The 72089-nt window shown below is 42.5% G+C and overlaps 8 non-coding genes across 8 annotated transcripts; all 8 read right to left on the minus strand.

The window, feature by feature from the left end:
* Positions 1-400: 400 nt before the first annotated feature.
* trnav-cac (transfer RNA valine (anticodon CAC)) lies at positions 401-473 on the minus strand. Its single transcript has one exon. It is a non-coding gene; the product is annotated as a tRNA-Val (tRNA).
* A 1289-nt stretch (positions 474-1762) lies between these two features.
* Positions 1763-1835, minus strand: trnav-aac (transfer RNA valine (anticodon AAC)). Its single transcript has one exon. It is a non-coding gene; the product is annotated as a tRNA-Val (tRNA).
* Positions 1836-7175: 5340 nt separating this feature from the next.
* trnav-aac (transfer RNA valine (anticodon AAC)) lies at positions 7176-7248 on the minus strand. Its single transcript has one exon. It is a non-coding gene; the product is annotated as a tRNA-Val (tRNA).
* A 28968-nt stretch (positions 7249-36216) lies between these two features.
* On the minus strand, positions 36217-36298 carry trnas-aga (transfer RNA serine (anticodon AGA)). The gene has a single exon. It is a non-coding gene; the product is annotated as a tRNA-Ser (tRNA).
* A 3268-nt stretch (positions 36299-39566) lies between these two features.
* Positions 39567-39640, minus strand: trnat-ugu (transfer RNA threonine (anticodon UGU)). The gene has a single exon. It is a non-coding gene; the product is annotated as a tRNA-Thr (tRNA).
* Positions 39641-39902: 262 nt separating this feature from the next.
* trnat-ugu (transfer RNA threonine (anticodon UGU)) lies at positions 39903-39976 on the minus strand. The gene has a single exon. It is a non-coding gene; the product is annotated as a tRNA-Thr (tRNA).
* A 304-nt stretch (positions 39977-40280) lies between these two features.
* trnat-ugu (transfer RNA threonine (anticodon UGU)) lies at positions 40281-40354 on the minus strand. The gene has a single exon. It is a non-coding gene; the product is annotated as a tRNA-Thr (tRNA).
* A 608-nt stretch (positions 40355-40962) lies between these two features.
* Positions 40963-41036, minus strand: trnat-agu (transfer RNA threonine (anticodon AGU)). Its single transcript has one exon. It is a non-coding gene; the product is annotated as a tRNA-Thr (tRNA).
* Between the last annotated feature and the right edge of the window lie 31053 nt (positions 41037-72089).

The following is a 72089-nucleotide window of genomic DNA, read 5'->3' on the forward strand; positions in this document are numbered from 1 at the left end:
CTTCACAATGAAAGGATTTTAGCGACGTGATTTTTTTTGTCAATTTTTCAGTGATACTCTTACAGCTTGTATTCTCAGAATTGGCACGACAGTCAAGCAACACATTCTGTATCTTTGCTGGTCAAAGGTTAGAATCCGCCTGTCAAGCGGAGGAACAGGGTTCGATTCCTTGACGGAAGGCTGCCATTTTCGCTCAGCAGCTAGGGGTTTGCCAAAGTCAGTTTCAAACAACAGCATCGGAAAATCTTTTTAAAACCTGAAAAAATGTACTTTACATGTCAAGAATAGCAGATGAGGCTCCCCTCCTATCCATAATTATGAATATGTTGATGTTGCTATCATTAACATGCAGTCATACATCTTCACACAAGGATGAAATAAATAATGGAGGAGCAAGCAATGTTTCCGCCCAGTTTCGAACTGAGGACCTTTCGCGTGTGAGGCGAACGTGATAACCACTACACTACGCAAACTGAAGCCATGCCTATGAACTAGTGTTTGGGAAGCCAAAGAATGAGGTAAGTTTTCCCAAATTTTGTTGCTCGCGGAAAGAGTTTGTGGAGTCGCAACAAATTGAGTCAGAAGTGGCATTGTAACACACTCCTTTGGGAGAGCATGGATAGATAGAAGCATCGTAAATGAATATGCAAGAGGAAACCAAAAAAGATTCAACTAGCAACACAGAGGTGTGACATCACATACCACAGATCCTCTCAGCTGGAATTGTGCACTCTGGTGTCATTTCACAACTGACTAGCCTACTCAACTCATCTTCTTTCCAGAACACAACCATGACAGCACACACCTGAAGGTTCCACCGAGATTTGAACTCGGATCACTGGATTCAGAGTCCAGAGTGCTGACCTTTGAGTTTGTCTGCTGAATCTGCTAGTGTGTCTTGTCCTGCCTCCACCTCTGGCACCTTCTATACTTTCATTACCCCCTACCCGAACCAGGGTTTGAATCCCATTCCCGCGTATCTTACCTTTTTTATTTCTCCCCATACCCGAACCAGGGTTTGCATCCCCGCACCGCTGTGACTGGTGTGCAGTTGGTGAGAGGCTGAGGTAGCTTGTGGCTGTAAAAGATGGTTCTATATATGGATCTATATAGGGAGTATAGGGAATTACTCACTGAGTCTGGTCCTTTATTTATTTTTATTTTTTTCGTTAGCACAAGTTTCTTGTGTTTACCTTGAATAGGGATGGCTCAGGTAATCCTGAAACATCCCTTAACCCTCTAGACCCCTACAGAATTTTACAACAATGCTCCAGATTCTTGAGAATTCCGAAAGAAATGGGCAATTTGAGAAACATTTCAAATAACTACAGTAGATAGCACAATTTGCCGGCTAGTGAAGCTGCGCCCAAACGCAGAACCTCCGCTCTCATATCAGTCTCAACTGAGGCCAAGAGAAATCCCTCAAAATTTTTAAAACATGACAATATCTAGAAATAATTTAATACAAACATATGCTTTTGATAATGAAAAAACAACGAAGAGGGTCTGATTTTTTTTATTATTTATTGTATTTTAGCTTTTGAAAGCATCTGGTGACTTGTATTCATCAATGACATAACACCGGCCGGCCGCGGCCGTTGTGGGGTACTGCAGCACGGCCGGCCGCGGCCGCTACGGGGTCAAGAATAGCAGATGAGGCTCCCCTCCTTTCCATAATTATGAATATGTTGATGTTGCTATCATTAACGTGCAGTCATACATCTTCACACAAGGGTGAAATAAATAATGGAGGAGCAAGTAATGTTTCCGCCCAGTTTCGAACTGAGGACCTTTCGCGTGTTAGGCGAACGTGATAACCACTACACTACGGAAACTGGAACCATGCTTATGCACTAGTGTTCCGGAAGCCAAAGAATGAAGTAAGTTTTCCCAAATTTTGTTGCTTGCGGAAAGAGTTTGTGGAGTCGCAACAAATGGAGTCAGAAGTGGGATTGTAACACACTCCTTTGGGAGAGCATGGATAGATAGAAGCATCGTAAATGAATATGCAAGAGGAAACCAAAAAAGATTCAACTAGCAACACAGAGGTGTGAAGTCACATACCACAGATCCTCTCAGCTGGAATTGTGCACTCTGGTGTCATTTCACAACTGACTAGCCTACTCAACTCATCTTCTTTCCAGAACGCAACCATGACAGCACACACCTGAAGGTTCCACCGAGATTTAAACTTGGATCACTGGATTCAGAGTCCAGAGTGCTGACCTTTATACCATGGAACCCCTTCCACAGTCAATTTACGCTCTCAGTTATGCAAATGCTTGACAATGAAAGGGTTTTAGGAACGTGTTTTTTTGTCAATTTTTCAGTGATACTCTTACAGCTTGTATTCTCAGAATTGGCACGACAGTCAAGCAACACATTCTGTATCTTCGCTGGTCAAAGGTTAGAATCCGCCTGTCAAGCGGAGGAACAGGGTTCGATTCCTTGACGGAAGGCTGCCATTTTCGCTCAGCAGCTAGGGGTTTGCCAAAGTCTGTTTCACACCATAGCATCAGAAAATCTTTTAAAAACCTGCAAAAATTGACTTTACATGTCAAGAATAGCAGATGAGGCTCCCCTCCTATCCATAATTATGAGTGTTGATGTTGCTATCATTAACGTGCAGTCATACATCTTCACACAAGGATGAAATAAATAATGGAGGAGCAAGTAATATTTCCGCCCAGTTTCAAACTGAGGACCTTTCGCGTGTTAGGCGAATGTGATAACCACTGCACTACGGAAACCTGCGCCATGCCTATTCACTATTGTTCCGGAAGCCAAAGAATGAGGTAAGTTTTCCCAAATTTTGTTGCTCGCGGAAAGAGTTTGTGGAGTTGCAACAAACTGAGTCAGAAGTGGGATTGTAACACACTGCTGTAATTAAACCTTTACTTAAAAAACCTACTCTTGATCCAGAAGTGTTGGCTCATTACAGACCTATATTCAATCTCCCTTTTATGTCTAAAGTTCTTGAAAAAATAGTTGCAGCTCAGCTTTGTGATCATTTACACAGAAATAATCTGTTTGAAGAGTTTCAGTCAGGATTCAGAGTGCATCATAGCACAGAAACTGCACTGCTGAAAGTTACCAATGATCTCCTCTTAGCCTCTGATAGCGGACTTGTATCTGTGCTTGTCCTGTTGGATCTCAGTGCTGCTTTTGATACGGTCGATCACAGTATCTTATTACACAGACTTGAACATGTTATTGGGATTAAAGGAACTGCATTAGGCTGGTTTAAGTCATTATATTTATCTGATAAATTTCAGTTTGTTCTTGTAAATGAAGAATCTTCCTCACACACCAGATTAAGTCATGGAGTTCCCCAGGGTTCTGTGCTTGGACCGATTCTTTTCACTTTATACATGCTTCCATCAAGTAACATTATTAGACAGCATGGCATAAATTTCCATTGCTATGCTGATGATACTCAGCTGTACTTATCTATGAAACCAGATGCACCCAATAGGTTGGTAAGACTACAAGCATGTCTTAAAGACATAAAGACCTGAATGACTCAGAACTGTCTGCTTCTAAATTCAGACAAAACTGAAGTCGTTATCTTTGGACCTGAGCGTTTCAGGGAGAAATTGTCTAGCTATATAGTTACTCTAGATGGTATTTCCTTGGCTTCTAGTTCTACAGTGAGGAACCTTGTAGTTATTTTTGACCAGAACTTATCATTTGACTGACATATAAAACAGGTTTCTAGGACTGCCTTCTTTCATCTTCGTAATATTGTTAAAATCAGGAACATCTTGTCTCAGAGTGATGCAGAAAAACTAGTCCATGCATTTGTTACTTCAAGATTGGACTACTGTAATTCTTTATTATTGGGCTGTCCCACATATTCTCTGAAAAGCCTTCAGTTGATCCAAAATGCTGCAGCCACAGTTTTGATGAGAACTAACAGGAGAGATCATATTTCTCCAGTTTTAGCTTCTCTTCATTGGCTCCCTGTTAAATTCAGAATAGAATTTAAGATTCTTCTCCTTACATATAAAGCTCTTAATGACCGAGCTCCATCATATCTTAAAGATCTCATTGTAAGATATTTTCCTAACAGAGCACTTCGTTCCCAAACTGCAGATTTACTTGAGGTTCCCAGAGTTTCTAAAAGTAGAATGGAAGGCAGAGCCTTCAGTTATCAGGCCCCTCTCTTGTGGAATAAGCTGCCAGTAAATGTCCGGGAAGCAGACACCCTTTCCACTTTTAAGACCAGGCTTAAAACCTTCCTTTTTTATAAAGCTTATAGTTAGGTCTGTTGAATCTGATAGTGTGTCTGCTAGTGTGTCTTGTCCTGCCTCCACCTCTGGCACCCTCTATACTTTCATTACCCCCTACCCGAACCGGGGTTTGAATCCCATTCCCGCCTATCTTACCTCTTTTATTTCTCCCCCTACCCGAACCAGGGTTTGCATCCCCACCCCGCTGTGACTGGTGTGCAGTTGGTGAGAGTGAGTTGTATGGCTTTGTTTTTGCTGGTATTTTTTAGTGATTGTAGGGCTGTTTAGGTGAGTTTGTCTGCTGAATCTGCTAGTGTGTCTTGTCCTGCCTCCACCTCTGGCACCTTCTATACTTTCATTAACCCCTACCCGAACCAGGGTTTGAATCCCATTCCCGCGTATCTTACCTTTTTTATTTCTCCCCATACCCGAACCAGGGTTTGCATCCCCACCCCGCTGTGACTGGTGTGCAGTTGGTGAGAGGCTGAGGTAGCTTGTGGCTGTAAAAGATGGTTCTATATATGGATCTATATAGGGAGTATAGGGAATTACTCACTGAGTCTGGTCCTTTATTTATTTTTATTTTTTTCGTTAGCACAAGTTTCTTGTGTTTACCTTGAATAGGGATGGCTCAGGTAATCCTGAAACATCCCTTAACCCTCTAGACCCCAACAGAATTTTACAACAATGCTCCAGATTCTTGAGAATTCCGAAAGAAATGGGCAATTTGAGAAACATTTCAAATAACTACAGTAGATAGCACAATTTGCCGGCTAGTGAAGCTGCGCCCAAACGCAGAACCTCCGCTCTCATATCAGTCTCAACTGCGGCCAAGAGAAATCCCTCAAAATTTTTAAAACATGACAATATCTAGAAATAATTTAATACAAACATATGCTTTTGATAATGAAAAAACAACGAAGAGGGTCTGATTTTTTTTTGTATTTATTGTATTTTAGCTTTTGAAAGCATCTGGTGACTTGTATTCATCAATGACATAACACCGGCCGGCCGCGGCCGTTGTGGGGTACTGCAGCACGGCTGGCCGCGGCCGCTACGGGGTATAAAGGGTTAAGGCTGAGTTATACTTCTTTTTACTGCCCTTGCGCTTTCTTCTTGCGTTTATGTTAATGGCTCGAGACGTTTATACTTCATTTAGCTTTGCCGGCGCTTGCGTGTGCTGCATGGCGATTCACTGCCAGGAGAGTAGGCGGAGTAGCGGGTTTTTTCAATGACATGATGAAAGGAAATTCACCACCAGGACCTCTTCAAGTGATTCATGCTTCTTCTTCTTGTAAATAGTCGGTATTTTGTCAGATTTTAAACACCTTGGGGGTCTAAACGACTACTTTCTCGCCTGAAAATGTTTCAAATGTTGCTAAAGTTATATATTTACAGAGTTTATAGCTTAAGGGAAATCAGCTTTTCAGGCTGGCTGATTTCGGCTCGGGCAGGAGTGAAGTGCACTGTGTGTAAACGCTCTGCATACTGTCTGATCGATGAGTATGCCGTTTTCAAGTAGTAGGCTTGCGTCTTTTCTTGCGTGAAGTTTAGAAAATTGAGGTGACACACGCAAGCTCGCAATGGGGGGCTTGCAACCGCGCAAGGGCTTGCGTTTCTTCTTGCGTCTTGCTTTGCGTCTTGCGTTACCGACTATAAACCAGGCTATAGTTAAGCTGCTATAGGCCTAGACTGCTGGGGGGCCTCATCTGTCACACCTTTCCTCACTTTACTCTCTTTATGTATATGTGACATTATTGTGGTCATTAACTCGTGTTTCCTTGTTCCAACAGATATCCTTTGAATGGTGTTACAGTGCCGCCGCCGCGGCCCCCTCCCCCCTTTCTGTCTTCTCAAACCCCAGCTGGTCGAGGCGGATGGCCACCCTTCCTGAGTCTGGTTCTGCCAGAGGTTTCTTCCTGTTAAAAGGGAGTCGTTTCTCTCCACAGTCGCCTCAGGCACGCTCAGGCCGGGAGATTGGACCGAAAAAACAAAAAGTTTTCAGTGCAATCTGTTGGTTTTCTTAGCTAGGAAATTGTTTTTGAATTGGCTCTATATGAACGAATTGGATTATTTTATGAATTATGATTATTATTAATTAATTGAATTCCAATTGGCTTGAATTGGACTTACTATCTAAGTGCCTTGAGATGACATTTGTTGTATTTGGCGCTATATAAATAAAAATGAATTGAATTGAATTGAATTGAATTGAATCCTGTGGGAGAGCATGGATAAATAGAAGCATGGTAAATGAATATGCAAGAGGAAACCAAAAAAGATTCAACTAGCAACACAGAGGTGTGACATCACATACCAAAGATCCCCTCAGCTGGAATTGATCAATTGTGCAATCTAGTGTCATTTGACAACTGACTGGTCTACTCAACTCATCTTCTTTCCAGAACACAACCATGACAGCACACACCTGAAGGTTCCACTGAGATTTGAACTCGGATCACTGGATTCAGAGTCCAGAGTGCTGACCTTTACACCATGGAACCCCTTCCACAGTCAATTTACGCTCTCAGTCATGCAAATGCTTGACAATGAAATGGTTTTAGCAACGTGTTTTTCTGTCAATTTTTCAGTGATACTCTTACAGCTTGTATTCTCAGAATTGGCACGACAGTCAAGCAACACATTCTGTATCTTCTTCAATGGTCAAAGGTTAGAATCCGCCTGTCAAGCGGAGGAACAGGGTTCGATTCCTTGACGGAAGGCTGCCATTTTCGCTCAGCAGCTAGGTATTCGCCAAAGTCCGTTTCAAACAACAGCATCGGAAAATCTTTTTAAAACCTGAAAAAATTGACTTTACATGTCAAGAATAGCAGATGAGGCTCCCCTCCTATCCATAATTATGAATATGTTGATGTTGCTATCATTAACGTGCAGTCATACATCTTCACACAAGGATGAAATAAATAAAGGAGGAGCAAGTAATGTTTCCGCCCAGTTTCGAACTGAGGACCTCTCGCGTGTTAGGCGAATGTGATAACCACTACACTACGGAAACTGGCACCATGCCTATTCACTAGTGTTCCGAAAGACAAACAATGAGGTAAATTTTCCCAAATTTTGTTGCTCGCGGAAAGTGATTTTGGAGTCGCAACAAATTGAGTCAGAAGTGGGATTGTAACACTCTCCTGTGGGAGAGCATGGATAAATAGAAGCATCGTAAATGAATATGCAAGAGGAAACCAAAAAAGATTCAACTAGCAACACAGAGGTGTGACGTCACATACCACAGATCCTCTCAGCTGGAATTGTGCACTCTGGTGTCATTTCACAACTGACTAGCCTACTCAACTCATCTTCTTTCCAGAACACAACCATGACAGCACACACCTGAAGGTTCCACCGAGATTTGAACTCAGATCACTGGATTCAGAGTCCAGAGTGCTGACCTTTACACCATGGAACCCCTTCCACAGTCAATTTACGCTCTCAGTCATGCAAATGCTCGACAATGGAAGGATTTTAAGGACGTGATTTTTTTTGACAATTTTTCAGTGATACTCTTACAACTTGTATTCTCAGAATTCGCACAACAGTCAAGCAACACATTCTGTATCTTTGCTGGTCAAAGGTTAGAATCCGCCTGTCAAGCGGAGGAACAGGGTTCGATTCCTTGATGGAAGGTTGCCATGTGATTGCTGCTGCTTGTGCTTTTTTGTTTGTTTGTTCTCTGCTTATCTGTTTACAGGTTCTCCTGGTGCCTCTAAGGCTGGAATCCTCAAAAAAGCCTTGGATTGTCTTCAGTTTTGCTTTTACAGGTGTAGCAGCTTGTTGTCTGATTTTGCATTGTTTTCTATGTTTGTTTCTTCATATTTCTGTTCCTTTTTTTCCCTTCTTCGCTCTCCCTCTCTCTCTGTCCCCCAGTCCGGTTCGGCACTATCACACTATCACATCATGTTAAGTATTGTAACAAAAATAAATAAATAAAAATAAGGAGTTGATGGGCATCAAGGGGAGCTTTACATTCATAAACCTTCCCTTGGTATAGCAAATGTGTTTGGCATGAACGGTATTCAGATTACAATTCTGCTGCCATAATGCTGGACAGGACAAGGGGTTTAAAAAAAAAAAAAGAAGTGAGTGCTCCTCAAACACAGCTCCAAAGCAGTCCCCAGGTCAGAGCCAGCCTTCTTTAGCAGTTTGCTCAGTTTCTTTGAGTCGCTGGCTCTGATGCTGCTGCCACAGCAGATGGTGCTGAAGAAAGATGCACTCTGCACCACAGACTTATAAGAGATATGCAACAGGTAAACTCCCAGGTGTTCCTCAGCCACCTCTTCTCCTGGGATGGAGACGCTGTTTGGCTTATTGGTGCTCCTCCTAAAATCAGCAGCTGAGGTGATTATTCCCACACCAGGCCACACAGTGGCTGCCCACCTCCCTGCCTCTTGTCCTTCCTTCCCTGGTTACCTGTCAGATTTTATTACTCATTTTAAAAGCTTTGAATAGTTGGACGGTTGCCTCTGTCTATGATCTGTGAACTCCTTACTCCCCTGATTGCTGCTCACACGGCCCACTGTTTAATATAACTGACCTGTTCATTAGATGGAAATGAATCCCTGCATACTCCTAAAAATCACTTTATTTTGAGGATTTTTCTTCAAATTAAAACCCCACTTTCATAATTACTCGGGACTCTTTGTAAAATGCAAATAAAACCAGAAAGATATGATCTTAGAACTATTAAAAAGTTCTATCTAATTAGAAATAGTGCACGTTCGGTGCCATCTGTTGGTTTCCTTAGTGAGGAAATAGTTTTTGAATTGCTCTGTATGAATGAATTGGATTCATTCTGAATTTAATGAATTGGATTATAATTACAATGAATTGAACTCTAATCGGCCTGAATTGGACTTTATTACTGAAGTGCCCTGAGATGACATTTGTTGTAATTGTAATAGTTTATTTTGGCAACATTTTAAACAAACTGACATTATTCTGTCTTGGGAAACACTGCTGGTGGAAAACATGATAGTGGCTGCTGAAAAACTGGCAGAAGTGGACCTTCCAACGTGACAGTGACAGGAAGTAATCAGCTGAAGTCGTCCAGAGATTAACAGAGAACACAAATCAACATTCTGGAATCCGGACTTCACTTCCATCCAGAATCTGTGGTTGGAACCACAGACCAGAAGAGACAGAACAGAAGCCTTCACAAAGCTGTGATGTCATCACTGTAGTGACATCACAATCGATGTCATCTCTGATCTTGTATGACATCACAAAGTTTATACAGGCCAGACATTTTCACTGCTTTTTCACAGCTGGTCAGGAGTTTATCTGAAGAAACACGTCCAGTTTCTGAAGCAGATTTGAAAGTCACAGCAAACGGTTTTCACATCGCCTAAAAAACACTTAATTACTATCTTAAATAATCATTTTAACAAGCACTTGGAAACAACAGCCGATGGATCAGCTGAAGGTCCAGATGCATCTCTCAGCTCCTGTGTCAGGTCTTTGCTGGATTTTTTCCTCTTTCTTAAGGACATCACTTTCAGATATTGTTCATCTTCTGTAGATAGTTTTTTAGGTCTGACACTTCTTCTTTTGTCCTCCACTTGTCCAGTTTCCTCAGATGTTTTAAGGACACACTGCAGAGCAAGAGGCTGGAGCAGATTCTGGCAGGCGCTGACGCTCAGAACTGTGACAGCGACACAAAGGAAGCTCATTTAGAAACACCTCCTGGGACGTCTGAGGAGAGCCCATCTGCACCTGTTCAAAACGTGGCCAAGAAAGCCCTCAAAGTGTGCCCCGTTTGCTCTAAAGCATTTGATTGTGTCAGAACACTGAACAGACACACACAGTGCAACACGGACGATCGGCCCTATCACTGCATCCACTGCAACAAGCATTTTAAACACATGCACGGCTGAAAAGACACCAGATTTACGCCATTTCACTTAGTCCACCAAGAAACATTGACGGCATCACCTTACTTTCTCCTTTCTAGCCACTTCCTGTATCTCCATGTTTATTTGTAATTTCCTTTGCCGAGCTCGGTCAACATTCACAAAAAAAAAGAGTTACATTCATCAGCCACTTCAGTCAGATTGCCAAACACCTTATTGTCCTTTATGAAACACTTAGGTTGATCTGGTGATAAGGCTTATTCACCATTACATTATTTAGGATGTTCCATGTGCGCTTCATATTATTTTGATTTATTTGTAACATTTTATCATAATGTTGCTTCTTTGCTTGCCTCAACATGTTGGTCAGCCTGTTTTTGTGCATCTCAGCGTTTTTCAGCAACCTCTGTTCTAGTTTTGATGAAGTCTCCATAAAGTTTATTTTTCTTCTTACATGCATTTTTTAATGCCTTTGTTATCCGAGGTTTCTCAGCATAACTATGCTTATGTGAACATAAACCTGTTGGACAGTGTTTATCATAGAGAGATAAATAACAGTTGAAGAATGAATTGTCTGCAGTGTTTACTTCATCTGTATGAAACTCATTCCACTCTTGTTTTAAAGCTCATTTCTGAAGCATTAATTGCTTTAACAGTCCTTACCCTTTCATATCTACGCTTTTCTGTTTTCTTCCTCTGTAGCTGATCATTAAATGTTGCAAATACAGCTAAATGATCACTCACATCACTTATTACCAAACCACTATTTATACCAGTGTCCAAGGAATGTGTAAAAATGTTGTCAGTTAATGTTGCACTATCTGTGGCTCCTCTGCTCGGCTTTGTGATCAGTGGATACAAGCCTCTACCGTATAACGCAGCCAAGAAATCACAAGTTTGTTTAGGAGTATGTACCTTTAAGATGTCAGTGTTGAAATCACCACAGATCACAAGTGTTTTATTATCTGCTATAATTGTCTGTTCCAACGCTTCAGTCTTGTGCCTCTTGTTTAAAACTTAATAACAATTGCAGGCTTGGATTTGTTATCCTTTCATACAAAAGTGCAGCAAGCTGGTATCTGTTGATTTTCAAGATGAATGTTCTTACTTGCTTGAAGGGAACCACTTGTTCATTTACATCCTCCACTCAACCTGATAGCCATTAAATACTGTGTCTTCTGAGCTGGTTTGGTGGTTCAACAACAAAACAAATGTAATGAAGTTTTAAAACTGCAGCGAAAGAGATGGAATAAATGGAGATCTGACACATTACGAACTACAGGACAGTTAGGATTAGCTGTTGTTTGCATGGAGATAAAACAGGTTTTAAAGGTGTTGCAGCTAACATTCAGAAACACTTGGTGTAACTCCAGAGCACCAGAGCCTCGGACCAAAAGAGAAACTAATATAAACTTATTTACCTGAAGAACTTCAGCAGCTCATAAGGCACTTTATCTGGAGAGTGGGTGGCTCTGGTCTTATCTGGCTCTTTGCTAGAGGCCTTTTAGGCCAGAGGATGTGAGCTCTTAGGATTACCATGACCTGGATGAGTGAGAATCTTCATCAACATGCTGTGTGTGCTGATGCTAACTGTAAAGATGTGAAGCTCAGACAGGAGAGCTGCTTGTTGTATGAGGACACAGTGTGTGTCTTATATGGAGGTGGAAGCCTGGCTCAAATATAGAAATCATTTCTTTGTATGTTACTGATTTAAAGGAGGACTAGGTAGCATTTTCACCTAAAATTATAGCCTTCAGGAGTTTAACAAAGGTTAAACAAGTCAAAGGTAAGCGAATGAAGCCTGTCTCGCTCCCAACAGGGGTCTGTATGCTGAAAATCCCACATTTAACTTCGGCAGGAGCGACCCGCTTCTGAAGTGTCGTGATGCGCGAGAAGAGTCGTTTGTGTTTACGGCACTTAGCTAGGTACTGTATGCTAGCTGTAGTTGTAGCTATGTGTTCGCTTGCGTTGAGGAGCCAACACCAAGCGTTTCATATTCTGCCTTTCACAGACTGAATATGAAACGTTCGATGTTGGCACTTTCCATCTTTGTGAAATTTCTCCAAGCGTGATCTTGTTCATCTACCATAGTGATCTGCGTTTTAGATCGCAAAGAGACAGGTGATGACGGTGCTCTAATTCCTCCTGAGTTCGAGACGTAGCCTAGCTTCAGAAATACACGGACTGACCTGATTAGAATAAGAATAGCGTTTTGATCCGAACAAGAATTGTTATCTACAAATGAAAATGGATTAATTTGTGATTGTAATCGGAATAGTGTAGAGCTAGTCTGCGTTTATTGCAGCGTGTGTTGGTAGTGCCTGCGCGCATCTGTCTAAGATGTAACTTTTGTAAGTGTCTGCTAATACAAAGGAATCAGTCCACGAATACACCATAATGAGGGAAGAATCCCATTCAAGATCAGCAACAGTCCATCCATACATCCATACATCCATTATCTTCCGCTTGTCCGGGGATCGGGTCGCGGGGGCAGCAGCCTGAGCAGAGAAACCCAGACGTCCCTGTCCCCGGCCACTTCCTCCAGCAACAGTATTATAGCATATTATCTTGAGTTCTCTCTTCAGAAAATCTCTGATTATAGTATCTTACGTGGGCAGTCTACACTTGTGAATCAGATGACCTAACTGCACTGACTAAATAACACAACGGCAGCATTCGCCACGATGGTTAGTTAGTGGGTGTGTACAGGTGGGCATTTTTACGACAGTGTAGAATTTCAGTTTGACCAATAGAGATCGCTATACTGCCGCTAAACTACCTTGTATCCCTTTAAATGTGTCCTCTCAGTGGCTGTGAAGTACTGTCAGTAATACTGAGCGGGACTCTGCATTGATGGAGACGTGTCTTCCTCTGGTGGCGAATAGAGGAACTGCATTATGTCAGTTTGATGAACACAGAAGCGTTCGACTAAAGGAGGAAGTGAAAGTCTTCCAGTGGTTCCTGCAGAATCCTGACTCACTGCATGGTTTCCTGCCATGAAAAAGCTCCGTCTGCAGAAGACGAGCAGAACGGAGCCAGCGGGCCTGATGCTGCAGATGTGCTGAACACCACAGATGCAATGGTTGGGACCAAGATGGTTGGAGAGAAGACACAGAGGAGTGAAGGCCAGCTGTAGAGAGAAAAGCACCTCCAGGTCTGCTGTCTGATGCTGATATCAGTGAAAATGGGCTTCTTCTTCTCCTGTCTGATGATGTGCTCAGTAATTTCAGTGATACATCCCTCAGGTTCAGGCTTGGTTGGTCTGGTGAACACCTTTACTTTCTCTCACAGCCTGCTGTGTTTTTCACTGACTGATTCCATCTGAGTTATGAAGGCAAAACAGGAGAAAAACATCTGGATTGGACTGATGTGTGTGTGTCCCGTTACTTTAGAAAGCCTGAACTTATAAAGGTTCCTATGGTGACCATGTGTTCTGATAGTGTTGTATGAGTTTTATAAACTCTGAGGTGTCAAACAGAAGCTGTGAACATTACAAGTGTCGCTGCTGCCTCCAGAACCACTTCCGCTACACCGGCTTCAGGAGCCAGTAGGAACTTTGTCCGTCTCTGATTCGATTTTAAAGTGTAGATAGCGAGACCGTGCCTCTCCGAAGCGCAGATGGCGTGACCATAGTGACATAAAGAGGCTTCTTTTAGAGGTCCCAAGGTCGAGATCTAAACAGTGGGGTGATCGTTCCTTTGCCATAGACTGTGGAACAAACTGCCCCCTGGCATCCGCACCATCACTGATCTCGGCCTTTTTTAAATCGAAGCTTAAGACCCACCTTTTTAGACTGGCGTTCGAACTCTGATTAGGGCCACAATGCATCCATTCTATCCGCTCTTTTTTAATTATCTTAATTTTACACAAATTTTATTCAATCCATTTTATTGCACTTGTGGAAGGCTTTTAATGCCCTGCAGCACTTTTAGCACTTTTACCATTTCTGAATGGTGTTTTATGTTTTGTTTTATGTATTGTTGTTTTTATCCTGTTGTAAAGCACTTTGAGTACCAGTTGGCTATTGTAAAGGGCTATATAAATAAAGTTTGATTGATTGATTGATGGATTGATTGTATTGTCTATGCCCCTTTCTCTCCCGTTATATGGATATCTAATACTCTTCCGAAGGATGCCGACTTTCACCAAACTGTTATCGGTGAGTAGATGAACGTATTCTATGCCAGAAATAAGGTCCAGGTTTTAAAAAAAAAAAACTTCCCCTTTAATGCAAAACAATCGGTCAGAAACTGGAGTTGGAGGAACCCATGAAATGTAGATCAGGGTTTATTACACACTAAATACTGCAAGTCCTGCAAACCAGTTTTTATACACACTTTAATATTTACAAATCACACAAACACCAAAGAACCATTCAGGGTCATATAAGCAAGCAACAAGTGTCCATCAGAATGCAATATATATGAGCTCCAACTCAGTGGGCCAGAATTACAAAGAGATGAGCAGAGAATCCACTAAAGTGTTACACATTCCAGGACTTCACTCCACATCAGAACACCCACGGAAGATGGGGAGCTATAACCAGGTCAGAACAAGCCTGTCAGTGAAATGTGGTAAATGTTAAGACCTGTCTTTGAACTGCTGTTCAAGTTTACCTGTTGTTTCCTTCATTCATTTTCTCCTTATTTTGATTTTTTTTCCAGAACTACTTGGTCGAAAGGTGTAAAACATTAAAAGTACTGGGTTAAAGTTAGAAAAGCATCATGTTTAGGAAATAAAATACACTTTTGGGGGAAGAACTTGGCCAACAAGACCAGGAGCTCCTGCCTTGTTGGGTTATTGGTTTCCCCATTTCCCGCGGTGTCTTAGACATTCTCTGGTTGCGTGCGCACATTCTGCGCATACGTGCATGAAGGCTGTATTAGCGTTCCCATGATCCTCAGCGACAGTTACCATGGGGAAAGATGAAACAGACCGGTCCTCGCACCAAAAGTGGAAGCTACAGAAAGTTCCACGGTATGGTCCAGAGCACGTTATAATGGCCTCACTCCAGCCATACATCCATATAATCAATGATATGTTCATGAATGGAGAGACACATCATGATATCTCACAGAAATGGCAAGAAATGGGTGTGCAGCGGGGATGCTCTAAGAGCAGTGTCCAGAGACTGCTTGCATTCTTGGAGCGGCCATCCTACCCATAGACACCCATAAAGTATTCAACATGCCAGAGCACTGTGCGGCGTATTCCTGTGCAAATCGGCAGACGATTGCGAACAGGGTCGGGGGATTACTTTTCACAAGTAAGATTCAACTTTATTATTGGTTGTATTTTGTGAATAAAATATTATTGTACTGTACTTATGTCCGCCAGCGAAATCGTAGCCAGCAAACATTAAGCTAAGCTATGGTTATAGCCGGTGTTCACCCGGCTATTAGGCCAACGGAGACTTTATAAATCATAAATTCCATAACACAGGCTTAGATTACAACTGACACAAGAATGCTATTGTAGAAATAATGCAAATATTGGTGGTATAACATTGACCAGCAAATTTTACAGCTGACACAGGCTGAATTGTTCACATGTAATTCTTTTATCCTAACAAGAGTAAGATACCTCTCATGTCTCACACCCACCCCACTTACTTAAAAATACAGACAACACAACATCTGACTGTAGAATAGTTTGCAAACAAGCTTACTAACACTTTCAGCAGCTTTGGTTTATTATCAACAGTTTGTTCACCCTAACCCTCTTAAGAAATGTGAAGGCAGAAGAAGGAAGAAAATAAGCTTGACCTCCTTTTTAAAATGTTTTTGTGTTGACTTTGTCGAATCTCACTTTATATTTTGAAGGTTTCCCAAAGACAAAGATATGAGGAAGAAGTAGGAAGTTGTAATTTAGATTTTTTGTCGTAAAGTGGGTGTTACTGACGTCCTCGTCGTGCTACTACCACAGACAGCCCACAGACCTGCTGCCTATTTATTCATTCGGCTAAAATTCAAAATGACAGTAACCCGGATTTTTTTAAGTAAGCGACGCACCTCCACGTTATCGTATGTATTATATTTTATAAATCGTATGTCTTTTGCAAAATAACCTATTTTACATCATATATGTTACCAGGATATTATATTACTGTTAAGCCTACTATGAATATTAAAATACGCTGAATCATGTGTCTCGTATCATGCCTACATATATGAATTTTGCAGAAACAAAACCCCCGTGAAAATCAGTTTTGTATTCAAGCGAGTTATGATTGATGAGCTGACACTTCATTGCACCAGCCAGCCAGATTGCACTGAGTGGAGCGGATGACCGGGAAACCTATAACCCAAGAACGTAAATTAGATTTATTATTTCGTTTTAGTTTCCCTGTTTATTAAATGTTCTGTTTTGTGTTGGAAAAAGGGAGAACAAACACCAATTCCCTTTTTTTGGTCATACAGAAAAACGGGAAAACAAAATATGGAGTCGTTATTTAGTTTTTCGTTTGCCAGATTCAATGGAATAGTTGAATGATCGGATGATACACAAACCGAGCAGCCTGAAGACCTATGATCCTGCGACAGCCAATCAGAGCAGCCTGAAGACCTTTGATCCTGCGACAGCCAATCAGAGCAGCCTGAAGACCTTTGATCCTGCGACAGCCAATCAGAGCAGCCTGAAGACCTTTAATCCTGCGACAGCCAATCAGAGCAGCCTGAAGATGTTTGATCCTGCAACAGCAAATCAGAGCAGCCTGAAGACCTTTGATCCTGCGACAGCCAATCAGAGCAGCCTGAAGATGTTTGATCCTGCGACAGCCAATCAGAGCAGCCTGAAGACCTTTGATCCTGCGACAGCCAATCAGAGCAGCCTGAAGACGTTTGATCCTGCTACAGCCAATCAGAGCAGCCTGAAGACCTTTGATCCTGCGACAGCCAATCAGAGAAGCCTGAAGACGTTCGATCCTGCGACAGCCAATCAGAGCATCCTGAAGACGTTAGATTCTGCAACAGCCAATCACATGATGACATGATTAGTAAACTGAAAATATTTTCTTTTTTGGTTCATAATTGTTAATGGTTTCTTTTTGTGGTTATTCTGTTAGTTAGTTAGTTAAGTTAGTTATAGTTATGAAAGGGAATGTTTGAATTGCTACCAGTGTGTGTGCGTGTTATATAGTTCTGTTGAGAATGTGTTTTGAATAAAGTGTTTTTTGTTGTTTGATCTATACATGAGTTGTTTTGTTTTAACACATTCAAACCATTAAAATGGTACTCCACTTTGTCCACACACCTGCAACATTTTGGCTCCAAAGGAGCAAAATGCAAGGTCACATTACAGGGTCTGACATGTTCACTCTTAACTGTAGGCTATGTTAGGGTGTATTTTACTGTAATCTCCAGCAATCCTGACATGGGCCCAACAGTGAGGAGGACCACCACATTGTCCAGATTGAACAATCTAGACACCAAACTGCTGAAGACCTTGTATTGAGAGCCCGCTGAGACCTGCACTGAGGCAGACAGGAAGAGGCTTCAGTGGGTAATCAAAGCAGTAGTAGTATTATCTAAATGAAGGAACAACATGAATAAGAAAAATCAGTGGAACTCTGTTATTTTATGTCAGGGACACTTTGTTTTGTCCATTTCTCAACATATTCTTATTCCCAATCACACAAGGCTGTAAGACAAACATAATAAATCCCTGGAATAAGGGTGAAGCTTGTCCGCTGACATGTATACATACATATCCGCCATGAGCAAAGAGCAAAAGTTGGGGGGAGTTTCGCGTATTACATGGTAAGTGTCGCGGCGAGTTATGCTGTACGACTGGAGAAGGTGGGAATTGGCCAGGAGTTAGGCTACACTGGAAGTCCGGGCAAAGTAGGAAATAAGTGAACGGAATGTACACTCTAATACACAGTCAGTATTGTGAAGTGTTACCTAAAGGCCTCTGTCATTGTACAGAGATGCTATGATTTGCTTGTACAGCACCTAAAAAAAAACTCACTGTTGTCTATATTCATAGACACACCCAGCCTCGCTTTCAATATAACACAAGCACTCACATTCTATAATTGCCATCAGCAAATTATATGAAAATAAAATAAAACATCTTTTAAGAAGAAAAAAAAAGACGGTTGTTGCTCTCGTTTATTTAGTTTTAAGGTTAGTAGATGTGCAATGTTCAGCTGTCAGAAATGAAAGGCTAGCCTAATCTTTTGTCATATTTGGCTCTGATCACTTTTTTGTAGCCTATCATAATTTATATAGTCTATTATGTTCTCCCAAACAACCAGCTGTTGTAGTTCCACTTAACTAAAATAAATGCAGTCTACTACCTACAATTGGTGTATAAAAAGCGGAAAATATGTTTAATATTAAATTAGCACGATACGTTTATTTTGGCGTTACTTCCGCTTCCGGTCTGCCCGCCGTCATGTTCGAATGTAAGAAACGAAAAATGAAAAAAGTAATTTCCAAAAAACAAATTTTGTCCGTTATTTGATTTTGGTTTTTCGTTTTTTTAGGAAGACAGAAAAATCCGTTTTTGGTTTAAAACGAAAAAAGGAAAAAGGACAGCTATTTCCGTTTTTTCAATTTTTCGTTTTGACAGAAAAACGGATTATACTTTGGTACCCGGACCCGACAGCCAATCAGAGTAGCCTGAAGAACTTTGATCCTGCGACAGCCAATCAGAGTAGCCTGAAGACCTTTGATCCTGCGACAGCCAATCAGATCAGCCTGAAGACCTTTGATCCTGCGACAGCCAATCAGAGCAGCCTGAAGACCTTTGATCCTGCGACAGCCAATCATATCAGCCTGAAGACCTTTGATCCTGCGACAGCCAATCAGAGCAGCCTGAAGACCTTTGATCCTGCGACAGCCAATCAGAGCAGCCTGAAGACCTTTAATCCTGCGACAGCCAATCAGAGCATCCTGAAGATGTTAGATCCTGCGACAGCCAATCAGAGCAGCCTGAAGACCTTTGATCCTGCGACAGCCAATCAGAGCAGCCTGAAGACCTTTAATCCTGCGACAGCCAATCAGAGCAGCCTGAAGATGTTTGATCCTGCGACAGCCAATCAGAGCAGCCTGTTATGTTGTTTGGAGCTGTAGAAGAGGTATAAAAATAGCGTTTTGTAGAGGTGACATGAGCCGCTTTCGGACAGACCGTTCTAAGAAAGTCGTTATCAGAACTACCCTCCTTGAATTTCGTTCTGATAACTATCCTTCCCCAGCGGAACTGTTTCAGTCTGCATTCGCACATGAGTCGGGACCTGATAGGGACTGATGCGCCGCGCGCAGCCGTCTGCTTCAGTGACGTGTTAGCCGTTAGCCGTTAGCGCTACATTCAAACACAAAACAAAACGGTAAAAGTAGGGAGAGTAGAAAAAACACCACCAAGAAGCTAATATGGAGAGCGGGGAGGCCACCGTGTTTATGGTCTGCATGATGGTGATATTAATCATGGACAATCACATCAGGCGTCTAATATCGAGGCTGGAAGAGCTCACAGAGAGAGTCAGGACTCAGGAGATACTTTTTTATTTCATGAAGGAAGAAAGGAGAGCAGAACGCTGCAGACAAATGAGACCAGTGTAAGTTAACTTACTAAACACCCGCTGGTTGTGTCTGTGTCATATGAGGAGACATTTCAGTCGTGATAGAATTACATGGGGCGTAGCTACCAACCACCAAACACCTCCCTTAGATTAGTTCTATAGAACTATGAAAAGACCCGACCTCGGAGAAGGAGCTAAATAGTTATAGGAACTAAGGGAGAAAGCCCCAAGTTCCTGTATGTCCGAACACGGGAGAAAACGGCCCCGCAGATTAAAAGGTTATTAGAACTGCCAAAGGTTCCTACAGTCCGAAAGCGGCTATGATATGCCTCTCTCACTTCCAGGCTAACGACTTTTGGCTAAAAACGGTCAAATCGAAATTCTCAGAACACATCCGAATGACATGATTTTGATGTCAACTCAACATATGTACTCCCAACATCCCGTAAATGGATCTAAAGTGCATTTTACTCCGGATTATCCCTTTAATCAACTGAAGTACAGCCTTCCTCCTTGCACAATAATGTGGCCCAAAGATGAACAGGCTGGAGGAGAAACCCTCACTTAACCCCTGAAACCACCTCTGCAGCTGTCTGAACAGCGCCTCCAGTCTGGGACATTGGACAAAGAGGTGGTAGACTGTCTCTGACCGAGGGCAGAACGGACAGCCATCCCCTGTGCCAGGATCGAGGTGCACCAGATACCTGTTTGTAGCTATGGCCCCATGTACGATCCTCCACTGGATGTCTCCTGTCCGTTTGTCAACAGGAGGTTTGTACAGGGACCGCCAACAGCCTTCAGGGGAAGGTCCCATGCCAAAAAACTCCGTCCACTTTGATGCCTTTAAACCTACCAGGGTGCGCAGGTTCCCAACTTTAATGCTGAGGAGATAGAGAGAAAAGGATCCTTTTGGTCAGAAGTATCTGCCAGTCCTTCAGCAGAAGGATCCTTTCGGTCCTTCAATGGTTTCTTCATGTCCATTTCTGAGTTTGTCTTCTCCTGTAGTCGTGCCTGTAATGTTGGCGATGCCTGAGGGGCTGTCTTGACTGTTTGCCATAAGCGTCCGTTTTCAAAATAATCAACTCACCGGAGTGGTTACTGGTGTGCACTGGTAATCCAAATCAAATTTCGTTGCGAAAAGTTGCTTCTGTCGTGTTTTATTTGGCAGCTCGTTCACGCTCGCACTATTTTCTTAGCGGTGGCGGAGTAGTATCAACGAACATCCAGTACAAAATGTCAAATAAAACACTCAGAAAACTCAGAATTTAAAACTTTAAAAAACACAAGAGGTTTGTGGGAATTTGAAGCAATAAGATCAGAGAAATATTTTCTTTTGGCCTCTTTCACAGAGGACTGATATCGACGCCAACAGTCACCCAATATTTGCAGAGACACTTCCAGTTTATCCTTATTCCACTTGCGCTCAGCTCTGCGACACACCTGTCTCGCATTGCGAGTTGTTTCATTCAACCAGGGCTCTGGTTTAACTTTATGCTGCCTGCTTTTTAATGGAATGGAAAGGAGGCAGATTTTGATGGCCATCGCGATCTGAATTGCGCCAATCTTTGGCGGAAATTCTCAGTTCAAGCAACGTTTGGCGACTATACACCGTCAGGCAGTCAACATGATGTGCAACACATAGTACAAACAGTATAAAAAGACACAAAAGTCGGAACGGCTGACAGAGCGCCTCACACACTGGCGCCATCTTACTAACTGTTACTAACAAAAGAGATACCATGACTGTTGTAAAGATTGTGCAGCATGAATCTCGATCACGTAACGTCTACTTGTTAGGACAAATTACTAACAAGTAGTGAGCGAGCGAGCGAGCAAGCGAGCGAGCAAGCGGGCGAACAAGCGGCAAAGCGTGCGAGCTCAAGCAGGCGAACAAGCGGGCGAGCAAGCGGGCAACCAAGCGGGCGAGCTCAAGCGGGCGACCATGCGGGCGAGCAAGCGGGCGAGCAAGCGGGCGAGCAAGCGGGCGAGCTCAAGCGTGCGAGCAAGCTACAACTAAGCGGGCGAACAAGCGGGCAAGCAAGCAGGCAAGCTAGTATACATCTTGAGGAGGGGGTTCTATTTATAAACTCTGGAGATATCATTTTGTGATGTCATCTATGATAACATCACATTGATGTCACTGATGACATCGCTGTGATGTCATCTATGACATTCCATCTTGTGAATATTGCTTTTGTGATGTCATAACATTTCTGTGCTGTTGTCATCACACAATTGTGGAACTGAAAACATTATTTCACTCCGTTATTGATTTTCCAGAGAATGAATCCGTTATTCATGTTGGTCAGTTTTACTGAAAAATGTCGCAGTTTCTGTCCATGACTTAGCATGTAGCAGTAGCATCAACAGATCCTTGATCAGGGGTTTGTGTGGGTCGATGACTGGAGAGCAGGTTTTGGGAGGTCCAACCTTTTATATAGATCTAGATAGATAGATAGATAGATAGATAGATAGATAGATAGATAGATAGATAGATAGATAGATTCTGTATATATATCTATATCGTCTGCACCAACGACACCAAGTCAGATTCCTTGTAAGTGCAAACCTACTTGGCAATAAATTCTGGTTCTGATTACGTGTCCACAGGTAGAAAACATCTGTCTGCATCTGGCTCATCTTCCATAAGCACACTTCCTCTGTCAGCACAAGTGTGGCGTCACTCTTTGTGATGACCAAGCGCATAGTGGGTGTGCTGCTATCCCACCAAAATATAACAGGGAATCGTTAAGAGAAAAAGCCTGATGATTTAAAACATCAAAGCAGCTGAAGGAAAGAAAGGGAATCTTTGCAGAGTAAACCTGCCTGAATGTCTGAAGCTGAAGCTACAGCTCTGCAGGCCCGGACTCACAAAACCCTGATCAGGGATCTGTTGATGCTACTGCTACATGCTAAGTGAGACCGATCAGCGACGTCATGTTACGTTGCATCTTGGGTAGTTTGAATATGAGTAGTAACCTCATGATGCATACCCAACATTTCGGAGAATCTAGTATTAAATATAATATTTTGATATACAATCATTGTAAATAATAATCATTTCTTTTTGAGCTACTTGACTCATTTAAATTTCCCCCATTGGGGGATGGATAAAGTATTTTTCTATTCTAGAAGACGCAGACGCAGACAGGCTTCTCGCCCCACCCGTAGGGCCTCTGGTCAAAATCAAATCAAACTTTATTTATAAAGCACTTTTCATACATTAACATGTAGCACAAAGTGCTATACATGTTTAAAAGCAGGTTTGAAAAAAAAGACACCTTATTTCCTTATTTTGAATATCTGTCCAATATCCAATATCAAACCAACTTCACCACGGTCTTCAGCAGCTGCAGCAGCAACATTTCCGGAAAGGTACTGGCTTGATTTAATTCATTCTGGACTCTATATCCGACCACATGAAGACCTCGGGACACTTCGGTTTGGCTTTAGGGACCCTCTACTCACTACCACGTAAGTGTTATGTTGTTTGGAGCTGTAGAAGAGGTATAAAAATAGCGTTTTGTAGCGGTGACATGATATGCCTCTCTCACTTCCAGGCTAACGACTTTTGGCTAAAAACGGTCAAATCGAAATTCTCAGAACACATCCGAATGACATGATTTTGATGTCAACTCAACATTTGTACTCCCAACATCCCGTAAATGGATCTAAAGTGCATTTTACTCCGGATTATCCCTTTAATCAACTGAAGTACAGCCTTCCTCCTTGCACAATAATGTGGCCCAAAGATGAACAGGCTGGAGGAGAAACCCTCACTTAACCCCTGAAACCACCTCTGCAGCTGTCTGAACAGCGCCTCCAGTCTGGGACATTGGACAAAGAGGTGGTAGACTGTCTCTGACCGAGGGCAGAACGGACAGCCATCCCCTGTGCCAGGATCGAGGTGCACCAGATACCTGTTTGTAGCTATGGCCCCATGTACGATCCTCCACTGGATGTCTCCTGTCCGTTTGTCAACAGGAGGTTTGTACAGGGACCGCCAACAGCCTTCAGGGGAAGGTCCCATGCCAAAAAACTCTGTCCACTTTGATGCCTTTAAACCTACCAGGGTGCGCAGGTTCCCAACTTTAATGCTGAGGAGATAGAGAGAAAAGGATCCTTTTGGTCAGAAGTATCTGCCAGTCCTTCAGCAGAAGGATCCTTTCGGTCCTTCAATGGTTTCTTCATGTCCATTTCTGAGTTTGTCTTCTCCTGTAGTCGTGCCTGTAATGTTGGCGATGCCTGAGGGGCTGTCTTGACTGTTTGCCATAAACGTCCGTTTTCAAAATAATCAACTCACCGGAGTGGTTACTGGTGTGCACTGGTAATCCAAATCAAATTTCGTTGCGAAAAGTTGCTTCTGTCGTGTTTTATTTGGCAGCTCGTTCACGCTCGCACTATTTTCTTAGCGGTGGCGGAGTAGTATCAACGAACATCCAGTACAAAATGTCAAATAAAACACTCAGAAAACTCGGAATTTAAAACTTAAAAAAACACAAGAGGTTTGTGGGAATTTGAAGCAATAAGATCAGAGAAATATTTTCTTTTGGCCTCTTTCACAGAGGACTGATATCGACGCCAACAGTCACCCAATATTGGCAGAGACACTTCCAGTTTATCCTTATTCCACTTGCGCTCAGCTCTGCGACACACCTGTCTCGCATTGCGAGTTGTTTCATTCAACCAGGGCTCTGGTTTAACTTTATGCTGCCTGCTTTTTAATGGAATGGAAAGGAGGCAGATTTTGATGGCCATCGCGATCTGAATTGCGCCAATCTTTGGCGGAAATTCTCAGTTCAAGCAACGTTTGGCGACTATACACCGTCAGGCAGTCAACATGATGTGCAACACATAGTACAAACAGTATAAAAAGACACAAAAGTTGGAACGGCTGACAGAGCGCCTCACACACTGGCGCCATCTTACTAACTGTTACTAACAAAAGAGATACCATGACTGTTGGAAAGATTGTGCAGCATGAATCTCGATCACGTAACGTCTACTTGTTAGGACAAATTACTAACAAGTAGTGAGCGAGCGAGCGAGCAAGCGGGCGAACAAGCGGCAAAGCGTGCGAGCTCAAGCAGGCGAACAAGCGGGCGAGCAAGCGGGCAACCAAGCGGGCGAGCTCAAGCGGGCGACCATGCGGGCGAGCAAGCGGGCGAGCAAGCGGGCGAGCAAGCGGGCGAGCAAGCGGGTGAGCTCAAGCGTGCGAGCAAGCTACAACTAAGCGGGCGAACAAGCGGGCAAGCAAGCGGGCAAGTTAGTATACATCTTGAGGAGGGAGTTCTATTTATAAACTCTGGAGATATCATTTTGTAATGTCAACTATGATAACATCACGGTGATGTCATCTATGATAACATCGCTGTGATGTCATCTATGATAACATCACGGTGATGTCATCTATGATAACATCACGGTGATGTCATCTATGATAACATCACGGTGATGTCACTGATGACATCGCTGTGATGTCATCTATGACATTCCATCTTGTGAATATTGCTTTTGTGATGTCATAACATTTCTGTGCTGTTGTCATCACACAATTGTGGAACTGAAAACATTATTTCACTCCGTTATTGATTTTCCAGAGAATGAATCCGTTATTCATGTTGGTCAGTTTTACTGAAAAATGTCGCAGTTTCTGTCCATGACTTAGCATGTAGCAGTAGCATCAACAGATCCTTGATCAGGGGTTTGTGTGGGTCGATGACTGGAGAGCAGGTTTTGGGAGGTCCAACCTTTTATATAGATCTAGATAGATAGATAGATAGATAGATAGATAGATAGATAGATAGATAGATAGATAGATAGATAGATAGATAGATAGATAGATAGATGGATAGATAGATTCTGTATATATATCTATATCGTCTGCACCAACGACACCAAGTCAGATTCCTTGTAAGTGCAAACCTACTTGGCAATAAATTTTGGTTCTGATTACGTGTCCACAGGTAGAAAACATCTGTCTGCATCTGGCTCATCTTCCATAAGCACACTTCCTCTGTCAGCACAAGTGTGGCGTCACTCTTTGTGATGACCAAGCGCATAGTGGGTGTGCTGCTATCCCACCAAAATATAACAGGGAATCGTTAAGAGAAAAAGCCTGATGATTTAAAACATCAAAGCAGCTGAAGGAAAGAAAGGGAATCTTTGCAGAGTAAACCTGCCTGAATGTCTGAAGCTGAAGCTACAGCTCTGCAGTCCCGGACTCACAAAACCCTGATCAGGGATCTGTTGATGCTACTGCTACATACTAAGTGAGACCGATCAGCGACGTCACGTTACGTTGCATCTTGGGTAGTTTGAATATGAGTAGTAACCTCATGATGCATACCCAACATTTCGGAGAATCTAGTATTATATATAATATTTTGATATACAATCATTGTAAATAATAATCATTTCTTTTTGAGCTACTTGACTCATTTAAATTTCCCCCATTGGGGGATGGATAAAGTATTTTTCTATTCTAGAAGACGCAGACGCAGACAGGCTTCTTGCCCCACCCGTAGGGCCTCTGGTCAAAATCAAATCAAACTTTATTTATAAAGCACTTTTCATACATTAACATGTAGCACAAAGTGCTATACATGTTTAAAAGCAGGTTTGAAAAAAAAGACACCTTATTTCCTTATTTTGAATATCTGTCCAATATCCAATATCAAACCAACTTCACCACGGTCTTCAGCAGCAGCTGCAGCAGCAACATTTCCGGAAAGGTACTGGCTTGATTAAATTCATTCTGGACTCTATATCCGACCACATGAAGACCTCGGGACACTTCGGTTTGGCTTTAGGGACCCTCTACTCACTACCACGTAAGTTTTATGTTGTTTGGAGCTGTAGAAGAGGTATAAAAATAGTGTTTTGTAGCGTTGACATGATATGCCTCTCTCACTTCAAGGCTAACGACTTTTGGCTAAAAACGGTCAAATCGAAATTCTCAGAACACATCCGAATGACATGATTTTGATGTCAACTCAACATATGTACTCCCAACATCCCGTAAATGGATCTAAAATGCATTTTACTCCGGATTATCCCTTTAATCAACTGAAGTACAGCCTTCCTCCTTGCACAATAATGTGGCCCAAAGATGAACAGGCTGGAGGAGAAACCCTCACTTAACCCCTGAAACCACCTCTGCAGCTGTCTGAACAGCGCCTCCAGTCTGGGACATTGGACAAAGAGGTGGTAGACTGTCTCTGACCGAGGGCAGAACGGACAGCCATCCCCTGTGCCAGGATCGAGGTGCACCAGATACCTGTTTGTAGCTATGGCCCCATGTACGATCCTCCACTGGATGTCTCCTGTCCGTTTGTCAACAGGAGGTTTGTACAGGGACCGCCAACAGCCTTCAGGGGAAGGTCCCATGCCAAAAAACTCTGTCCACTTTGATGCCTTTAAACCTACCAGGGTGCGCAGGTTCCCAACTTTAATGCTGAGGAGATAGAGAGAAAAGGATCCTTTTGGTCAGAAGTATCTGCAAGTCCTTCAGCAGAAGGATCCTTTCGGTCCTTCAATGGTTTCTTCATGTCCATTTCTGAGGTTGTCTTCTCCTGTAGTCGTGCCTGTAATGTTGGCAATGCCTGAGGGGCTGTCTTGACTGTTTGCCATAAACGTCCGTTTTCAAAATAATCAACTCACCGGAGTGGTTACTGGTGTGCACTGGTAATCCAAATCAAATTTCGTTGCGAAAAGTTGCTTCTGTCGTGTTTTATTTGGCAGCTCGTTCACGCTCGCACTATTTTCTTAGCGGTGGCGGAGTAGTATCAACGAACATCCAGTACAAAATGTCAAATAAAACACTCAGAAAACTCGGAATTTAAAACTTTAAAAAACACAAGAGGTTTGTGGGAATTTGAAGCAATAAGATCAGAGAAATATTTTCTTTTGGCCTCTTTCACAGAGGACTGATATCGACGCCAACAGTCACCCAATATTGGCAGAGACACTTCCAGTTTATCCTTATTCCACTTGCGCTCAGCTCTGCGACACACCTGTCTCGCATTGCGAGTTGTTTCATTCAACCAGGGCTCTGGTTTAACTTTATGCTGCCTGCTTTTTAATGGAATGGAAAGGAGGCAGATTTTGATGGCCATCGCGATCTGAATTGCGCCAATCTTTGGCGGAAATTCTCAGTTCAAGCAACGTTTGGCGACTATACACCGTCAGGCAGTCAACATGATGTGTAACACATAGTACAAACAGTATAAAAACACACAAAAGTCGGAACGGCTGACAGAGCGCCTCACACACTGGCGCCATCTTACTAACTGTTACTAACAAAAGAGATACCATGACTGTTGTAAAGATTGTGCAGCATGAATCTCGATCACGTAATGTCTACTTGTTAGGACAAATTACTAACAAGTAGTGAGCGAGCGAGCGAGCAAGCGAGCGAGCGAGCAAGCGAGCGAGCAAGCGGGCGAACAAGCGGCAAAGCGTGCGAGCTCAAGCAGGCGAACAAGCGGGCGAGCAAGCGGGCAACCAAGCGGGCGAGCTCAAGCGGGCGACCATGCGGGCGAGCAAGCGGGCGAGAAAGCGGGCGAGCAAGCGGGCAACCAAGCGGGCGAGCTCAAGTGGGCGACCATGCGGGCGAGCAAGCGGGCGAGAAAGTGGGCAAGCTAGTATACATCTTGAGGAGGGGGTTCTATTTATAAACTCTGGAGATATCATTTTGTGATGTCATCTATGATAACATCACAGTGATGTCATCTATGATAACATCACATTGATGTCACTGATGACATCGCTGTGATGTCATCTATGACATTCCATCTTGTGAATATTGCTTTTGTGATGTCATAACATTTCTGTGCTGTTGTCATCACACAATTGTGGAACTGAAAAAATTATTTCACTCCGTTATTGATTTTCCAGAGAATGAATCCGTTATTCATGTTGGTCAGTTTTACTGAAAAATGTTGCAGTTTCTGTCCATGACTTAGCATGTAGCAGTAGCATCAACAGATCCTTAATCAGGGGTTTGTGTGGGTCGATGACTGGAGAGCAGGTTTTGGGAGGTCCAACCTTTTATATAGATCTAGATAGATAGATAGATAGATAGATAGATAGATATGCACACCCACTATGCGCTTTGTGATTACCAAGCGCATAGTGGGTGTGCTGCTATCCCACCAAAATATAACAGGGAATCGTTAAGAGAAAAAGCCTGATGATTTAAAACATCAAAGCAGCTGAAGGAAAGAAAGGGAATCTTTGCAGAGAAAACCTGCCTGAATGTCTGAAGCTGAAGCTACAGCTCTGCAGTCCCGGACTCACAAAACCCTGATCAGGGATCTGTTGATGCTACTGCTACATGCTAAGTGAGACCGATCAGCGACGTCACGTTACGTTGCATCTTGGGTAGTTTGAATATGAGTAGTAACCTCATGATGCATACCCAACATTTCGGAGAATCTAGTATTATATATAATATTTTGATATACAATCATTGTAAATAATAATCATTTCTTTTTGAGCTACTTGACTCATTTAAATTTCCCCCATTGGGGGATGGATAAAGTATTTTTCTATTCTAGAAGACGCAGACGCAGACAGGCTTCTCGCCCCACCCGTAGGGCCTCTGGTCAAAATCAAATCAAACTTTATTCATAAAGCACTTTTCATATATTAACATGTAGCACAAAGTGCTATACATGTTTAAAAGCAGGTTTGAAAAAAAAGACACCTTATTTCCTTATTTTGAATATCTGTCCAATATCCAATATCAAACCAACTTCACCACGGTCTTCAGCAGCAGCTGCAGCAGCAACATTTCCGGAAAGGTACTGGCTTGATTAAATTCATTCTGGACTCTATATCCGACCACATGAAGACCTCGGGACACTTCGGTTTGGCTTTAGGGACCCTCTACTCACTACCACGTAAGTGTTATGTTGTTTGGCGCTGTAGAAGAGGTATAAAAATAGCGTTTTGTAGCGGTGACATGATATGCCTCTCTCACTTCCAGGCTAACGACTTTTGGCTAAAAACGGTCAAATCGAAATTCTCAGAACACATCCGAATGACATGATTTTGATGTCAACTCAACATATGTACTCCCAACATCCCGTAAATGGATCTAAAGTGCATTTTACTCCGGATTATCCCTTTAATCAACTGAAGTACAGCCTTCCTCCTTGCACAATAATGTGGCCCTGTTCGCACACCTGCAACATTTTGGCTCCAAAGGAGCAAAATGCAAGGTCACATTACAGGGTCTGACATGTTCACTCTTAACTGTAGGCTATGTCAGGGTGTATTTTACTGTAATCTCCAGCAATCCTGACATGGGCCCAACAGTGAGGAGGACCACCACATTGTCTAGATTGAACAATCTAGACACCAAACTGCTGAGCACCTTGTATTGAGAGCCCGCTGGGACCTGCACTGAGGCAGACAGGAAGAGGCTTCAGTGGGTAATCAAAGCAGTAGTAGTATTAGCTAAATGAAGGAACAACCTGAATAAGAAAAATCAGTGGAACTCTGTTATTTTATGTCAGGGACACTTTGTTTTGTCCATTTCTCAACATATTCTTATTCCCAATCATACAAGGCTGTAAGACAAACATAATATATCCCTGGAATAGGGGTGAAGCTTGTCCGCTGACATGTATACATACACATCCGCCATGAGCAAAGAGCAAAAGTTGGGGTAGTTTCGCGTATTACATGGTAAGTGTCGCGGCGAGTTATACTGTAAGACTGGAGAAGGTGGGAATTGGCCAGGAGTTAGGCTACACTGGAAGTCCGGGCAAAGTAGGAAATAAGTGAACGGAATGTACACTCTAATACACAGTCAGTATTGTGAAGTGTTACCTAAAGGCCTCTGTCATTGTACAGAGATGCTATGATTTGCTTGTACAGCACCTAAAAAAAAACTCACTGTTGTCTATATTCATAGACACACCCAGCCTCGCTTTCAATATAACACAAGCACTCACATTCTATAATTGCCATCAGCAAATTATATGAAAATAATATAAAACATCTTTTAAGAAGAAAAAAAAAGACGGTTGTTGCTCTCGTTTATTTTTTTATAAGGTTAGTAGATGTGCAATGTTCAGCTGTCAGAAATGAAAGGCTAGCCTAATCTTTTGTCATATTTGGCTGTGATCACTTTTTTGTAGCCTATCATAATTTATATAGCCTATGACGTTCTACCAAACAACCAGCTGTTGTAGTTTCACTTAACTAAAATAAATGCAGTCTACTACCTACAATGGGTGTATAAAAAGCGGAAAATATGTTTGATATTAAATTAGCAGGCTACTTTTATTTTGGCGTTACTTCCGCTTCCGGTCTGCCGGCCGTCATGTTCGAATGTAAGAAACGAAAAATGAAAAAAGTAATTTCCAAAAACCAAATTTTGTCCGTTATTTGATTTTGGTTTTTCGTTTTTTTTAGGAAGACAGAAAAATCCGTTTTTGGTTTAAAACGAAAAATGGAAAAAGGACACCTATTTCCGTTTTTTCATTTTTTCGTTTTGACAGAAAAACGGATTATACTTTGGTACCCGGACCCGACAGCCAATCAGAGTAGCCTGAAGACCTTTGATCCTGCGACAGCCAATCAGATCAGCCTGAAGACCTTTGATCCTGCGACAGCCAATCAGAGCAGCCTGAAGATGTTTGATCCTGCGACAGCCAATCAGAGCAGCCTGAAGACCTTTGATCCTGCGACAGCCAATCAGAGCAGCCTGAAGATTTTTGATCCTGCGACAGCCAATCAGAGCAGCCTGAAGACCTTTGATCCTGCGACAGCCAATCAGAGCAGCCTGAAGACCTTTGATCCTGCGACAGCCAATCAGAGCAGCCTGAAGATTTTTGATCCTGCGACAGCCAATCAGAGCAGCCTGAAGACCTTTAATCCTGTGACAGCCAATCAGAGCAGCCTGAAGACCTTTAATCCTGCGACAGCCAATCAGAGCAGTCTGAAGATGTTTGATCCTGCGACAGCCAATCAGAGCAGCCTGAAGACCTTTGATCCTGCGACAGCCAATCAGAGTAGCCTGAAGACCTTTGATCCTGCGACAGCCAATCAGATCAGCCTCAAGACCTTTGATCCTGCAACAGCCAATCAGAGCAGCCTGAAGACGTTAGATCCTGCGACAGCCAATCAGAGCAGCCCGAAGACCTTTGATCCTGCGACAGCCAATCAGAGCAGCCTGAAGATGTTTGCTCCTGCGACAGCCAATCAGAGCAACCTGAAGACCTTTTTTTTTTGCGATAGCCAATCAGATCAGCCTGAAGACCTTTGATCCTGCGACAGCCAATCAGAGCAGCCTGAAGATGTTTGATCCTGCGACAGCCAATAAGGGCAGCCTGAAGACCTTTGATCCTGCGACAGCCAATCAGAGCAACCTGAAGACCTTTGATCCTGCGACAGCCAATCAGAGCAGCCTGAAGATGTTTGCTCCTGCGACAGCCAATCAGAGCAACCTGAAGACCTTTCATTTTGCGACAGCCAATCAGATCAGCCTGAAGACCTTTGATCCTGCGACAGCCAATCAGAGCAGCCTGAAGATGTTTGATCCTGCGACAGCCAATCAGAGCAGCCTGAAAACAATGATCCTGCAACAGCCAATCAGAGCAGCCTGAAGATGTTTGATCCTGCGACAGCCAATCAGAGCAGCCTGAAGACCTTTGATCCTGCGACAGCCAATCAGAGCAGCCTGAAGATGTTTGATCCTGCGACAGCCAATCAGAGCAGCCTGAAGACCTTTGATCCTGCGACAGCCAATCAGAGCAGCCTGAAGATTTTTGATCCTGCGACAGCCAATCAGAGCAGCCTGAAGACCTTTGATCCTGCGACAGCCAATCAGAGCAGCCTGAAGACCTTTGATCCTGCGACAGCCAATCAGAGCAGCCTGAAGATTTTTGATCCTGCGACAGCCAATCAGAGCAGCCTGAAGACCTTTAATCCTGCGACAGCCAATCAGAGCAGCCTGAAGACCTTTAATCCTGCGACAGCCAATCAGAGCAGTCTGAAGATGTTTGATCCTGCGACAGCCAATCAGAGCAGCCTGAAGACCTTTGATCCTGCGACAGCCAATCAGAGTAGCCTGAAGACCTTTGATCCTGCGACAGCCAATCAGATCAGCCTCAAGACCTTTGATCCTGCAACAGCCAATCAGAGCAGCCTGAAGACGTTAGATCCTGCGACAGCCAATCAGAGCAGCCCGAAGACCTTTGATCCTGCGACAGCCAATCAGAGCAGCCTGAAGATGTTTGCTCCTGCGACAGCCAATCAGAGCAACCTGAAGACCTTTTTTTTTGCGATAGCCAATCAGATCAGCCTGAAGACCTTTGATCCTGCGACAGCCAATCAGAGCAGCCTGAAGATGCTTGATCCTGCGACAGCCAATCAGAGCAGCCTGAAGATGTTTGCTCCTGCGACAGCCAATCAGAGCAACCTGAAGACCTTTGATCCTGCGACAGCCAATCAGAGCAGCCTGAAGATGTTTGCTCCTGCGACAGCCAATCAGAGCAACCTGAAGACCTTTCATTTTGCGACAGCCAATCAGATCAGCCTGAAGACCTTTGATCCTGCGACAGCCAATCAGAGCAGCCTGAAGATGTTTGATCCTGCGACAGCCAATCAGAGCAGCCTGAAAACAATGATCCTGCAACAGCCAATCAGAGCAGCCTGAAGATGTTTGATCCTGCGACAGCCAATCAGAGCAGCCTGAAGACCTTTGATCCTGCGACAGCCAATAAGGGCAGCCTGAAGACCTTTGATCCTGCGACAGCCAATCAGAGCAGCCTGAAGACCTTTAATCCTGCGACAGCCAATCAGAGCAGCCTAAAGATGTTTGATCCTGCAACAGCCAATCAGAGCAGCCTGAAGACCTTTGATCCTGCGACAGCCAATCAGAATAGCCTGAAGACGTTTGATTCTGCGACAGCCAATAAGAGCAGCCTGAAGACCTTTGATCCTGCGACAGCCAATCAGAGCAGCTTCAAGACATTTAAGCCTGCAACAGCCAATCAGAGCAGCCTGAAGATGTTTGATCCTGCAACAGCCAATCAGAGCAGCCTGAAGACCTTTGATCCTGCGACAGCCAATCATAGCAGCCTGAAGACGTTCGATCCTGCGACAGCCAATCAGAGCAGCCTGAAGACGTTTGATTCTGCAACAGTCAATCACATGATGACGTGATTAGTTAACTGAAAATATTTTCTTTTTTGGTTTATAATTGTTAATGGTTTCTTTTTGTGGTTATTCTGTTAGTTAGTTAGTTAAGTTAGTTATAGTTATGAAAGGGAATGTTTGAATTGCTACCAGTGTGTGTGCGTGTTATATAGTTCTGTTGACAATGTGTTTTGAATAAAGTGTTTTTTGTTGTTTGTACTATTTTTTTTTACTGGGTACTCCTTTGGTTCCTGAGTTTTGCGTTTGGGTTCAAGTGCTAGTTCTATTAGTTAAACACATGCCACACAGACATGAGTTGTTTTGTTTTAACACATTCAAACCATTAAAATGGTACTCCACTTTGTCTGCACACCTGCAACATTTTGGCTCCAAAATAGAAAAATGCAAGGTCACATTACAGGGTCTGACATGTTCACTCTTAACTGTAGGCTATGTCAGGGTGTATTTTACTGTAATCTCCAGCAATCCTGACATGGGCCCAACAGTGAGGAGGACCACCACATTGTCCAGATTGAACAATCTAGACACCAAACTGCTGAAGACCTTGTATTGAGAGCCCGCTGGGACTTTCACTGAGGCAGACAGGAAGAAGCTTCAGTGGGTAATCAAAGCAGTAGTAGTATTAGCTAAATGAAGGAACAACATGAATAAGAAAAATCAGTGGAACTCTGTTATTTTATGTCAGGGACACTTTGTTTTGTCCATTTCTCAACATATTCTTATTCCCAATCATACAAGGCTGTAAGACAAACATAATATATCCCTGGAATAGGGGTGAAGCTTGTCCGCTGACATGTATACATACACAACCGCCATGAGCAAAGAGCAAAAGTTGGGGTAGTTTCGCGTATTACATGGTAAGTGTCGCGGCGAGTTATACTGTAAGACTGGAGAAGGTGGGAATTGGCCAGGAGTTAGGCTACACTGGAAGTCCGGGCAAAGTAGGAAATAAGTGAACGGAATGTACACTGTAATACACAGTCAGTATTGTGAAGTGTTACCTAAAGGCCTCTGTCATTGTACAGAGATGCTATGATTTGCTTGTACAGCACCAAAAAAAAAAACTCACTGTTGTCTATATTCATAGACACACCCAGCCTCGCTTTCATTATAACACAAGCACTCACATTCTATAATTGCCATCAGCAAATTATATGAAAATAATATAAAACATCTTTTAAGAAGAAAAAAAAAAGACGGTTGTTGCTCTCGTTTATTTTGTTTTAAGGTTAGTAGATGTGCAATGTTCAGCTGTCAGAAATGAAAGGCTAGCCTAATCTTTTGTCATATTTGGCTGTGATCACTTTTTTGTAGCCTATCATAATTTATATATATATAAATTATGCAGTCCATTGCCTTAACCGCTCGGCCACCTCGTCCTCTCTCTTATAAGTTTGACCATAAAAAATTCCGTCTTAAACTACAGCTGGTATAATTTTGATCTCAAAATTGGAGCCTCATTAGATACAATGGCCTTGCATGCAGAGGGTATGAATTCATCCTCCTGTCACAAAAATAGAATCATTATTATCTAAATGTGGTTTCATGTAGGGATGTTTGAGGTTATTTGATTTAAAATTGGGCGAAACAAAAGCAATTGCACTTAGGATAAGTCAAATTTAAGGTTGGGGTTATTACAATCTCTTCAGTATATACCCAAATGTGGAAGGCAAATTAGGTCAAATTATAAAGGGCTTGCTTTCCAGGCAAAATGTGGCGGGATTTATGTCCACACTCCTCAGAAATTTTTTAGGTGCTCTTCTGGTGAGAGGTCTTAATGATCATCTTATAAAGACAAACCAACTAATGTTTTAAAACGGAAAGAAAAAAGAATCTGCCAAACCATGAAACACTACGGATTTTCCATGTCTCACTGATCGAATGCAAGACTGTACTTGATACATTCAACCACTCTGAAAAACACTGAGAAAAACCAACAAGCTTCAGTTGTGAGATCTATTCCTTTTGATGTATCAAGGAAATGATCGTTTGGTCAGAAATGGTTCATTAATTTGGAAGCTCTAAGAATACATCAATCGAAGGGGAATTAGCTCAAATGGTAGAGCGCTCGCTTAGCATGTGAGAGGTAGCGGGATCGACGCCTGCATTCTCCAGTTGTCTTAACTTTGTCCTCTGTGGAGGAAATGATTAACAGCTGGATGTGGCAAAGTTGGGTGCAAACTGAAAGAAAGACAGCTCTTTCACATTAGCCTGAAGTCACACTCAAAATTCTTCATGATAGATTCAATCGCCCAAATGAACTTTGTGTAGGCAAATAAAAATATTGCAACAAAGTCATTGTTTGAAAAGCCTGCTTGTAAGAAGTGGAATAAGAATTAACAAACAATCCGAGAATGGGATTCGAACCCATGCATGCTTCTTTCTAAGTTAACTTTTAGCAACCCTGGGTCAATAATTTTATCGTTGTCGGCAGGACTCGAACCTGCGCAGGGAGACCCCAATGGATTTCTAATCCATCGCCTTAACCTCTCGGCCACAACAACCACTTACAGGTGTGTTCACCTTTGACATTCAACGTTTACAACTCATCATCTTCATGAAGGACTTCAACTCCTGAGACAGACCTAAGTTATGGCGATCAAGAAAAAGCTTTTTTTTTGTTTGTTAGAAATGGTCATTCTTCGAAATGGGTCAGAGGAAGGAGCTGTGTCTTCAGAGATCAATCTGTGCAGAAGTTCATGTGATCAACGACACGTCTGGCCTTTGTTTTGTTTAATCAAATGTTCAAAGGAACTTGTGCTTCTTTCCAGGTTAACTTTGAGCAACCCTGAATCAATAATGGAGCCTCTCCGTCGGTAGCCCATCGACGTCTCGTGACGGAGCCGCCGAGGAGCGTGAGCCACGGGGCCGAGCCTGGTGCTCCGCGGAGTCTCCGTTAGCCGGAGGCCAGGAGAACAGAGGAGGACAACCGCGGCTGTCCTCTGTCCTCCGGCCCACGCAGCCGCCGCGAGCACCAGGCTCGTCTAGTAGCCTATTAGTTAGCACTAGATGCTCAACTATGCAACTAATTTCTCTCTATGACTAAATGAATAGCTGCATGATGGTCAGAAGAGAAAACTAAAGTCACTCTTAGTGTATGAACTCACCGTTGTCACTGTCCACTTGCTGTCACTAAACATGTTGCTCACGTGCACTGCGTCCCAGGCTCGTCTGTTAGCCAATTCGCTCTGTGAATAATTCGCTCTGTGCAAGACTCTACTCCTGTTCTACTTCCGCTCTCTCGAGTGTGTGATCCACTCCTTCCGGTGCTATCGCTAACTAGCTAGCAGTAGCCAGAAGTAATAGCTAGATAGATAGATCTCTCTCTCTCTCTCTGTCTCTCTCTCTCTCTCTGATATTTATAGTAGTAAGTATGTACTGTGTGTAGATAACATTCAGGACAGTTGTCCTGTAGATACTTTAGATTTGTAGATTTTCAGCACCCTGAAAAGTACAAACTTTTCAGAACTAGAGGTAACGATTCAATCAGGTTTACACAGCTATACAAGCACTGTCTTGTTTGGTTGTGATGGTGTTCATCTTTACAAATCTATACAAAACCTGAAGTGATAATGGTCACTAATGAAGGCTTACAACTGACCTGAGACCATACCTTTTGTACTCATTGAAATGAGAGCCCGAGTGTAAAAATCTATGTGGGTTGTTGATATTGGATTATTGAATAAGTGTTGTTCAATATTTACTTAGTAAATTCTACATGTTGTAATGTCATCTCTGTGCGTTTTCATTTTAATTTCAAGTCAGGAAAAACCCAAAGCTAATGTAATGATGACAATGACACCAAGACTGTTTTTGAATTAAAGCTGCGGTCGGCAACTTTTTTTTAGTCATATTAGCTTGAACTGTCATGGGATTCTGGAAGTAGAATATTAAATAGGCTGTTTAGAAAAAATAATGAAATCTGTAGCTCCCTCTGAAGCCTGTAATCATGCTTGCAAAAACCGAGCGCTCCCGGCTGTTTTTAACCAATCAAGTTAGGGTGGAGGAATCCTACCTGTCAATCACAGCTTGTGCACACGCTGCTGAGCGTGAGTCTGCCCCAGCTTGTGTGCGCTCACACTGGTGTGAACTCACGTGCACAACCTCGTCCACAGAGGGGGAGGGGTTTGGGGGGCGATTCGGAGCTTGTTAGAGGTTGGGGGAGGGACCTGAAAGTTGTATCAGTTTGAATTTTCCGACTTTAGACTCGGAATTTTGAAAACCTGCCGACTGCAGCTTTAATAATTTATTATTCCATATTCAAAAGATGCACACATCTCATTACAACAATGAACAATACAACCTCTACACTGGTAGAGATTTGCACAAACAAACAATAAAGATCAGTTCAGGTTTTGTATAGATTTCTAAAAATGAACAATAACTGATTGGAAGAACTGATGGTTTGAACTGACTGAAAGAACTGATCATTTGAACTGACTGAAAGAACTGATCATTTGAACTGACTGAAATAACTGATCATTTGAACTGATTGAAAGAACTGATCATTTGAACTGATTGAAAGAACTGATCATTTGAACTGATTTAAAGAACTGCTGTTTGAACTGATTGAAAGTGCTCCCAATTCATTGCTGAGTTGCCCATGCCTTCACTAACGGCCCATTCTGATAATTGACCAGGAAGCAGGCCACACTGAACAATTCGTCAATGTTCCCACATATAGACAGTGGTATCTCCTTGTGGAAGAGTTTGTTCTCTTTCACTCTCCTTATGCACCTCTCCACGTGCACTCTCAGCCATGCAATTGACTGCGTCTGTCTGACATCCTCTCGACTCATTTGTTGTTTGTTGCTGAGAAAGGCCGGCCGGTACACCTTACAAGGAGCAAGGTTGTCCACAACAAACCCTTTGTCCACCATGATGGCCATACCTGGCTTCAGCAGCTTTACAATCCCGGACTGCTTAAAGATCTGGGATCACTCATAGAGCCTGCATACAGTCCGGACACAAAGGTGACAGCACCGTGGGGTGCCATGCCAATCAAGGCCTTGAATGTAGTGTGAGATTTGTATGTGGAAAAAACCTCACTCTGAAGGAGCAGAGAGGATGGCGTCTGACAAAATATCTCCGTACAATAAAGGACCACCTGTGTGTCAGAAAAAGCTGCAAACTCAACTGGCAGGTGAGCTCTCACTGTCGCTGGAGGAATCCAAAGGCGCTGGCTTCCTAACAGGCAGTACAGGAAATGAGTCCATGTGGAGATGATTCCACTTGCAGCAGTGCGGTGAATGCTGAACCTCTCTGCAAGATCCCTGGGAGGAAAACCCACTGACAGGTACATCAGGAAAAGAAGAAACTCGTCAGTGGGTCTCAGTTTCTGTTGAGATATAAAAACAAAAGGCCTCTGTTTAGTTACCTTGACATTGACATTATTATTACAAAGCATAAATCAGAAAACTTTTGTTTTGTTTTGTTTTTGTTTTGTTCGTTTTCAGTAACGTTTTACATTATGCATTTCTGTTTGGTGTGTAATTTGTTTTTATGTGAAAGCAATAAAAAATATATGAACAAAAAAGGCCTGCACCTTTTAATATCACATCACATTACGTCATCACCTACCGATGCTGGGTGATGGACTGTGCTGCTGCTGGCAGAGACACTCTGAAAGCATAAAATAGGCATAAATGACACTTTAAAAGTTGTGTGCTATTTATATGCACTTTCATTAAGTGGACGAGTGAAAAGGATTTAGTAGAAAGCTGATAATAAGCTGTTTTATATGCTAAGTCATAGCTTGCTTTGAAGGCTTTCAGGCACTGCTGGGATTTGAACCCAGGATCTCCTGTTTACAAGGCAGGCACTTTGACCAACTAAGCCACAGCACCACATGGTTCATAGAACTGATGAAAGAATAAAGAGCATGAACTTGATCAATTTCAGAAAATGAGCTCGAGAGACTTTCCCAAAACTAACTGTGACTTCTAAAAAACATTTTTATCAAGTCTGACCAAAGAACAGACTCATAATAACCATGATGCTCATTGAAAGGCCCATCATTTGATGAAGACCAACAATGCAAAGCATTCAGTAGAACACTGATAACTACCAGTTTCTCATAATTAGTCATAGTTTGCTCTGATGGATCACAGGCACTGCTGGGATTTGAACCCAGGATCTCCTGTTTACAAGACAGGCACTTTGACCAACTAAGCCACAGCGCCACATGGTTCATAAAACTGATGAAAGAATAAAGAGCAGGAACTGGAGCCACCTCAGGAAGTGGTTTTTGTGATTTATTTCTGATATCCATGTGATCTCTGCATAAATCAGAGCTTGATGTTATTCACATTATCTCCATAAGTGAAAACATTGGATATAGTACCAGTTGAATCTTCTGTAACTCAAGAATATTTCAAGCCATGAGTAGAAGTGCCTCCAAGTACAGACTGTTTTGGAAGTCCAGCACTCCTAAAGCACTGCTGTAAACAGTTATGGCACCATGTTGATGTACATAATAACACCTTAAGGGAATGCTGGGACTTGAACCCAGGATCTCCTGTTTACAAGACAGGCACTTTGACCAACTAAGCCACAGCACCACATGGTTCTTAAAACTGATGAAAGAATAAAGAGCAGGAGCTGGATCCATCTCAGGAAGTGTTTTTTGTGATTCTTTTTCTCAAGAATAGTTAAAGCCATGAGTAGAAGTGCCTCCAATTGGTTCGAAACTTCATCATATTTTGCAGATATTGTTGGGTTTTCAACTCAGACCCTGCTGTTCATGAGGAAGTCACTTTCACCAGTTACAGCCAGATCTCATGAAGCGGTGTACTTATTACACGCCAAGTCATTTACTGTGTTTTTACAAGGCTTTTTTATGCTTTTGCATATTATTTTAAGCTACATATTTCAAGGAAATGGCGTCCTGCCCTCAGCTTTTACTCTAACTCTGACTATTTCACGGTTTGTACGTTCATTTTGATGTTATGTAGTGTGACAGGAGGAGAAGCTCCACCGTACTGTACCCTAACCATTTGACTTGTTATATGAACGGAGGAAAATTACACTCTGAAAGTATAAAATAGGCATAAATGAGACTTTAAAAGCTGTGTGCTATTTATACGCACTTTCATTAAGTGGACTAGTTAAAGTAATTATGTAGAAAGCTGTTTTCTATGCTAAGTCATAGCTTGCTATGAAGGCCCACAGGCACTGCTGGGATTTGAACCCAGGATCTCCTGTTTACTAGACAGAAACTTTGACCAACTAAGCCACAGCGCCACATGGTTCATAAAACTGATGAAAGAATAAAGAGCAGGAACTGGATCCACCTCAGGAAGTGGTTTTTGTGATTTATTTCTGATATTCATGTAATCTCTGCATCCTCACTGGCACAGAGGTTTGCACAAGGTGCTTGAATTTTACTCACCCGAAGGAGTGTACTTTTGAAGTAAGGTGTATGTAGCATAGTCATAATTTTGGTAATCTAATGCAGGCACGTCACCAGACACTTTTTACCGGGACACGTGCCTCTGTAAACATGCGTTGTGCCCCTGTAAAAATTCCCAAATACATCCTTCAGACTACGCTACCACTGATATGTGCCAAGGAAGAATAACATAGGCACGATTTTCCCTACTTCAACCACGTATCCTACTTTAGCTAATGCTGCATAGACCTACCAAAGAGTGAAGTGAAGAGGTTGTATTTGCAGGCATTGCGTGCGTCGCCTGTTCAGCGAATGGACCGTGTGCAATGTGTAGCGCGCAATTTGGAAGTTAAGATGATATAACTTCTCAGAGCATATAAGGAACTCTTAATTTAAGATTTTGACTTTTTATTTAGCAATATTCCCTCTTGTAGAAGTATTTAATGACTGTGCCACAGTGAGATTAAAACATGTTCAGTTCCTGGACTGAAATGTTGTTCATTATTTTGTATCTGTTTATCTGTTGAAAATTGAAACACTGTGCATACTGTGTTTTTTAGTAATATTGCCTCTTGTAAAAGGCTTACTTGATTATGTTTGATGAGCTACAGAAGGAGGAATTGAAAAGCAAAATGGCTGAACTCAGGTGTTTTTATTTGCTTAGACAGCCTGTAGCTCTGTTACTATGGTCACCCCACAGAAGTGCAGGAGAGGATATTCTGCTTTGACTCGTTTTGCTTGTTGTTTTTTAGCGTTTGTCTAAATGACTTTTTAAGTACGTGTTGTTTTTCAGGCGCTTTGTCTTTCAGGCTTTTAGAAACTACAGTGATGTCATGTCCTCTGATGTCATGTTTCCACTGTGATGTCATGCAAAACTGTGAAGTCATAATCAGTGATGACATCACTTCTTGTGATTTCAGAAGCAGTGGTGCTCTGTTCTCAGTCAGCAGGCATCACGTGTGCTGTTTTGCTCTCTGTTTCAGGTTTCTGATCTGAACTGTAAATAATATGCAACACATGTTCACAGAGCCCAGGCAATGGTGGCAAACATGGGTTGTATGAATGCTGTATGAGATGTAAATGAAAACAGAAGCAGGGATCCTTTATATATATGTGATTAAAAATGGGACAGCAGTAACTGAACCTGAATGCATCACTGTCCAGGTCAGTAATAATGTATTTATTGTATGTTACGGTGCTCACAGCTTTCTTCACGCCTCACCTGGAAGTATCTTTGAAGCTGTTTTGTATGTTGTCTAAACTGACTGTGAAGCAAAAGCAACACAACCGCCACATCTGCAGCTTGTTCTCAGTGTTTACAGCACAATCATTCAGCTGCTTTCATGCATCAACATAATACAGTAATAACAGTGCAGTCATGCTGGTTTCTGTTAAGAGCTGCTTACAAGCAGAATGGGATTATTTCTACGTGTCAGCATACAGTGTATAACATGGATTCCAGTAAGAATTTGACTTTGAAAGACAGAATCAACATGTAAATGATAAAGTGTCTTCCTGTGGATGTTCTCAGATATGAACAGTATGAACACTGTGATCCTTTCCCACATGTCCCAGTATGTCTGATTGTGTTCCAAGTGAGGGTCAGACTGGAGAAAGTGTCATGAAGCTGCCACCCTTAAAGAATCAATAAAAGCTCTGAATACCAAAGCATCTCAGTGCCATTCCAGTGTCATCTCTCTAAGTAATGATGGAAGAAGCAGAAGCTTCAGCTGCTCCTCCTGAGCTCTACTCTGATATTCAGTTTCTGCTGCTGCTGCTTTCAGAGTTTCACACAATCCTGCAGGGACTCGGTTGCACTGCTTGAGCTCCTGCTCACACTTTTGACGGAGATGCCGCTCACACGTCAAACACTTTTCCACTTCTTTAGTTTTTCCTCAGTCATGGAGCAGCCGCTCTCTGCTGCCACTCTTCTGTCTTTTTCTCCTGTCAGAAAGAAATGTTTCTTCAGCAGCTTTGTCCTCAGAATATCCATCCCATGCTATAAATAGCTGATCTTGTCATTCTTCTGTCGGTAAGAGTTCTGTCATTTCTCTGATCCATGATCTCGGTCGGCGGCAGAGGCGTTAGAGGGAATCCCCTCGGTTTGTCAAACTGGAAACTTCCACTTGACTGGAGGAACTACGGAGGCCTGGAGATGATCCTGCAGGAGCTGGACATCCTCTGAGTGAGGAGTCCCAGCTGCAGCAGAGACCTGGGATTGTTCTTTTTCCAACAGTTGCTGGGTTCCTCATAACTTTCCTTACTGCCAAAAGTAATGGGACACGTGTAGAAACCCTCGGGCAAATCGTCGTCTGCCATGTCACACCACTGAAGTGGAGGAGATGATTTCTTGGTTTGACTCATTTTGCTTGTTGTTTGTAAGTACTTAAAATAAAAAAAAAGTTAGATAAACTCCTGACCAGCTGTGAAAAAGCAGTGAAAATGTCTGGCCTGTATAAACTTTGTGATGTCAAACAAGATCAGAGATGACATGGATTGTGATGTCACTACAGTGATGACATCACAACTTTGTGAAGGCTTCTGTTCTGTCTCTTCTGGTCTGTGGTTCCAACCACAGATTCTGGATGGAAGTGAAGTCCGGATTCCAGAATGTTGATTTGTGTTCTCTGTTAATCTCTGGACGACTTCAGCTGATTACTTCCTGTCACTGTCACGTTGGAAGGTCCACTTCTGCCAGTTTTTCAGCAGCCAGTATCATGTTTTCCACCAGCAGTGTTTCCCAAGACAGAATAATGTCAGTTTGTTTAAAATGTTGCCAAAATAAACTATTACAATTACAACAAATGTCATCTCAGGGCACTTCAGTAATAAAGTCCAATTCAGGCCAATTGGAGTTTAATTCATTGTAATTATAATCCAATTAATTCAATTCAGAATGAATCCAATTCATTCATACAGAGCAATTCAAAAACTATTTCCTCGCTAAGGAAACCAACAGATGGCACCGAACTTGCACTAGTTCTAATTAGATAGAACTTTTTAATAGTTCTAAGATCATATCTTTCTGGTTTTATTTGCATTTTACAAAGAGTCCCGAGTAATTATGAAAGTGGGGTTTTAATTTGAAGAAAAAGCCTCAAAATAAAGTGAATTTTAGGAGTACCCCTAGGGGTACGCAGAGGTACTGTAGGGGCTGCGCGGCACACAGGGATTTATTTATTTATTTTAAGACGTCACACAAAAGTGTTTAGTCCCGGGGCGGTCGGTGGCGTAGTGGGTTGAGCAGCCGCCCCATGAACAGAGGCTACAGTCCTCGCTGCAGCTGGCCCCGGTTCGACCCTGTGATGCATATCTTCCCCCTCTCTCTGCCCCATGCTTCCTGTCTCTCTCAAACTGTCCTAGCATTAAAGGCATAAAAAGCCCCAAAAAAGTGTTTAGTCCCGGGGCGGTCGGTGGCGTAGTGGGTTAAGCAGCCGCCCCATGAACAGAGGCTACAGTCCTCACTGCAGCTGGCCCCGGTTCGACCCTGTGATGCATATCTTCCCCCTCTCTCTGCCCCATGCTTCCTGTGTGTCTCGAACTGTCCTAGCATTAAAGGCATAAAAAGCCCCAAAAAAGTGTTTAGTCCTAAGCTCTTAATATGTGGACAAAATAATGTCCGCTGTGGAATTTAGTAATATGCTATTTATTTAATACAATTTTAAAGAAGATAAATCTTCTCAGCATGGGTCTATGTCGAGCTCATCAATAGGGATAACGGTATGAAGGAGACTCCTGTTTTGTGATGAATGTTACATGAGTTAGGCCTGTTAATGTATTCTTAAAGCAGAACTGCTAGTTCATGCTCAAACTCTTTTCTTAGCGGTGGAGGAGTAATATCAACGAACATCCAGTACAAAATGTCAAATAAAACACGACAGAAGCAACTTTTCGCAACGAAATTTGATATGGATTACCAGTGCACACCAGTAACCACTCCGGTGAGTTGATGATTTTGAAAACGGACGTTTATGGTGCTTTTACGGACCTTTTTGTACATGCACATGACTTGCCATTCTGAGGCAGGTTGAGAAGAATCAAAATTAGGCAAATACCGGAGACAGCAGTAAAATTCAAAAAAGCGGTGCAGACGCTAAAACATTGCAGACGACTCAGAAAAGAGGCTTAATGTTGAAAATACCGCAGTTCTCCTTTAAAAATAGAGAGAAATTAGTTATGTTCATGTATTCTTAAAAAAAGAGAAATGTTACTTGTTTAAGTTAGATAACAAAGGAAGATTATTTTGATTTAGTATTTATGCTATTTTGGTTAATTATTTATATTTCAAGAAAATGTTTTTTATTCTTATGTTGAATTCAACTGAGGTTAAAAAAAGAGAGAGAAAGCCTGAGAATTTTATGTTCAAGTTAAGGATATTAAATAAAATGATTTTCATGTAATAACCACTGTGTTGCTCTACTTTTGAAGAATCATCGCACGCTTTGTATGTGTGAGGGGGTACTCGGGCCAAAAAAGGTTGGGAAACACTGTCCTAACTGAGCTGATCTGGCTGCTGAAGCTCAGCTCTGAGTCCATAATAACACCCAGATTCCTGCTTGGTTTGTGCTTTTTAACATCACAGCCTGAAGCTGAGCTCAGATTTTTAACAGCTGACAATGACCTCTGTTTTCTCTTTGTTTAGCTGCAGGAAGTTCTGGATCAGCCGGTTGGTTATTTGTTGGAGGCTCTTTGCTGGGCCAGTTATTCCTCTGTGCCAGCAGCTGAGCACCAGTTCTGCCAAAACTAATAGGAAACATCATCCTGCACCGCTGGATTATCAACAAGTAACACTGACCAAGTCAGGAGATTAAAAAGGATGCAGAGGATAGTCAACCATCTCCTAAACACGGGACTTGTGTTTGACACCAGTCTTTGAACTGCTGTCAGACCGTTGTTTCCTTCATTCGTTTTTCACCTTTTTTTCCAGAACTACTTGGTCGAAAGGTGTAAAACATTAAAAGTACTGGGTTAAAGTTAGAAAAGCATCATGTTTAGGAAATAAAATACACTTTTGGGTAAAAACTTGGCCAATAAGACCAGGAGCTCCTGACCTGTCTCACACATTTCAGTAAGATCTCGGGAAATTGTACCAAAAAGGGCAAAACATGTCTCCTTTAAAGGACCAATAAGAGCTACATCTCAGACTCTACAGGCCTCAGTTAACTTGTTAAATGCGTCAGTGGGTCGGTGTGAAAACTCAACATCTAGGATGTTATTTCCAGCTTCTACGTTTAACTGAAATAGAAAATCTGAGAATTACGACATTTTGGGTAGAGCTATTTTACGACAGTAAAATATTTGGCAGTGACTAAGTGCCTTTAGCACAGACAGGAGGGTGGAGGCGAGAGGAGACAATGAGGCTGATACCAGAGCAACCAGATGAGCCTCCAGCGTCCACCTGTCCTGATAGTCCCTCACAAGCAGCTGTCTGTTGTTAGCACGTTAAGCTTTGATTGGTCTGGGCTGGTCTGTGGCATTATTTATAAACCTTCACCCTTGCTGTTTCCTCTCATAGCTTGTTTTCACCATGACAGCTGCTGGGTTCTTCCTGAGGTATAAGCGCAAGCTGTCTTTCACAGTTTTTGTTTGATTGATTGGAAACACTAGTTAATATTACATTCTTACTCTTTGTTGTACATGATTTCAGGGTTTCCCTCTTTGCCTTGTTGACTGCTGCTACATGGGGTTTTCCCACTAAAGGTGTACTATCATCTGTTGTGGTAAAACATTACATGCTTGCTTGAATCAGCTTCTGCTAAACTTGTTCTCATGCACCCAGGTTCAAAATCAGCAGGCCAGAGCAGCAGCGGCACAAGAGCTGCAGGTCATTTTGGCTCTTACCAGGGAGCAGCCGCTGGCCGCCCGGTGACCGTGCCCTACACTGCTTCCAGTGACGTTTATATGGCGACACCTGTGCAAGCCTCTGGTCTAAGTCAACCTGTTCTTCAGGTAGACCCAAGATTCAGTGGCTATGGCTCATTTGTGCCAACGCAAATGGTTGTCCAAGCTCCCGGTTTTGTCCAAGCTCCCGGCCTTGTCCAAGGTGCTCTTCAGGCAGACCCAAGATTCAGCAGCTCTGGCTCCGTTGTGCCCGTGCAAATGGCTGTGCAAGCTTCTGGTGTCCCACAGGCTGTTCAGACGGGTCCAGCATTGAGCAGCTTGAGCTCTGGCCTGCCTGCGACGGGATACTCTACTGTCACTTATGTGCCTGACGTAGGATCTGACGCTGGCGCTCTGCAACCTGGAGCTGCCCAATCTGGACCACAAGGTAAATCTTCTGCTTGGAGTGTAGATGGCCCAAAATAGGTTTGTAAGCCTAAAGGTGTCTGTGTGTTCATGTTGTCACTAGCAAATCTTGCTTGGTTAAGAATATGTTAAGACTCTGTGGCTTCAGAACTTCTGCTGTGAAAAGGACTAATTGTGAAATGTCTCCACACAGAAACCCAGTGGGCTATTGCTCCCTCAGTCTTTGAGGATGCGTCAGCCCAAGCCCTCAGCCTCACTGACGTTCTCCCTGCAGCCCCTCTGTCACCACCTGGCCCTGTCCTCCAGTCAGGGGAGACCTCCAGTGTCACCAAGGAAGCTGAACTCGGGAATTACCAGCAGCAGACGGAGGAATTCGGCTACCCGGATGACCGCCAAGGGTCTGGACCGGGATCTGCAACCGTACTGGTGCCACGCTTTGGTGTGGGTGGATCTCCTGACTTTGACTACAGGCTTTTGTACGGCTTTTACCCCTCTGGAACCTACAGCACCTTCAGCCAGCAGCATGAGAAGGGCAAAGACTACTTTCAGGATGTCCACTACTTGAAGGAGCATATTACTGACAGCCATGGTTCTGGGCAGCAGAAAAAGTTCTTCCCAAGTGCCCGCTAGAGCTGAACATGATGTGCAGAGGGTATGTTGAGTGGTACCTGCAAATGTCTTTATCTCAATGCTCTAACTAATCTGGTTCTGTTTCAGATTGGAAAGCTGAATCCCAACGGCACAGATTCTTTTTAGTCTTTGAATAAAATCTTGTCAAATGATCTCGCTTCAGAATGATTGACTAAGGGAAACAATGTCCTGTGTACACCATCTGGGTTCAAGGCAAATGGCAGGCATCACCTGTCATATTTGACTCGGACATTCTGCTTTCGGTTTCAAACATGGCGTCTCAAAGCTCTGCATCTTGAGAGGAATTGCTATGGAAGTGTTAAATAGTTGCTCAATTGACTATAGCGATCAGCTACAGCATCCTTTACAGCCATTTCTCTGTACATGGCAGCCAGACGCAACCCCTTCTATAGGTTGCTGAGTGCACGGTAGCCAACCTGAAGGCTTGCCAAACCAACGTTGTGCTTGAAATACTTGGCTGGATACTCCTTAAATATTCTTCTACAGTTGAGCCACAGCCAGTGCTGTCTTCAGCAGTCTTGTCAAATGATGACCTTGCCTAGGGTTTTTTTTTTTTTTTTTTTTTTTGGCTAAAGTTAACAGACTTAACTACTTGTATAGGTGGTTTATTAAAGTTGAAACATTTAACAATTTTTGTTTCCTGTTATGCAAAGTCTATTTTCAAGATGTAACCTCATGTTGCTGGTGGTCGAATGATACGCTAACTGTAGCTCGTTTACAACTGTCAAGGCTTCTAAATTTTTCCATGAACTGACCAAAATCTGAAGTATTTCCAGACGGGGCTTTATATATTATTGGGGGTTAAAATCACTTTCTTTGTGTCTGCAGTCAAGTTGGGCCCTGAACTTTCTGCCATCAAGTGAATCAACTTTCAGCAGTGACGCTTTACCAGACAATGACTCCTGTGACCTGACCCCGTCATGCAGTGTGCCAACTCAAGGCAGATGTTTTTCCACATTTGAATATTAATTTTCACTTTCTTTTTTTTTTTTTTTTTTTTGTTTTTTTTTTTTAAACCTTTTCAAATGTAGAATATTCTTTGACTATTGTACTTTAATAGGCAACTTGTTGCCTTTCCACTCTGTAATGGCAGGTTGTGCCAGAACATGCCTATTGATGTTGCATCCTCTGAATGCAATAAAGAATTACAGTAGTCAAATCCTGCTGTAACAAATGCATGGAGCAGTTTTACTGCATCACTAAGACAGGATGTTCCTGATTTTAACAATATTACAAAGGTGAACGAAGGCAGTCCTAGAAACCTGTTTTATGTGCATTGAATGATAAATTCTGGTCAAAAATAACTCCAAGGTTCCTCACTGGAACTATCTTACCATCCATTTACTTTACTCAATGTATCCAGTTTAGGGTAGTGGAAGCCTTTAGCCCAGTGATTCTATTTTTTTTCCCACAAGACCCACATTGGCAGAGCAAAATCAAGGGAAGAGCCACTTTTGTGACAACATACTAAGTCCCCTTTTGCAAATATGCATTTCTACATATAAAACATCCCACAAAAAAAGAAACAACACAGCCAATACAATTTCAATTAAGACCGCATTTACCTGAATACTGGAATCCTTAATACTCAATACTGGAAGCTGGCATGCATGTCCTTGACTTTCTTCATGTTGTATTTGTAGTTTGTTGCAATCATAGTGAGACATTCAAGATGAGCATGGTTTAGTCCTTTTTTAATTAAAAATCGACCCATTGTGCCTGCATCTCGCTAATGGAGCTAGCGTGCACTGCGGTCAAGTGTGACGGTGGTTTAAGCGGGCTGCGTTGCCAGGTTTAACAGTGCCCCCTTTAGGAAACACCATTAAGCCTTAATAAAAATACTTGATACTGTGCAGTATTTGCTGTATGTTATTTGACAAAATTTGTTATTGTTACCATATTGTTATAAGCTACTATGCGAGTGCGAGCCACCAATTAAAGCTTGAGGAGCCGCGCAATGAGTATCTCTGCTGTAGCCTATCCCTGCTGCCAATTGAAAGAGTCAGGGTACACCCTGGACAGCTCTCCAGTCCACTCTGCAAAAGGTCTAATAATTTCCACACTTCCATTCACTGAGACTCTGCTAGAACTGTTTGGAGACCTTTTCTAGAGGGCCGTATCGGAGAGCCTACTGTGGGAGAGTACTTTGAAAGTTTGATTGTGCCAACTATTGCTAGTTTAATAGCAAGTGATCTGAACCGAAGGAGTTAAAAAATATTTTGCAAATTGATCATGTAGCTTTGCACTCGAGGGAATTTGAAAAGGCATCTTCCACATGTGGTAGAATCAGGAAAACAAAAGCAGAGGAGATATTTAAGTCTTGTGTAGGATGAAAACCAACATGGGAAGATGTGATGATGCCACGTTAAGGACCGAGTCTGTATGAAGCACAGTGTCATAGCCCTCCAGCTGGTGTCCCAGGTGAGATGAACAAAGGCCGCACACACAGAGGGCAAGTCGAGACAGTTGGTTAAAGGAGAATTCCGGCATTTTTACAAACATATCCCATCTTTTGGAGACCAAGGAAAGTTTGCCAAAGGGAAAACCGCGAGAAATTTTCATGCCCGCTGCGCAAAGTTGTCCGATTGCGCTGATTTCCATGAAAGCGGGCTCTATCGGGCAAGCTTTTAACCTTTCCTGAAGCTCTTAACGTGTATCAAAATACTTTTGACCGAATTGGCCGTGGTGTCAGTAGCAATACAATTCAACCCAAGGGCTAACCATACCATTAAAAGTTAAAAGATAACCCCGACCATCAAACTCTTCCATTCCAACATCAGAATATGACGAACTATCCATCTCGAAATTGCTTCCAATAAAATCCCGAGGGTTCTTATCTCCCGCAGCTGAATAATGGGCGAAGGTGCGCTCCTTCCAGCAGTCATGTGACATGTCATGACATCATGGCGAATATGGGTGTTGAAACGAGTCAGCTGTTCGATAGGAAACAATAACAAACATGGCAATGTGTAGTTCGGTTCCCGAGGGTCGTTTTTGGTGGACAAAAAGACAATTTTGGAATACTATAGTGTATGACTTTGGCGATCGATTAATTTGTGCGCATGCCTGTGGAACACGGAAGCTGAGAAAGGTAAGAGCGCTGTTTTTGAAATCTCAAAATTTATAATGTCTGTGCTAGCTAATGGTATGGTTAGCCCCTGGGTTGAATTGTATTGCTACTGACACCACGGCCAATTCGGTCAAAAGTATTTTGATACACGTTAAGAGCCTCAGGAAAGGTTAAAAGCTTGCCCGATAGAGCCCGCTTTCATGGAAATCAGCGCAATCGGACAACTTTGCGCAGCGGGCATGAATATTTCTCGCGGTTTTCCCTTTGGCAAACTTTCCTTGGTCTCCAAAACATGGGATATGTTTGTAAAAATGCCGGAATTCTCCTTTAAGAGAGATGTATGGCTCTGATGAGGCACACAGAAGACACCAAGTGGTGCCAAGCAGAGGGGTAAGGCTACGTAGCATAGGTTAACGAGTCACATGCAATTAAAGCTTGGAAAAGGCCAGCGAGTGCAGATTTAACTGAACCACCTTCATGGTGCAAGGTCAAGCAGGGCCACTGTACTGAGCATCATAGCCTTACTTGATGGGGGCGTGATGGCGCCAGTGTGTGTGGCCTGCCGTCCGCTGCTGTCAGCTCTCGTGTGTCTCTCTGTGTTTGTCTTGACGTTGTTTTGTGTGACAATCAAAGTGGACGGTCCGCTCGTCTATGACCGACAGTCTCTCCTCGGCATCCGCACAAACTTTGAAGATATGTTGCGTTGGAGTTATGGTGGACGGAGCCCTCCTCCCCCTCTACTTTCTTTGGATTTACCTGTGTGCATACTCCGCGGACCTGACCTGAAGCGGTGCCGAAGGCGTAAACGTCGGGGCAAGCGCAGTGGTCGACTGGTGAAGCTGAAAATCCATCTGTCGCTGACTGCTGGATCAAGTCGTCGGACCAGAGCACTTGATTTTCCTCCCGATCGCAGCCTGACTGTGTCACGGCGCTCCTTGGAACCCGCGTACACCTGGCAGAGAACCGTCGTCGCTCCCCCCGAGGCCTGCCACACCCAACGCCTCCGTTCACCTCGGCTCCGCAGAGGAGGGGTGAACCGCTGTCATCTCCGACTAGTGGGTTGGACACTCCGAAAGGACTGTGAACCAGCTCCCATCAGGTTTGCACTTGTGAATGCACGATCGCTGTGTAACAAGACTTTCATCCTAAATGACTTCTTCAAATCGCACCAGTTGGATTTGCTGTGCGTCACAGAAACCTGGCTGAGCCCAGGTGAGCTGAGCCCCCTGACGGAGCTTTTACCTGCAAACTGTTCTTTTTTAAACGCACCAAGGACTACAGGTCGTGGTGGCGGTTTGCCGTCTGTTTTCAAAAACTCTTTGAAATGCAGACAAGTCTCGATGGCGCAGTACGCAAGTTTTGAAATGAATGCGTTCGAACTGCTCTTCCCCCAACCACTGCTATGCGCTGTGGTCTACCGTCCCCCAAAATACAATAAGGATTTTATACAAGATTTCTCCCAGTTTTTGTCGGGGGTCATGACCAAATATGATCGTGTGTTTTTAATGGGTGACTTCAACATTCACGTTTGCTGTCCGTCCAAGCCACTGTCAACTGACTTTTTAAACCTTATTGACTCTTTTAATCTTGCCCAGTCAGTGTCGGGCCCTACCCAAATACTGGGGCACACATTGGATCTGGTTTTATCTTATGGGCTTATCGTGCAAAACCTGAACACTCTTGACGCTGTATTCTCCGATCACATGCCGATAATATTTGAAGTCCCCTGCCTTGTAAATGTTTCAAGTGCGCGCGCCTCTGTGCGTCGGCGACGCATTATTAACTCCACCCCGCTGCTTGCTGTGACGTTGAGCAGCTGACTGCATCTTTCTATTCGACGTGTAATAACATCCTGGACTGCGTTGCACCTTTTAACACTAGAACTACCAGGATTTTTCTGCCTACCTAGAAGTACCAGAGAGGGGTCATTTGACCCGGCGGCTTTTACCGAATACACTAATCACTCATTTTGTTATGGTAATGAGGCTGTTAGGGGCCGTGTGTGGGGTGAGGGGGTCACACCTTACAGTGGTAACAGCCAAGACAAACAGGGACAGACAGCTTCTTCCCAAGGGCTGTCAGCCTCCAAAATCACCACAGGTAAATAGCAACTTGCATGAAGATATCAGCAGCAAAGACAGATAGCACAGTTTGGCGGACAGTGTGTTACAGTTTTTCTCCATTGGTTTGGCTCATTTCTTGAAACTGAGATGTCATTCTCAAAACATGGACAAATCCCAAAACTAATTTGCAGTTCCTCACAACAGAATGGCATTTATCATTGCTTTCATCAAATTTCAAATGCTTTTGTACATGTCTCAATCATTTAGTACATCCTTGCAAATGGCTATGTACAAGTATCCTACAGTTAACACAATCAGCTTACATTTAGTACAATTTTCAAATGAATGTACCTTGCTGATCTATCCCAATTGGTTATCTATCGCAATTGTTAGATGGATAAATACCAGTGCATGTGGACTACTGCTTCATTTCCCTCAAGAATTTTGTGGTGAAAGAAGCTCCTCTCCAAGGAACGAAGATGCAGAGATACAGCACTCAACCCACATTTCCACAACAAAAGGAGTGTCCGCAGGGGGTCCAAAGGGTCAAATGACCCTCTTGTGGGTCTTTTAGGTAAAAAGGTCAATTGACCCCTCCGTGGTAGTTCTAGTGTTAAAACCCTGCGCCCTAAAGCCAAGAAACAGCCTTGGCTGACTGACACTACACGCGCTGTCAGACGAGAGTGCAGGAGGGCGGAGCGCAAATGGAAAAAAGACAGATTACACGTGTCACTAGACATTCTTAAGGAAACCTGGACAAAATACCAGAGAACTGTCAAATCCGAAAAGAACAAGTATTTCTCATACATTGTCCAGCGAAATAGGGATAAACCGCATATTCTGTTTAGCACTATAAATAGTGCTCTCAACCCTAGCCAGCATGTGGAGCTAAACACCTTCTCAGTAACTGCTGATTTATTTTTTTGTCTCCAAAGTCACCAACATCAGAGCTATGATAACCCCCCCCCTCCTCTGACCCCTCTATCCCCATCACATCCACAGTAACATTTGATCAGTTTGAATCTGTATCTCTGGCAAACTTAACCAAAACAATTGGCCAATTAAAATCTCCCTCTGGTCAATCAGATGTAGTGCCCCCATCTATTATCAAGCAAACACTTGAGTCCACAGGCTCCAGCATATTAAACATTATGAACTGTAGCCTTGCCTCAGGTTGTGTACCACAGTCTTTTAAGAATGCAGTAGTACAGCCACTCATCAAAAAACCTAATTTGGACAACACAATTCTCTCTAACTACCGACCCATCTCAAAGCTCCCCTTTTTATCCAAGGTCCTAGAGAAATTAGTACTACAGCAATTGCAATCTTTTCTTGACTCATGGCATCCTGGAACCCCTCCAGTCTGGCTTTAAAGCACTCCACAGCACAGAATCAGCACTCCTCAAGGTTTTTAATGATCTTTTATTAGCCACTGACTCTGGTGACTCTGCAATTTTAATTTTACTTGACCTCACTGCTGCTTTTGATACGGTTGACCACAACATTTTAATTTCACGCCTAGAGCACTGTGTTTGCATCAGAGGCACTGCCCTTCAATGGTTCACATCCTTCCTGGCAAAAAGAAGCTTTTCTGTCTGTCTGAGGGATTCACTGTCCTCCTCTGCACCTCTCTCTTGTGGCGTGCCGCAAGGATCCATTCTTGCCCCTCTCCTCTTTTCCCTGTATATGCTCCCCCTTGGGTCTATTCTTAGAAAGTACCATGTATCTTTCCACTGCTATGCCGATGATACTCAAATTTATATGCCTTTTAAAGAAAATGACCCCCAGTCCCTCAAACGCCTTGTCAACTGCTTGGAGGATATCAAAGCTTGGATGGCCCTTAATTTTCTAAATTTTAATGAAAAAAAAACTGAAGTTTTAGTGTTTCGTCCCAATACTTCCCCTGCCCCACCTATTGACCTAGGCCTTCTTGGGCCCTATGTCAAAGACACGGCAAAAAACCTTGGTGTGACCTTAGATCCAATTTTTAAAATGGAGAAACAAATCAGTATGGTCGTAAAATCCAGTTTTTATCAACTAAGGCTTTTATCCAAGGTTAAACCTTTTTTATCTTTTAAAAACTTTGAAAATGTCATCCATACCTTTGTCACCTCCCGCTTAGACTACTGCAACGCCCTATATGCCGGCATAAGTTCCACCTCTCTCACGCGGCTACAACTTGTCCAAAACGCAGCAGCCCGTCTTCTCACCAAGACACGAAGGCGTGAGCATATCACTCCTGTTCTTGCTGCCCTCCACTGGCTCCCCATACGATACAGGATAAATTTTAAGATTCTTTTATTTGTTTTTAAAGCCCTACATGGTTTGGCACCCCCTTACCTAGCTGATCTTTTAAAAATCCATAGCCACTCCAGGGCCCTCAGGTCAGCAGACAAACTGCGTTTAGTGGTGCCCCGCTCCAGATTAAAAAAAGTAGAGGGGACCGGGCCTTTGCAGTTGTTGGCCCAAAACTGTGGAATGAGCTTCATATCCGCCTGGCTCCCACCTTAGCTGTTTTTAAAACAGATCTTAAAACCCATCTTTATGCCCAGGCTTTTAATCTCATCTATTTTTAACCCCTTCTCTTTTGACAATCTTGTTGCCTTCTGTTATTCCATTAGTTTAGCTTTACTTTATTGTAACTAAAGCATATCCATGCTTGTGCTTTTTTTTTTTGTGTGTTTTATGGGTGTCTTCTAGTCTTATTGTGTGTGTTGTTCATGTTCCTCAAGGCTTTCCTGTTAGCACTTTGGTCAGCTGCTATTGTTGTTTTGGTCTGGGTTTGTGTAATGCAATTCAACCATGAGGAGAAGGAAACATGTAGTGGTGGAATTTAAAGCAGCAGTATTCAGTTTGCCCTTCAAAAGCAGAGTCAGCCTCAGTGGGTGTGGTGAAGGCGCAATCCTCTATGAAGTGAAAACAAACCTCGAGTTAAAGTATTCAATACACAGACCTCATTTTATTGGTCAAGTTTATTTTGCCAGAGTTCAGCCACATGTTGGAATCTCCATGGAAGTGTCCATGAGAGTCACCTGCAGAAAACAGAAGGGGTCAGTATTGATACAGGAGTCTCAATACTTCAGACACTTGTCCAGCTTTACCTTAGTACAACTTCTGCCCTTTAGACCCAGTCTTGGCATCAGCGTGGTCAAAAGCATCCTGGGAGTATTTGGCGTACGAACTGGAGTCGCGGGCTCGTTGGTAGCCATTGCTGGACTGGACGATGTGGGATGAAGGGTATACAGTGCGCATCTCAGATGTGTCCTTAGGGACCTGGTCGGAGGTCCAGACAGACTGTGGGAAAGAACTGTCGATCTTCAAGTTCATTAGGGCAGCAAGGAAACGAGCAAAGTCTGCGTCCTGCTCAGTAAAGCCAGCATTAGACCCAGAGGAGCCGCCGCCGTAGCCAGACGAGCCGCTGCCGTAGCCAGAGCCAGAGGAGCCGCTGCCATAGCCAGAGGAGCCGCTGCCATAGCCAGAGCCAGAGGAGACGCTGCCATAGCCAGAGCCAGAGGAGACGCTGCCATAGCCAGAGCCAGAGGAGACGCTGCCATAGCCAGAGCCAGAGGAGACGCTGCCATAGCCAGACGAGCCGCTGCCATAGCCAGAGCCAGAGGAGCCGCTGCCGGAGCCAGAGACAAACCCAGAGGAGACACTGCCGTGGCCAGACCCAGAGGAGCCGCTGCTGTGGCCAGACCCAGAGATGCTACTACCAGAGCCAGAGGAGCCACTATTTTGACCTGAGCCCAGAAATTAGTTGAAGCAAAGTATGACAGCATGGTTAGTCATGCTGTCAGTAGCCTCTGTATCACTGCCAATATGTTTAGTAACAATAAACAAAGCTAAAGGACTATTTGCAGTTCAAGTGGGTCATTAAACCTGAAGTCTAATATATTGTAAGATTTGGTGCTGCATGATTAATATAGTTGCAGACCCTCTTCCCTCTCATTCCTACCAACATCATGGGTTGAGCATGTCCAGACTAAACAAATTCCCATGTTGGCTGCCTTTATATAAACTGCACCTAAATGTTGATATACTTGCTTTTCTGGGGGGGATAACATGTTCCAATGCTGAAGAGCAGGACACAAAGCCAGGAAATCCTGTTTGGATTTCAAAAGAAAAGAAAGAAACTTTAGTATATAGGAGAACAAAAACCTAAACCATTAAACATGAAGACTCACCTGAAGAAAACCTTAAACAACATGTTGAACAAGACAAAACAGAAGCAACACAATTCAGATAAAACTGGTCAAAAACAGCAATCTAGTGACTGCTGTTGAGAGAAGATTTGGGCTGTAACTCATCTGAGGCTGCAGCTGACTTTATATTGGTGCTCTACCTGCTCTAATTACACTCATAAACCTCACCTGGGACCCAGTCAGATCGTGCTGCATTCAATTCAGCTCTGAAAATGAACACTTCTGACATTTAAAAAGGTTTGTTGCAACATGTGAGGAATGAACATGGGATGTTTTAAAGAAGGTGAATTACGCTTGGTCAGATACGGTGTTAAACATCTGGACCAAAGTCCTGCAGATCACTGTGGGCCCCTAATCTCTGGCTGGGGAGTGTGAGGGGAGTGACAGAGATTTGGTCTGAAGGACTCCAGGTTATAACCTCGGTTCTAATACGTCACAAAGACGTCACAGCCATGAAATTGGGGTCCAACACATCACTTGTCCACTTCACTAGTGGGAGCTGCTAGTTGGGTTTCAAAAGGAAAAAAGTGAGCTCAGCGTGACATAAGACTGGAGTCTTAGTAAGTTAACCTGCTGAGTTCTGGAAATAACTCTAACATAATGTTGACTCCTTGGCAGGAATAAGGAGCTCTGCAGCTCTCTCATCCAGAGGATCTAGAAGCATGGATGTGTTTGGAACATAGCAGAGGGTGTATTCTTACTAAAGTCACGCTAACTGCCTTCTGCGCACTCTGAGATGTTTAAAGCTCAGATTAATATCTGAGCTGAGATGTAGAAACGTGAGACAACATGATGCAGAGCTGCTCTTTTATTAAGTGATATGGAGGAGATCTTAGATTTATTTCAGATGAACTTGATTAAACAGGACATAACGGAGGTTAAATGTTTAAAGCACCTTGTGCCATCATTTTGTTCATATCTGGAAGTGTTTCTCAAATTTGTCTTGATGATTTCTGTGGATTTCCATCATTCCTCCTGAAAACTTGTTGCCTTGTGAGAACAACCAAAGACTCCCACAGACTCCCTGTGACACAGCAAACTTCCAACATGGGAAATGTGACATTTGAGCACTTTATAGTCTGTAGGCGACTGTTTTCTGTTCTTTGTACTGTGGAGGCTTTACCAGCCATCAGTGAGGTGGAACTGTACTGAAAATACACTGAAGTTAAAGTTACATTTTTAACTCATTTAAAAGGGAAAATGTGTCTATTTGAATAATGCTCTTTTTTAATATGGGTCTAAGTTTCTGAGAAAGTCTTTTTTTACTGTAAAATGTTGACTGTCACACCTGAACTTCATATTTATTTATGAAAATGAGAATATTTATATCCCCAGGTTGTTTTAATTCTGAAAACTAACATTTGTTACAGTAGTTCACATCATCTGTCCTCATAATTACTTTCATAAAATCCCACAAAGACCAGACTTTATCATGTTCATATTTAAACTGCAACCTGCAGGTTAACAATGTGAGTGACTTAAAGTGTGGAAACAAGTCCACAGAAGTTTTTCTTTTAATTATGTCAGTATATGTCGACTATGTGCAAGTAGTCCCCACAGGCAGTGTCCTTGCTGTAGGGACGACCAGGTAAGACATCTGATTCTCACATATAGATGGAACATTTGATGTTGCATTATGCTCAGTATTAATCAGACATGTTTGTTCATGTTCCCGACAGGATAGTGAATGCTTTTGTGCACAGTCCACTGTGTGGTTGTACAGCTCACGACTTAACTGAATATATTCCAACACCTGGCTCGCCTTCTTGCATCCAAATGTAGAACAAAATAGATGCTTGATCTGTAAAATCTGATGTAATGAACAGAATCCATGAGAGTTGTTTGATTTATTTAATACATTTATTCTAACCCTCCCCGGGCTCTGGGGAGGATTCATCCCTCCATCAGACCTGTTGCCACTGATTTTCAGTCCACTTCTCGTGTCATTTGGCACAGCTCAGCCTTTTCTCCCCGTTTCCCTCCTTAAGAACGGCTTCTTGACAGCCACCCTTCCATGGAGACCATTTCTGATGAGGCTTCATTGAACAGCTGAAGGTCCAGATGCATCTCAGGGAATCACCTGTTTTCTGCAAAAATGATATTTCATGCATGTCAAACTGTTATTCTATAGATTCAAAGAAAAAAAGAAATGGGAACCAATGAGAAATTCTTCCTATCCCTGAATTTTAGCTTGAGCAGCTACTGATGATGCAGCCCTTTTGGCCACCTGGTACCTGCTTCAGGTCAACCTCCTGAACAACCCAACACAAAAGGCCTTTTGTCAGCTTGAATGTTTCCCTACATGCTAATATTCACAAGCAGGTCCTATGCTGCTGTCCTGATAGGCAATGATGACCTTCTGGCCACACCTCTGCTATCGAGGCTCCTTTCAGTTTCCATGACCCAACCTCAATGGGAATGTATAGATTTAATAAAAATACTCAGCTTTGTGTTTAAGATGTCATGAACAGGATCCTCCACTAGATGTTTGCCCCCACCACCTGATCCAACTTACTTCCAGGTAGTGAGTAAGTGACAACATTGAGCCAATAAATTTTGTTCCCAAGCTACTTCACTTAAAGTAGCTGCCACATCTTTTGATTTGTGTAGCACAAGCTTCATTACAAGTATTCAGAGTACAAGACCTTTGCAGCCACAGAAGATATTTATGAAGCCATCCTCGGTCATGGACTTGCAAAAACTACTGTCCAGGTTTCACATGCCCCCAGCATCTGATGGGTCTGCCCTTACCCAGAGCTGTAGGGTGAGGATTGCTACAGAGTGTAAAGGTTTCCCCCTCAGCACAATATGCAGCAGTGGAATCTTCTGATAGAGCTCAAGGCCACACCTTTCCCCACTGCTGCCAGAGAGCTGCAGTTGGCTTTTTTTTTTTTAAACTTTATTTTTATTAAGTTTGTCAATTTTACAATATAAGTAGAAACAAGAAAAAAAACGACAACAACAACAAAAAAAGAAGAACAAGAAGAAAAAAAAAAACAAAAAAAAAAAAAAAACAAAGGAGAAGGTGCACAGACGGAAAAATGTACGCATATATATCGATTACGCAGGGAAAGATATAACAATATGTATAAGAGGTAGGGACAGGGTTTAGAGATACTTCAGTAATTTTGTTCTATTTTCTTTCTTCATTAGTCTACTCTTCTTACAAAGACAGGACAAGACCATTCTCACGTACAGCAAACCTGAGAGAGCACATCAAATAGGGCCGTAGGTGGCCCCGCACCCAAGCAAAGAATAAAATTAAATGAAAAAAGAAAGAAAAAACAGAGCACAAGTTATGACAGTGTCACTTATTCAGGATGAGCTGTCCATTTCCTCCATAACGCAGTGAATTTGTCCATGTTCAAGTTCAAGAAAAAAGTCAGTTTTTCCATGTCAAATATTTGCTTCACAATTGCAGTCCACTCCTCTTTAGATGGGGACTCTTTCGATAGCCACCTTCGCGTAATAGCTTTTTTACTGGCGACCAACATTATTTTAATCAAATATTTATCAGTAGCACTGATTGTGGGGGAAATATCACCAAGATAAATTGTACAAAAATCATATTTAATCTCAAAGCCCAATATTGAGTTAATTTTCACCACTACATCCCGCCAGTATGTTTGTATAATCGGACAGTCCCAGAAGACATGGAAATAATCCGCCTCTGCGTTACAACACTCTCTCCAACACTTTCCATAACTTGTCTGACCCTTCTGAAGCTGTTTGATTTTGGGAGTGATAAAGAATCGAATCATATTCTTCCACGAAAATTCCCTCCAATAACCAGAGCTAGAAGTACTCATTTGAGTTTTGCAAATGTTCAACCAATCATCTTCTGAAATGGTTATTTTAGCTTCTTTTTCCCATTTGGATTTAACATAAAGAGTAGAAGTACCATCAGATGACTGTAAACAGGAGTAAATTTTAGAGATCAGTTTCCGGTTTAGTTTGGATTTATATGCCTCGATCAACATGTTTATTAAATCAGAACTGGCTTCCTCTGTTGTGCTTACATCACAGTTAAAATGGGCTCTAACTTGAAGGTATCTGAGAAAGTCTTGATTTTCTAAGTCGTATTTATCTTTAAGTTTTTGAAAGCAATCTAGTGTCCCTTTGTCAGAAATAAGACAGTATGTTGTGATACCTTTGGGGAGCCACTGTTTAAAGCGTCCATCCATCTGGGCAGGTTTAAAATCCTTATCATGTGCTACCCAACGTAATATTTTCATGTGTTTTTCCAGTTTGTTTTTTTGGCATTCACCAAACCAAATATTTAGGGGAGTTCTAGTCCAATCGCTTAAGGTTTGTTTGTGCAATGCATATAGATTTCTATCACCCAGCAAACTCTGAAGGGGGATATCCAGTTGGCTTAATTCTATATTTTTCCATTTGGCATTGTAATATGGGTCGCACGAATAGATCAAATATCTGAGCTGTGCAGATTTGTAGTAGTTCTCTATGTTCGGCAAGGCCAAACCTCCTTTTTCCTTAGACAATTGCAATGTTTTATACCTAATCCTTGGTTTAAGGACTCTCCAAATGAACCCCGATAGCATTCTCTTCCATTCTATTAATTGTTTTTGCGGTATTTCTGTTGGTATTGACAGAAAAAGGGAGGTGGGGGAATATAATTAAAGGAGATAACTTGTGTTTTATGAATGTTTAACTTATAACCCGAGTAATGACCAAATGCTTTCAGGAGAGACATTAAAGCTGCAGTCTGCAACTCTTTTTCAAGCATAATGCCTGGAACTGTCTGGGGATTCTGAAAGTAGTACATTAAATACCCCAATACAAAAAAAAATTAGTTCTCTAGGTCCCCTATATGTCCCGCTAGGTCCCTCCAAAGCCAGCAGGTTTGTTTACAAAATTGCAGACCGGACCGGTAAAAGGTAACCAATCAGGTTACGAGCTGGGCTCTGCTGCCTGTAAATCACCGATTGTGCACGCGCGATACAAGGTAGGCTCGTCCCCACGCTTATTTATCTAGACTATTGAACTTCATTACGGGCTAGTCTACTTACTGTGTCTTCCATGATCGCAAATGACAGGTGAGTTGATGAATGGGGAGTCGTGTAGGCGCATCTGGCGTGCACGTCTACGTGCACGAGTTCTCATGTGTTTTGATGGGGCGGGACAGGAAGTTGAATAACTTTTTATTTTTCGGTTAAAAAATAAGCATTTCTTGCATTTTGCGACTACGGAGGTCACCGTTTTCAACTTCAAGCATTCTGATAGATCATGTAAACTGTTAAAATGCCAAAAAGTAGGACTTTACGTATGACAACAACAAATCTTGCAGACTGCAGCTTTAATGTTGGTAAACTCAGATCTGGTTGGGAAAGAGTGATTAATAAGTCATCTGCGTAAAGGCAGGTCTTATACTCTGTGCCTTTAAACCAGATTCCCTTAATGTTCTGGTCTTCTCTAATAGCCTGAGCCAACGGCTCGATAAATAGAGCAAACAAAGTCGGGCTTAAGGGACATCCCTGCCGACAGCCTCTTTCAAGTGGCACAGGATTGGTCAAACTACCGTTTATTTTGATTCTGGCTATGGGGGAATGATATAAATTTTTTAAATATGAAATAACTTTAATATCAAAGCCAAATTTTTGTGATGTTAAATATAGGTATTCCCAACTAACTGAACCGAATGCCTTTTCAGCGTCAAGGCTAAGAGCAATGGACTTATCTTTATTTTTACTCATGTACTCCATCAAATGTAGCGCCCGTCTTACGTTATCTTGTGTTTGTCTGGTTTTAAGAAAACCTGTCTGGTCTTCGTCTATTATGTCCGGAATAATATTTTCTAATCTTTTTGCAATTATTGAGGCGTATAATTTGTAATCTAGGTTTAGGATCGATATCGGTCTGTAAGAGCCACACTCAGATTTATCTTTACCCACCTTAGGAATTACAGAAATAATAGCACGTCTCCAGGAAACTGGTATTTCTCCCCCACTAAGTGTAAAATTAAAACATTTCAATAATGATGGTGATAGTAACTCTCTAAATGCTTTATACCATTCTGCAGAATATCCGTCCTCACCTGGCATTTTATTTGTTTTGAGTCTGGAGATCGCATTATCCAACTCTTTTTGTGTTATTTCGTTCATCATTATTTTGTTCTGTACTAATCCAATGGACGGAAGATCCAGCAAGTTAAGAAAATGTGTAATACTCAAAGAATCAGCTCCCTTTGGTCGAGTGTAAAGATCTTTGTAGTAATCTTCAAAGGACTTTTGTATTTCTTTTAATTTATGACACATCTTTCCAGATTGTGTGTCCTTAATTTTATGGATGGACCTTTCCTCTTGCTGCTTTCTTATCCTCCAGGCTAACAGTTTTTTAGCCCTTGGTCCATTATCATAGTACCTTTGCCTGTTGAATTTTGCCTTTATCTCCTCATGACTATCATATAGTTTATTTAAGTTTTGTTTAGTGAGTTTTATCTGATCTAGTAATTTGGGGTTGTTAAGTTCAATATGTTTCATTTCTAGGTCTTTTAGTTCCTGTAATAAGTCATTTATTCGTTTCTGTTTCTCCTTCTTTTTAATTGAGGACCACATTATAAGTCTTCCCCTTATTACTGCCTTGGCAGCATCCCATACAGTACCAGGAGTCACTTCTCCAGTGTCGTTTTGTTCTAAATATTCTTTAAATTCCTTATGAATATATTGTTTACACAGTGGGTCATTTAATAAGCTTGTATTAAGCCTCCATGTCGTGTTTTTCGTTTCAGTATCCAGATGTAAGGAAAGATATACACCTGCGTGGTCTGAGATATCTTTTACCCCTATTTGACATTTCAGGATTCTGTGTCTTTCTGAGTTGAACATAAAAAAATAGTCAATCCGTGAATGAACATTATGGGGGTGGGAGAAAAACGGAAACTGCCTTGCTGTGGGGTTCAGTTCCCTCCAAACGTCCAACATACCTGCCTTAAGGAGAAGTTTCTTAACAGTGACTGTTTCAGGGTTAATTCTTTTTGTTACATTAGAGGAGTCAAAGGATGGTTGTAATTGTATATTCCAATCTCCGCCACAGACCAGAACCCCTTCAGTCTCTTCAGCAATCAAATCGAATATTTTCTTTATAAATACTTTATCATTACCGGGGGGTCTATACACATTCAATAGTGTTACCTGCTTGTGATCAATATAACCTTTCACTAAAATGAATCTCCCCTCAGTATCCCTTATTTGTTTAGAGATCTGGAAAACAACTTTGTTAGAGATTAGTATTATGACTCCTCTCTTATGACCATGTTTATAAGATGAGTAATATGCATTCTTAAAACCCAACTGTTTAAACTTTTCATGCTCTTTATCACTAAGGTGAGTCTCCTGCCAAAAAATAATCTGTTGTTTTTCTCTTTTCATTTTAGTAATCAACTTGCTTCTTTTGATAGGATTTTGTAGACCATTTACATTTAAAGTAATTATTTTGTATTCCTGATTTGACATCCTACCTCTTAATTCCAGTCCACATATTTTTCCCTTCCATTAATCTAAACATGTAAATAAAAACCATCTGTGCTGAACATAAACAAACAAAAATAACCTCCAAAGGTGAAGTGAAATAACAACTTCTGAACGGGGAGGGGAGGCCTCCAAAGGGAGGGCCCCTCCAGATGCATACTAACATCGTCCTAGGCGGTTTTAGTACTCGCAGTTTTCGGTGCAGTTTCTGTCACCCCGTGAAACAGTCCGATCGGTATTTTCACAATAATGAGCTAAGAGCCACAACCATCATTAAAATAATAATTATAACCAATAATTATCATTAAAGACATGGTAGGTAATCCTGTTCAGAAACACATTTTGTAATACTGGGTGAAATGGTCCGTCTATCCTGAGAGAAATCTATACAAGATGTATTTAGAAAAAGGGACGAAAATAATCAGACCTCTGTGGCAGCTGCAGGACTGAGAAAAAGCTGACCAATCCGAGATCAGCGGGACGCTGATCTCGGATTGGTCGCCTACAAAAAACCAATCAGATGCCTCTGCTTTCTGCCTACGCCCCCCTCTGCCGGCTCCCTGCTCCATGTGTGCATGCGGTTCCACCGGCTTTGGATGAAGCACTGACGGAATGGGGAGGGGGGGGTGGAGCTTAGAGGAGTGGACACTTTCGAATCTTGCTAGCTCTCTTGCTAGCTCTCTAGGATTACCTACCATAGCTTTAATAATTTTACCCTCCTCTCAATACCACTCACGAGTGCACCTCAGGTCATATCCCCCCGCAGTGTAATGGATCGTTGAAATCTCCGGAGCTTTTCTCTGGCTCGTTCAATGTCCGAGGACCTGTCTCGGTGCTTTGGGGACCCGCTGGTCTGCCATGCGTTTCTTTCCTGCTTCTTGCGCGGTGTCACAGTTGCCCGGGATGCGTCGGCACGCGTATTTCCCTCGTCGGCTGTCAGTATCCCCCTCTTCAGCATATCCTCTGTCGCCTCGTCCGCGTTGTCATATGTGGTGGGTCCTTCATCATAAAAGACCCGGAGCCTTGCAGGTGCAGGTGTTTGAAATCTGAGTCCTCGTTCTTTTAACACCTTCCTCAGTGGGGCGTATTTCTTCCTCTTTTTTATCACTTCTGCTGGGTAGTCGTGATCGAAGTACACTCTTTTCCCCTCGAGGTATATCTCCTTCTTTTTCCATGCAGTGCTCACCACCAAATCCTTGGTTTTGTACACGAGGAAGTGAGCGACCATGGATCTCGGGGCGGCTTGCGGTGATGGTTTGGGTCCGAGAGACCGGTGGCAGCGTTGTATTTTGAGGTCGATGTCTGGGAGTTGCAACTCGGATTTAATGAATCTCTCCAGAAAATCACTTGCGTTGTTCCCCTCCTTCCCCTCTGGGATCCCGAAGATGCGGAGGTTATTTCTGCGGGAGCGTGTTTCTAAATCCGTTAACTTTGACACGATGCTCTCTTGCTCCTTCAGAGTCTGGAGGAGCAAGTCTTTCGCGGTAACACTCCACTCCTCCATCTCGGCCACTCGGGTCTCCACCTCCTCCACCCTAGCCTCTGTGTCCTTGAGTTCTGCCCCGATCTCGCTCAATTGTTGGTTAACTTCTTCTTTAAAGTTCCCAAACTCTTCTCTCATGTCTTTTTTGATTGTCTCGCAGAATCCGCTCAGTTTTTTTTTCATTTCTAGATGCCCTGCTTTTATGTCGGCGCGGATAGCATCCATGCTAGCTTGCAGGGCAGCCATTGTAGCACGCATATTAGCGTCATCTGCGTCGACCCCTCCAGTCGCCATTTCCTCGTTTTCCTCACAGTTTGGACTCGTTGTGGTCTTAGCGTTTCTTAAATCGTATCTCCCCATAAAAGTTTCGCAGATATGCTCGCATAAATTACTCTGAAGTTGGGGAAATGTCGGACCGTTCTGGGAGCTCTCGAACTACACCGCCGATCAGCTCGCCGCCATAACCGGAAGCCTGCAGTTGGCTTTTCAACCATTTTTAGTTGGGAATGCATTCCAAGTTGATGCCGTCAAGACCTTCACAAGCTCACCTTTGAGCAGATACTGTCCTTAAAGGGATATGCCATCCCCAGGCCAAATTAAGTGTATCCCCGCATTCCCGAGACATAAGTGTGGGAGCGTTTTCCTGGTGACCCAGGCATTGTCCGAATCTCACAGCACTGACCACTGCTTGGTTGCGCGTAATACATACATGCTAGCATCGCCAATCGAAATATTTCGCCCAACGTGAATTAATTTACTTGATTGAGTGCAAATGACTGTAAATCAACACGGAAGGCTTGGTTTGCTCATGTCGGTTTGGGAACTAGTTTCCGGTGCGGAAAACAAAGCCGACGCACACTCCCCGCTACGTCATTGGGAATCCCCACCCCCGACTTCTTCAAACAAACCAGAGTTGTGGCATCTTAAAAACCACAACAAACAAGTGCACAATATAAGTATCATTCCAAATATCTCAAGTCATAAAACTGAAATGGTATTCACTCAAAATATTTTATGTTCGTCTTCACAAAAAAAGTTACTTGAGTATTGTGAAATCTACCTGATTGAATCTCATACAACATTAATTGTTCATGTGAAATTATATTACTGAAGCTCATTATCATTTTACCAGCATGAACTTCTTGAGTGAGATCACTTATGGATGACTCCCTGTCTGCCTCTTTCTCTCCCTCTCCATCTGAAGATGATGGTGATTCATACAGGTTTCTGGCCTCATCGTAGGACACATTAACTAGGGTACACAGCTCCTCTAAGGACACGGACATCGTTTCTATAAAACACACCAAACCACATTACATTATCATCTATCTTGAACCGTTAATCCAGACGTTTTCCGTGTGGTGAGGCAATAAGGCAGCCTTTCTTAGCCCATGAACATTTATTAAGCCAACAACCACTGCAGTGGAGACGGTGCGTAAAGAGCAGGGCTAGCTGGCGCTTCGCCCTCGTCTTTGCGCACCACCAAAATTGTTCAGGCGAACGCTAGTCGTCCAAAGATAAACACTAAGAAATATCTAAATGACTAAACATTTAAATAACTTCAGGTGGCTAGTCAGGTTAATCCCAAAAATCAAATGTACCCGAAGTCTGTGACCTAGCAGATAAACAGACCTGGGAAAACTGTGTCTAGCTAGCTAGCTAGACGTAGCTGCAAGCTGAGAGATAAATACACAACAGAGGAAAACAATTGCTTGCAACTATCGGAAACCACAAAATATCAAAACATCATGACTGAAATACACAGTTTTCCATGCGGTAGTGAGACAAGACACCAGGCGATTACAACTATCTTGAAATTCATGATATTTACAAGGGCTAGAAGCACAAGGAGGATGTTTTCTTTTTTGTCCCTCGTCACTTGAATGCTAGTTAGATGGCTGACATAGTCGGAAACAAGATCTCATACTACCAAAACATAATTACTGCCGTTTTAACCATTTCGACATGAGTTCAAAGACTTTATTCTGAAATATTTACCTCATATACCATTGAAGTGGTGGCCGCAAAAGTTTCAGGTAGCGTAGCCTCTTAGCTCAGATTCCAGTAAGGGTCAGTCAGCGACGACTTCAGGCGGCTCCAAGAGAGGCGGGGTGGAGTTACGAGGTTTTGACTGACAGATGAAGTGTCCAGTGGAGATACGAGATTAAGACCCAGGCAAATTTTACCACTTCCTATTGGTTTATTGTTTCTAAAAAACATACACCCACTTGGAGACTGACCAATAGCATCGATTTATGTGAATATATGAAAACCCTCAAAAGTGGAGATACGAGGTTTCCACCCGACAGCGACAATATCTAGTTTGGTGCTCTCTTTATTGGACAAACACATTTCTTCAAAGGCTACTTACCACTCTGAAATATTTTCCTGTACTTTACCTTCACCTGCTGCCAGGTACGCTTTTGACTGTTAAGATTGCTCCTGTTGAGATGTAACAGTGAAAAATTAATATGTGGGTCACACACTCACGATAATATAGTCACAAAGTATGATGATGCGTGTCGATTATTGGGTTATTAATAAAGTGAGCAGGGCCAGTATATTTGTGCTGTACATCTCATACAGAGACAGTTCAGCATGCTTTATGTAAAGAAATTATAACACCAAGAGGAGAGCATAAATACATGAGGACAGTAAAATAAATGTCTAACAATTGACAATGGTACGAAACTTTCATAACTTACGCATTTAGTCTGTCTGCAGTTGTTAGCCATGCCGTTTCTTCGCTTTATTGATCGCAGCTGTATTACCATTTCTGGTGATGACACTTTTAAAATCCTCATACAGCTCCCTCAGCATTATTTGTTCAGCTGCCGAAAAAATAACAGCGCTTGTCTTGCTCTCCTTTTCACACAGATCTCCGTTTTTCCACCATCCACTCGTCAGGGCTTCTTACGTTCCTCGTGCACTCGCACTAAGCTAGGCTATGTAAGCCTCGCTTGGATTAGCCTCACCGAGATGCAGCTAAAATATCTTTGAGGAACGACTTGAGGCTTAATTGGGAGATGGCGCTAGTTCAAGCGATGCTTTTCGGCTATAGCCTGGCTTTCTTTAGCTACTTTCGGGGAATACCCCCCAGGATGGCTCCTTCCAATTTTAAATAAGCTTTTTCTTGATCGCCATAACTTAGGTCTGTCTCAGGAGTTGAAGTCCTTCATGAAAATGATGATTTGTAACCGATGAATGTCAAAGGTGAATACACATGTATCTGGTTGTCGTGGCCGAGAGGATAAGGCGATGGATTTGAAATCCATTGTGGTTAACAACATTGATTAGCAAAACAATTTTTAAAAAGCATGGGCAATAAAACCCTCATTGAATGAAATGAACATGCCCCAACCCATATTTCGAATGAAAATGTAATATTATATTACATAAAATATGTGCATGGGTGTCGTCATGACGATGCAGTTGCAAGTCACAGCCACACTAGAACTAGATCACTCTAACGGTCGTAGAAGGTCAACTAGCGACATAAAAAGGACCAAACTGTCTGGTGCACAGGGGCGAAAACGAAAAAAAGATGAGGAGAAGAAAGCCCATTATAGAGGTATGTATTTTCATCTCAGACATTAGTTCTAAAGTTTAATCAAAATGGTGTTTTTGTCACTGTTCATGGTTGACGTTTCATTGTAGAAGCTAGCTATCACTGCATAACGTTACTCCGCTAGCATTAGCTATTTCTAGAAAGCTTGTGGGCTATCGTTTAGCCTGCTAGCTTAATCCACAAGCTGTCTTTCACAGGCAACAAAATCGTTTTTTTAAAGGAAACTAAAAACCTAGAGTTAGTCTTGTAAGCCAAACTACTTTAAGAAATAGCCTAGCTAGTTTTCTTTTGTTTTATCATTTAACATTTGTCGAGCCTTCCAGCTAGGTAAACATTCAAAGTAATCAGAGAAATTATTTAATTTGCTTGGAAATCTTATGGAAAAAATGGCTTATGTAGAATCTGCTACGGTCATGTAAATAGTAGATACATGTGAATACACAATTGTAATAAATGTGATTGTGTTGGTGAGTGGTGTGTGGTGTGTTATGCTCATATCATTTTATATTTTAAAATGTCTAGGTGCACTCCAGAGATTTTTGCAGAGACCCTCACCTGAAGAAAGCTCAGCTGATCTCCCAGGTTCACCTCTCTCTGAATCTTGTAAGTTTATTTATTATAGTTTTTGGTAATAATAGCATTCGTTTTAGTAGTAGTGGGCTATACATAATAAAGCTATAATCATCTATTATAGGAGTATGTTAATACAGTCAAAATATGAACTCACACTACCAGTCATTGTAAAACTAATTCCCTGATTGGTCAAAAGCTAGCATGACCACTATGGATGTTCTAACTTTCTTATACGAGAAGAAATTAGGAGAAATCTTTCCAAACTTGTGGGTCGCCCTCAGAGTTGCTGCTACCCTTCTAGTAACAGTAGCTTCTGCAGAGAGAAGCTTTTCCAGTTAAAGTTGATAAAAACATATCTGAGGTCAACAATGGGCCAAGAACGTCTCAATGGGCTTGCTCTTATAAGTGTAAACCAAGACGTGTCAAGCCAGATATCATTCGATGACACCATTGATGAATTTGCGATTAGGAAGGCTAGGCGTGTTTCATTGTGAGCAGTTGGTTGTAAAAGTTCCAAAGTTTATAAAAATAAAAATGTTCTGAGACCATTACCTTGCTTGTAGTTCATGTATCAAATATAAATGTACAGCATAATACATATAACATAGTGTACCTATATCAGAATGATTACATGTATTTTCTCTTTTGCTTTTTCCCTTTTTCATTTTCATAATCGTACTTTTACGTTTTTGTGTTTTGTTGGCTTATCCCTTTAAGGGTAGGGAGTGGGAATGCTGCTCAAAAGAAAAATTGCAAAATGTAAGACTGAATATATGTGTACTGAATGGCTTTCTTTTGAGAAATAAAAAGATACTTAAAAAAAAAAAGGATGTGGTTGTGATTCGTTCAAACAGGTTTCAAACGGAGGGGGGGCTCAAAATTTCAATCTCGCCTAGGGCAGCCAATGGGCTAGAACCGGCCCTGCCGACAACGATAACTTTACTGACTCAGGGTTCCTAAAATTTAACCTGGAAAGAAGCACAAGTTCCTTAGACCATTTGATTAAACAAAACAATGGCAAGACGTGTCGTTGATCACATGATCTTCTGCACAGATTGATCTCTGAAGAGACAGATCCTTCCTCTGACCCATTTCGAAGATTGACCATTTCTAACAAGCAAAAAAAAAGAAGCTTTTTCTTGATCGCCATAACTTAGATCTGTCTAAGGAGTTGAAGTCCTTCATGAAAATGATGATTTGTAACCGTTGAATGTCAAAGGTGAACACACATGTATGTCGTTGTCGTGGCCGAGAGGTTAAGGAGGTGGATTAGAAATCCATTGGGGTCTCCCTGCATAGGTTCAAATCCTGCCGACAACGATAACTTTACTGACTCAGGGTTGCTAAAAGTTAACCTGGAAAGAAGCACAAGTTCCTTGGACCATTTGATTAAACAAAACAAAGGCCAGACGTGTCGTTGATCACATGACCTTCTGCAAAGATTGATCTCTGAAGAGACAGCTCCTTCCTCTGACCCATTTCGAAGACTGACCATTTCTAACAAACAAAAAATAAGCTTTTTCTTAATCGCCATAACTTAGGTCTGTCTCAGGAGTTGAAGT

This window comes from Odontesthes bonariensis, chromosome 11, assembly GCF_027942865.1.
Source record: "Odontesthes bonariensis isolate fOdoBon6 chromosome 11, fOdoBon6.hap1, whole genome shotgun sequence".
NCBI classification, from domain to species: Eukaryota; Metazoa; Chordata; class Actinopteri; order Atheriniformes; family Atherinopsidae; genus Odontesthes; species Odontesthes bonariensis.